This window comes from Cheilinus undulatus, linkage group 5, assembly GCF_018320785.1.
Source record: "Cheilinus undulatus linkage group 5, ASM1832078v1, whole genome shotgun sequence".
NCBI lineage: Eukaryota > Metazoa > Chordata > Actinopteri > Labriformes > Labridae > Cheilinus > Cheilinus undulatus.
In genome coordinates, this window is record NC_054869.1 from 7841437 (window position 1) to 7913525 (window position 72089).

General features: G+C 40.0%; 1 protein-coding gene across 1 annotated transcript; it reads right to left on the bottom strand.

The window, feature by feature from the left end:
* Positions 1-26697: 26697 nt before the first annotated feature.
* On the bottom strand, positions 26698-45241 carry atad1a (ATPase family AAA domain containing 1a). Its single transcript, XM_041788498.1, has 10 exons — positions 45078-45241; positions 42852-43052; positions 42599-42697; positions 42367-42487; positions 39786-39986; positions 38587-38693; positions 38273-38362; positions 36785-36835; positions 36394-36572; positions 26698-30297 (listed from the first exon to the last, which is right to left on the bottom strand). The coding sequence occupies exons 2-10, from the start codon at positions 43023-43025 to the stop codon at positions 30168-30170; spliced, it is 1152 nt and encodes a 383-aa protein (XP_041644432.1). The 5' UTR covers positions 43026-43052; positions 45078-45241; the 3' UTR covers positions 26698-30167.
* Between the last annotated feature and the right edge of the window lie 26848 nt (positions 45242-72089).

Here is a 72089-nt window from a genome sequence, read left to right on the forward strand (position 1 = left end):
CGGACTCAGAAAAAAAGGTCTCAGGATAAAAGGTTTCAGACTGAGATGAAAAAGTGCCAGGAAAAAAGACACCAGACTCAGAGGAAAAGTTCTGAGGAAGAAAGGAGTCAGACTCAGATGAAAAGGTCTCAAGAAAACAGGCGTTAGACTCAGTCGAAAAGGACTCAGGATTAAAGGTGTCAGACTTAGACATAAAAGACTCAGGAAAAAGGTGTCAGTGCCAAGTGATAAAGGTCTTAGTTGTCAGGCTCATTTGAAAGCTACTGAGGATAAAAGGCTTCAGGCATGTTTTTCCTGAGACCTTTCCACAGGAGTCTGACACCTGAGACCTTTTTGTCTGAGTCTAACACCTTTTTTCCTCAGAACTTTCCTGAGTCTGATTCCCCTCATATTATCTTTGTTGTGATCCTCTTTTTCCCCTGGTCTGGTTTTCCTTCCCAGTGGACTAGTGCTTCACCCTATTTGCTTGTTTTATAACTTCTGCTCAGACCTCACAGCTGGCATGCGTGACCTTGTGCTGCGGTCAGCTTGGCACAGCTCGGATACGCTTTTGTGTCTTCCACATGAATAGGATCGATAGCGACATGTAGCACACCACATCCTATCAGAGAGCCCCTTACACAAAATCTAAAGAAGATGAAAAATGTTTGAACTGTTACACATGATGAATGAATATGTTTAAATAGTCAGTTCAGTTAGTTTTAGAATATTTTATTCAGCTTTGGAGCAGCAAAATTAAATGAAACAAAAGGTCTGTTTGAGAAGCAGAGGGTAGAGGGAAACTGGAATTAATTTACCATTAGTGGATTTATGAGTCATAATTAAGACGGCAACATAAACACATCTGATAAAAGTGACATACATAGGCTCACACATGAACTCTAGAAGTTTCAACAAAAAAAAGGTGTTTCTAAGGTTTGTTTCCAGAAAATAGACCTGTAGTTGGCCTACTTCCAAATAAACTCTTACCCAGAATAACTGCACTTTAACGTGAACTTATTTCTCTAATTATTAGAGTGAATTTTGATTTACTTCACTTCAGCCTGAAATGATTTAATTCTAGCCAATTTAAGATAAAAGAGTTGTTAAGTTTCTCAGTAAGTAGGTGACAGTCGAAGCTGTAAGCCCAGTACACAGATATAGACGGAGCCTACTGCTGCACTCTGCATTACTTTGTCCTTATTTTTTTTTTTACGTTTTCTGGAGCAGCAGAATTGATGGGAGGTGTGGGACAGTTAAGTCAAAGTTCAAGTCAGACCAGCAAAAAAACAAACAAACAAACACACACACACAAAAAAAAAAAAAAAACCAAAACAAAGAAGAGTACACCATATGACTTGGTAAGTAACTATGAACAGTTACAGTATATGTTATGTCACCTGACCTCATTCCTAGGGGGGTCCATGGAGGTCAGGCAAATCATGATCCATTATAAAGTTAATCTATTGTAACCATATTTTACACCTGAATAAAAACACTTGAGAAGAAAGGAATTGGGAAGGAAAAATAACGAGTAATTGCAGAATAATGGCAGAAATTGGCAAACATGGGTGGTAAAAATGATAAAAAGTGGCAAAAATGGGTTAAAATGGGCAAAAAAGGGTTAGAAGTGGCAAAAATGTTTGGTAAAAATGAACTTAAAGGGGCAAAAAGGGGTTAAAAGTGGCACAAATTGCCATAAGTAAGTGGTTAAAAGTGTCACAAAAGCTAAAAATTGATGATAAAAATGGGGAAAATTATTACAAAGTGGCAAAAATGGTCAGTTAAGATATTTAAAAACAGTTACAAAGTGGCAAAAATGTGTTCAAGTTGGAAAAAATGGGTTAAAGGTGGCAAAAATAGGTTAAAATGTGCAAAAAAGGGTGGTAAAATGGTGAACAGCAGTTACAAAGAGGCACAAATTTGTTCAAGTTGCAAAAAGGGGTTAAAAGTGGCAGAATTGCACAAAAGTTGCAAAAATTTACAAAATTTGGCAAAAATGAGTGGTAAAAAATGGTGAAAAGCAGTTAAAAATGGTCAAAAATATTTTCATGTTGCAAAAAGGGGTTAGAGGTGGCCAAAAGGAGTGGTCAAAATGAATTAAAAGGGGCAAAAATGGGTGAAAAGTAACAAACATTGCCAGAAGTAAGTGGTTAAAAGTGTCACAAAAGGTAAAAACTGATGTTAAAAATGGGGAAAATTATTAGAATGTGGCAAAAATGGGCAGCTGAGATATTTAAAAGTGTTAACAAAGTGGCAAAAATGTCTTCAAGTTAAAACAATGGGTTAAAAGTAGCAAAAATGGGATAAAAGTGGCAACAAAAGGTTAAATTGTGCAAAAAAGGGTGGTAATAATGGTGAACAGCAAATACAAAGTGGCAAAAATGTGTTCAAGTTGCAAAAAGGGGTTAGAGGTGGCCAAAAATGTTTGGTAACAATGAATTAAAAGGGGCAAAAATGGGTGAAAAGTAACAAACATTGCCATAAGTAAGTGGTTAAAAGTGTCACAAAAGGTAAAAATTGATGATAAAAATGGGTAAAATTATTACAAAGTGGCCAAAAAATAGGCAGCTGAGGTATTTAAAAGTGGTAACAAAGTGGCAAAAATGTCTTCAAGTTGAAAAAAATTGGTTGAAAGTGGCAAAAAATTGGATAAAAGTGGCAAAAATAAGTGAAAATGTGCAAGAAAGGGTGGTGAAAATGGTGATGAGCAGTTACAAAGTGGCAAAAATGTGTTCAAGTTGCAAAAAGGGGTTAAAAGTGGCAAAAATTGTACAAAAGTAGCAAAAATTGGCATCAGGGGGAAAATGAGTGGTAAAAATGGTGAAAAGCAGTTAAAAATTGGCCTGATGAACTGTCAGCCAGGACACTAGCACCAGTGCTACTCATCCAACATGCATGCACTGATATCATCAATAGATCACAACTGGAGAGGGGCCCATTCTGGGTTTGTCAGGGGCCCAGCCAATTCTGGCCTGCCTACAGCAGAGCAGTTGGATGGGGGTCAGACTCCAGCTTAATATTAGACTGCAGTGAAAGAGAAGTGAAGGTCTGTGCCAGACTGCCTCCTCTAGTGGATGGAGCTTCTAATATTCAATGATGCAGGTGTGGACGTCCTGCTGCTGTAGACCAGCCTAACGACAACTTAATATTATTACTACTGTAAACATTAAAGAGGATTTAAAGACAACCTCAGAGCACAGGCAAACATTTTTAGTCACAGTTTTAGTCAACAAAACAAACACTGATTCCTAGATGGCATTGCTGCAGTGAACACGTTGCAAGCTTTATCCTTGAGTGACTCACCCACTACTTCCCCAAAAACTTTGCCGTGTTCTTTCCTTTCACAGATGCTTCATACTTTGGAGTGTTCTCAGTCCAAAAAGAGATTCTTAGTGTTAGAATAAATGAGTCCTGAGGGCTGACTCTTCTCTTCACACCTGCTCTGACAGTCGCACACCTTGTGATTACCTTTCATCTGATGTGCTGCAGCCATCACACTCTCCTATTACATCTGGTAATGGAGCCGCCTCCTTTCCTGTCTGACCTTCTACAAAGTTAGCTGAGAGGATACACTGGGAATAGAAAGGCTGGATGGAAAAAGCCGTGTTGTTTAAAATCATCTATACTTGTTGACTGAGCTGAAAGGAACGATGGAAGAGAAGTTTCTACCCAGCCAGCGTCATGAGTTGTTTAAGTTGTGCACAGCAACAGTTTAGCTGCCACCAAATCACAGAGGCTGGAGGTGTTGGCACTCTGACAAAACGGCAAAACTTTGCATTCCAACACTTTCCCAGTCTTTTCTTGCCCCCGTCCCAATGTTTTTGGAACTTATTACTGCTATAACATTCAAAATGTGTGTATATTTACAAAAAGTTTGTCAGTTTAAACAAGAATTATCTTGTCTTTGTGCTGTATTCAATTGAATATAGGTTGAAAAAAATTGTGATCACCAAATTTACATTTTGTACCAAGTCCTAACTTTTTTAGCATTGTGGTTTGTGGATACAGTCATCTCTAGGTTAAACAAACATGGTGTTGAAATAATGAAGAAAGAGCAGGAAAATTGTTTTGCAACATATAAATCATTTTATGGAGTAATTCAGACCAAGAAAAGATCTGTCCTTGTAAAGCTGTTTTCATTAAGAACCTGAACATCAGGGAGGAAAACTACATTAAAGCATGCTCCAGTAGTTTCCATCGTAACAGCTTGCTCTTATAAGCAAAAGAAAAGGCCACAACAGGTCACAAGGATTATTGAATCTAACTGAGAAGTCCTGTGGTGACTGAAATCATGACACTGGCTGCTGTTACTAAATTCAGTCAGTGAAACATTGGGATATTTTTTATGACAGGAGCTAAACAGGGACGTCCATCCAGGGCACAGATGGTCGATAACTCAACATCTCAGCAGGAAGGCAGACAACACATAACTAACTCTGAGGAGGTCTGGATACTTATATATGTCACTGTTTCAGTGAGTCATTATGTCTGGGAGCAAGCACAGTGCCTGCAGACTGAGAAAGTGTTAGGTCTACATTCATTCAGCCTGTTTACAAAAATGCCCATTTACATCTGACCTCATGCAAACACTAAGAAATGTAAAAAACCTGCAATACAGTATCATATCAAAGTTCATTTTTACTTCAGAAAGTTCCATATGTTCAAGATTCATCAAGTGCAATGTGAAAAATTTCAAGTACACACAACTGCAATCATAGGGAAGACTGCTGACTTGACAGATGTCCAGAGGACAATCCACGAAGGGTAAGCCACAAAGAGTCACTGCTGAAAGAGCAGGCTGTTCTCAGAGGCTGTATCAAAGCATATTCATGGAAAGAGGAGAAAAGTGCGGTAAAAAAAGAAAGACAAGCAACTGGGTTGAGCTGAGCCTTCAGAAGATTGTCAAAGAAAGCTGATTCAAGAACTTAAGGGAGCTACACAAGGAGTAGACCGAGGCTGGAGTCAGTGGATCAGGAGCCACAACACAGACGGGTCCAGGAGAGGGGCTAAAAGTGTTGTATTCTTTATGTCGGGCCACTCCTGACAACATCAGCTTATCATCTGGACTAAGGAGTACAAGAACTTGACTGTTGCTCAGTGGTCCTGGTTTTTAATGAACACACAAAGACATTTTGGTTTAAATCCAACCAGATTTTTGGTAAATCAAGATCCCAGAGTCTGGAGGACGATCTGAGAGGCACAGAATCCATGGTCCTTGAAGTCCTGCATTTTCAGTCTCTACAGTCAGTGATGGTTTGGGGTACCATTTGGGGTCATATGCTGCTGGTTCACTGCTTTATCAAGTCCAGAGTCAACACTGTCAGCCGTCCACCAAGAACTGTCATAAAACTTCACACTTCCATCTGCTGAGAAGTTTTAAGGAGATACTGACTTTCTTTTTCCAGCAGGGCTTGGCACCTGAACACTGTGAAGCCAAAACTACTATAAACTAGTTTGCTGGCCATGATATTACTGTGCTTGATTGACCTGAACCCCGTAAGGATCTATGAGGAAATGTCAAGAGGAAGATGAAAAACACCAGACTCACCAACATAGACGAGCTGAAGGCTGCTATCAGAGCAACCTGGGCTTCATAACACATAGAAGCACTCATTTGTGCAAAAGGAGCTCCAACCAATTACTGAGTGCTTTAATTTGAGTAATTTTCCCGAACGTCAACATTTCTGTGTCCCTCTTTTTGGACTGATGTTTTTTGATGTTTTGAGATTGTTGATTTTTTAAAAGGTGCACCTATATTTGTATTGTAAGACAAAGAATTGTAATACCACTGTTGACCTATACTGAATGATTCAGGCCAAATATAAATCAGTAGAGCTGTCAAATGATAGACTCATGTGACCATATTTTGGTCATTTAAGTTTAATTTTCTGCATTCATTTTGGCTATGAGCATTCAAGTAGAGATAAACATTTCATTTGGAATCTTGATTTCTCATGAATTGCTTTTACAATACTTTTCTACATTGGTTAAAAAACACCACATTTGACCCTCCTATGACCAAAATTTGGCAGATTAACTTCCATTGAAATCATATCTTTTAACTAGTTTAAAATGAAGGTTAATAAAGGGGACCGACTGTTCTATTCTCCATAATGCTTTACTGCTGCACAGTTGTAAACTTGGGTGCACGCACATACCTGTGTGATGCACATGCACTAACTTTTTTTAAATCATGATTAACTGCATGCATAATTGTCCTTTTAAGCACACTTTGGTTAAACTACTGCAGCATCTCCCTGCAGCCATAGTGATGTAAAATCAGTCCACTACTGCTCCTTTATGTCTCTTTTCACTTTTAAAACTCACAGACAGCTCAGTGAACAAGTCAAAAGTCATCTGCACCTTGTGTTAGCAAACATTTACCTTTTTACTGTCCCCTTTTTTCCCTTTTCGGTCTATAATGATCCTTTACAGGGGTAAAGTTTATGTCATAATCTTCCATCTACCTAAAGTTATTTCTTTTCTTTCAAAATAAAGCAAGGTTTATCCAAACAGGAGGTAAATTACCCTTAATTTGGAAGAGAACAAAAATCCAAATGAAGTTCAGTGAATCGTTGCAGGCATTGGGGGAAATTAAATCTAAATGTAGAAAAAGTTATATACAAGACAAAAATAATGATCTACTCTGCAAATTATCTTTATACCACCGGCTAGACACCCTCAGTAATTTAATCTTAAATACTGTGCTGTGCCTAAAATATCAACTTTGCTTCCCGTTGCTACATTGAATCAATTACTATCTGGTATAAGGCAGACATTATTTTTGATTACTCTGCATGACTCTGCAATTTGTAATTAGTTGTATAATTCAGGAACTTCTTGTGTAATGCACAAAGGGTAACTCAAATTCATTATATCATGCATCATGTAATATCTTTTATTGCCTAGTTTATGTAACTCTCAGACAGAGTACACTGCCACATGTAAAACTTGCTTTTGTTGGTCACTGACACTGCATACAAGCTCATGTCATCCTGCAATAAATGGAAGAGAATCATTGAAACGCACTCGTTTGTCGGTCATCTTTCTCTGCCCTCTGAGTCAGAGACATTGGCGGGGTCAACACTCGCATGCAGAATCTCACATGGGCCGGGCCTATACTTGATAGTTCTCTAGCTAGTTTTCAGTTATAGCACTATCTTCATACAACCACCACATGGTGATTCTCCAGTTAAATTCTGCATCCCATTAAGCCTTTAAGCACATTTGGCTGATTTTATTATACAGACATCCTAACATGATGTCAACCCATGAATTGCATCATTTGCTGCCACTGCTCTACAGAAGCCTGCTGAGGGGTGATCGAGGCTCCTCTTTGAATTATGTCAGTGACCTTTATGGTGATGCTGTAGCAGCACCCATGCAAATTATGACACACTAAAGCATCTTCAAAGCGTTCCCTTCAGAGCCGGCTCCTGCAGAGATGGCCTAGGAGGGTAATGTAGGGTAAGACCTCTTCATCCATCAGGGACAGACACCCCACTGAGGCTGCTCCAAATACCCAGAGGCTGGGAAACCGCAGTCAGACATATACATGGACATTTTATAAGCGTTTTCCCATGTAGTTATTGCAGCAGAATGTATATTTTACAACCTTCATACACAATATATCCTTTTTATTGATATTTTCTTGCTGAGAGTCTTGGCTTCCAGAAAGTTTACTATCTTTATCCTGAAAATATGTGAAAACATTTCTGGATCACTGCCAGAGGACTGTGTAGTTAAAATGAGGCCCTGAACAGCTGCTATCTATTAGAGATGGAACATTTTTACTCAGGATTTATCGGAAAGGCTGCAATCATATTCAAGGAGGCGGTGTATTATGTCTCACAGACCATGGATAAATTCTGAGTACATTTTCTATGTATATCTAAACTAACAGATTTATACACTGGGAACATTTTTGTTTGCTTTTTGCAGAAACTAAGCTGAGAAGATTAATACTGCTCTCATAACTAAATCTACAGCTGCTGTCAGCAGCCAGTTAGCTTAGCATAAAGACTTAAAAGAATTTGCTCTGTGTGTCTAACTGCACCCCAACAATGAATGGAAACAGTTTTGATCCAGTTTGATTGGGTCCCCAACACACAAGCAAAACCAACTGACTTGTTTAAGTTTTGTGCAGGTTTAATAATAAAGATATGACATTAACAAAACAGCCAGATACTGTCGGCCCTGTCAAAGGACGTCATTTTGGGCCTCACCGTTACCCATTACTACTACAACCACACCTTAATTATGCATTATTTTCTCACATAGCTCAAGCTTTGTGTTGCACAGAAATTTTAAGGCTGCTAAGACTTGCTAATATCTGCAGTCCTATCTATTTACATTGCATGTTAACATGCATGAAGAGTCAAAGAAGTACATACTGTGAATCACCTACAATAGAATTAAGTGAGCACTTTCAACTCCCTCTCCACTATATTCGACATACATCACAGGTCTTTTTTTCAGCATCGGACATGGCCAACTGTACCAATCCACATAGATTAGACTGAGCCAAACAAAGGAAAAATGTGCAAAGCATCTGGTCAACCTCAAAGTACATCACAATACACAGATTCCCACAAGTAAAACATTACTTTTCTTGCATGTCTTTCTCAACACTCCGCCACATCCTCAGGCCTCTGTTACCACAGAATTCTCCCCCATTGCTGGCTTCCCCATAATCAAACACTGGCATATTTTACAAAGAGATCCAGCCCTGAAACAGATCTGCAAACAACCCCACCCCCCTTATTCCTTAAGGAGAGCCTGCTCCCCCAGAGACAGACTGGTCCATACAACACCACCCCCTCAGAAAACCACCTGGCTGCCTGCTCCTCCTTCTGGCTTCTACAGGTGCGATCACTGCTAAAACTCCTCAGATAGCAAGCACTCCTGTCACTTCCAGACTGGTAAAAAATTCCCAATAAACTCTTTCATAAACTGCAGTCCCTGCAAATAACTTAAAACAAGTGTTCCAAATTATTATGTAAAACTAAGTTTTTTGCATTAGGAGGTAATTTTTCTCAAATTAAAGCTATTTCAATCAAAATCGTCTTTACAGATGAAGTTCCAGAGTAACATAATTCCTTCTTTGATATCCCCTAAACAACTCTCTCATCCACTGAACTTGTAAGTTCATGTATAGTTTCTGCCTGTATTTCCTTTGAGGATGCCAGAATTGTTGTCCAGAGCTGCTGTGTTGAGGTAAACTGCCGCCCACCTTCATAGAGGTCCCTTGTAAGGTTGCTCCACAGGTTCTCAATAGGGCTGAGGTCAGGGGGTGATGGTGGCCACACCATGTTTTTTTTCTCCCTTTATGCCTATAGTAGCCAAGGCCTCAGTGGGATAGTTTTTGGTGCATTGACTTGCATGAATATGGTTTTACTCCAGAAGGCATGGTTCTTCTTTTTATACCATGGCAGGAAATAGGCAGATAGGAACTCCAGAAATTTTACTGAGGTCATTTTGACACCTTCAGGCACCTTAAAGGGACCTTCCAACTCACTTCCCATAAGCCCAGCCCAAAACATGACTTTAACACCACCTTGCTGACATTGCAGCCTTGTTGGGACATGGCATCCACTAACCATACAGAACTCCATCCATCTGGACATCCAGTGTAGCATGGAATTCCATGAAAAAAACTGTTTGAAAATGAGTCTTCATATATTTCTAAGCTCAGTGCAACCATTTCTCCTCGTGAGGATTAGTAGAGTGTGGCTGAACTGCAGCTTTAAGCACATCAGCAAACCTCTGGAGGATCCTGCATCCAGGGGTTCTTGGGACTCCAGAGGACCAGCAACTTCAAATACTTAGCTACTCATCAGTATGATGCTTTAAGTTAGATGATCTCTCTTAATTTCTCCAGAACTATTCAGTGTTTTCATACCTTTTGCTAAATGCTACACTATTTCATTCTTTCCATCTGCAGGGAGCTTTTCCCCTAACCTTGCAAAGCAGATGGATACGCCCATTTCCGTGTTTCTCACTGACGAATCCATCTTGCAAAGCCCCCGTCTGAACCGTTCGGGCCCGGTTAGAAAGTGACAGGACCAATCAGCAACGAAGGGCAGTACTTTCGGGCACGGCGGAGTCGTGATGTAAGCAAGCAGCAACAAGAGGCTGGTGCAATCATGGCGGAAAACATTAGCGTGGATGCTGCTAAAGTGCCAGTTTTATCAGGACTTGATGACATTTCTACATTAAAAGAAGAACAAAGAACAGCAGTGAGTTTGTCATGATCCAGGTTTTGATTTATTATGTTTCTGAGTTTTCCTTTGGTTATCCTTGTGAATTCTGTGATTTCTAGTTTGATCTTGTGTTAGGTTTGGAGTTTATTAGGAGTTTTCTTTAGCCCTCGTGTTTCTTGTGTAGTATTTTCCATGTGTCTAGTTTTTTATTGTATTAAGTTATTCCCTGTGTTCCATGTTTAGGTTTTCCCCTGTGTTTCATGTGTAGTACTCCATGTATTTCATGTCTAGTTTAATTCCCTGTTTCATGTTAAGTTTCCCTGTGCTTCTTGTTTTGTTTCATGTTTTAGTTTTACTTCCTGTGTTTGAGTTTCCCTCCTTGGTTCTTTGTATCCTCCTGTGTTTTCAGTGTTTCTGTAGTTTAGCTTCTTGTGTCCAGTTTTCAGTCCTTGTGTGCTTCTTGTGTTAGGTTCCATGTTTCCTGTTTTATTTTGTAGTTGCCTTCCCTTGTGTGTGATTCCAGTTTTGCTTCCTGCCTGAGTTTCCCTCCACTTTGATTATCCTTCACCAGTTTCACCTGTGTCTGATTGTCCACACCTGTCTGCCATTGTTAATCACTCCCTGTGTATATAAGCTCTGTGTCTCCCTGTGTCTGGGTCGGGTTATTGTTGCATATGTCTTCCCCGTGCTTGTTACTCCTCGTGCTTCCTCGTGCTTCCTCGTGCTCCCAGTGGATTTTGTTTTGTTTTGTTTGATTTTGATTCCGGTGTTTAAGTTGTAAGTAGTTCTTTTGTTTGTTTATTAAATCAGTTTTGTATCATCTGCATTTGGGTCCTCCCTTTAGAGTTTTTTCCCGTAATCCTGACAGAGTTGTTTTCTTTTAAAAAAATGATTGTCTACATGTCTGCAGTTACCATGGTTCACATTCTATATAGATTTACTCCTCTGTAGCGGCTACGTCACATATTTTGTTGCTCTGATTGGTCCATAAAGATGTGACAGACAAAATGTTCATCCAATCACCCTCCGAAGATTTTTTCAAAGCCTCTGCCCAAATGCAGTGTATGAGAGGTTTTCCAGATGGATGTGTGAAACACATCCATCTAGTGTGTCAGGTTACTTTTCCCCATATTGCACAAAACCTGTGACTTTCTTAACGACATGGACCAACCTTCTTAAGTAGATTCCCTTTGATTAGGCAAACTAATGACCAAACGTGTCTGAGATTGACGTAAACTGAAAGGAGAAGCAGCACAATCTAAAAGAGTGTAAAAACAAAAAAGGGAGGAAGAAACCAGTATTTCAAGCAACATTTTAGAAGAGAAAACATTTCTAATTTACCCCCATGGGGCACCTTTGGGTTGCCAGCCAAAGGCTGGCTCAGACTACAACAATTAAGCCAGATTTAAGCCCAACTGCAATGTCGCAGCTCATCGTCAAAACTTGGGCCCGATTTAATGCATCAGGAGCGACTAACGGTCTTGTGGTGTGACACACGTGTCCAAGACGCCCCTACACCACGATTCAACAAGACTTGCATGTCAGAATTTTTTGTATGTTGTCGTCTAGTTTGACACCCTGATATTAACGACATGGATCCTGACCTCTAACAACAGAACATCTGCTCATTATCTTTGCATCATCATTTACAAGATTGACCACTTTTATCCCCTTTCATTCCCTAAAACTAATGTGTACATTTTATTTTATTTACGTTATCTCACGCATACCTTAAGTTCTATCTGAAGGAGAGCCAGTATGACTGATGATGACAAAGGTTTCCTTCATTTTTTAAGATGTGCAAACTTCTACCCCATTAGCGTTTGAGTCTATGAGTGTTTCAGTGTGATGTCAGAGGAAGACGATGATGCTGTGAGGAAGCAGGGAGGGACAGTCTCAGTGCTCTGGTCTCTGGTAATCGCTCTGCAGCATTTGAATAACGTTCTGATGCAGGCATAAGAGCTAAATCTGAGCATGATACCAACTACAGTTGTGCCTTTTAATAGTCAGCAGATTTTTCTGACCAAACCTGCAGAGAGAAATGAAGCAGAGGAACTTTAAGAAGCTTCTGAGACTAACACATCCTGAATCTGTCAGAGGAAAAGATGAAAAATCAACCAAAAACACGTGCTAATGCTGCGAGGCTCTTCCAAAGTGAAAAGGTCCTCAGACAGCTGTGAAATGTTCCAGTTTGAAAGGAGACACTACACGAGTGATTGTGAGAATATGCATGTCAGCACTTATGATCCCCAGAGAGCAACGACTTTCAGCACAAACATGTTGGCAACCTGAGGAAGAGATGCTGAAGACGGAGACGTGGCTCATCTCCAGGCTGATCCACCTTTCCAGAAGTTGCCGACATCTTTGGTTTGATCTGGGCCGTCTTCCAGAGTTTATCTGTGATATTTGATAATTAAAGAGAAAATGATCAAACGCTGTCTTTTCAGCATCCTCCTTTTGATACATCCATAATTGTTATCCATAATCCAATCCATAGTTTTTTCTTGTTTTACTTTTTTATGAGCAAAAGACCACTACAATCACACGGAGCACTTCTGTTGCAGAGTGATTGACACTCTTTGGCCCACCTCCTCGTGAACCTATGAACTAGCACTCAGTCATGGAGACGGTGGTGACGTCAGCATGCGGTGAGCGGTCGGTATCACTCTTGTAGTGTGGCCAAGCTGTTGGCCAAGACAGGACAAGATTTGGTCGCATAGTCTGGCATGGTACCATTGTGAACTACCAAAAAAATTGTGTAGTCTGAGCCGGCCTTTAAACGACAGGAAAAGCACAGCTAGTCTAATTGTCAAACACCACAAAATCAGCCTGAAGTTTACCTAGCCAGGGGCACTATATGGAGGAATAAAGTTAGGAAGATGCTTTCCTCTATTTGCCAGCCTGACATGCTATGATAGACTGTTGCTGGAGGTAAATGTGCACTCTAAAGCTGTAGCTGATTGTTGAAAACCTCAGGTAGCAGCATCCTCTTATAAACACAAAGTGCTAACGGTAACTTTGACCCTGGATCTCTGTTTCTCTCTCTTCTCTTTGTGCCTCCTCAATGATGCAAAGAAAACATAAAATGATCAGAAAACTGGATAAATAAACACTCGTCTCTCACCCACAGCTCGGTTCTCGAGGAGTCCTTGAATCCTGTTGAGAGTTTGGAGTTACTCAGCCTTTCAAAAATGATTATGCAACAATGCTTTGTGAGATACTCCAACAATAAAAACCCTGAACATCAGCAGGCAACAGGATGTCTTGCTGAGAAATGTGGCAGGAGTACAGCTGCTGCCGATTTCTCAGGGCTCGCTCGATCATGTCCGATGGCGTGGAAGCTTTCAGAGGACGGCCAGTGAGCAGAGTGGGGCCATTACTCTCTCTCCTCTGCCTCTATCTGATGGTTGCTGTACTCAGACCGTGACCACACAAAAGCGAATCCATCTGCGTGTGAGCTGGCCTCTCGGTGGGGAGTCTTTGACATCTACAGCCAGCTGTGCCGCGGGCGGAGAGGGTCTTCTTCTGTGGTGTTTATCGACTCAGAGCCGTCCTCTAATTAAAAGGGCCGGGCTGGAGTCTTTCACTTTGACTCCCTCGTCATGAATAACTCATCGATAGCTTTATGAATAACTAATCAATGACTCTGAGTCAAAGATCACACACGCACCCTGGGTGAACTTGGAGGAAAGCGCTGTCGACTCTGCCTCATTAAAGTCTGAAGCGTAAATATCACCTTACCATCTGCCGACACCACAGGCAGGAAAATATCTGCACTTATTAGCATCAATTAAGCAAGAGGAACTAGTGCTTTTCTAGAAAATAGACCCTGCTTCTATGGATGAATCTAAAACCAACGTTAGTCTTAAGATGAGATGAATGAGCGCGCAGTGACCTTGTGTTAAAAAAGTCTTTATAAACGCACTTTATAAAATAATAAAGTGTGAACTGCTGATTAAATGCAGAGAAAAGCCATCAGAGTGATGCCTTGTGTAGGAAAGTGGGCTGATTCACGTGGGTAAATTGGTACTTCACCCTCCTCCTACCCTCCTCTACACACAGCTTACTACACAAACACACTGTTTGAATAGATAAGTATTAGAATTATAGTAAGGCAGAGCCCTTCCCTGGTGTCTATGTGTCTCATGAATGCAGAGCAGCAGACCTGACCAAAAACAAGTGTGATCTTAAACCTTCATACTCTTTGTGCTTAAACAAAGGTTGCAAAGGTTTCACTCCTTAATAAGCTGGACTTAACATTTACTAATCCTTCACTCATCAACACAGAAGGCTTTGATAAAGTCATACTCAGCTCACGGGTTTCAAAAGATGTGTTATATATCATCCTCTATTCTTTTAAAAACAGTCTGTAAATGTCTGGCGAGTAGACCACATGCAGGAGGTTTGGAGAGGAATGTTGTCCCATTCTTGTCTGATGTAGGATTCTAGCTGCTCAATAGTCCAGGGTCTTCTTTACTGGATTTTTTTCTGTTGGTGAAAGGTCTGGACTGCAGGCAGGCCAGGTAAGGACCTGGACTCTTCTACTGTGAAGCCATGCTGTTATGATGGATGCGGTATGTGGTTTAGCATTTTCCTCCTGAAATATGTAAGACCCTCCCTGAAAGAGACTTCTAGATGGGAGCATATGCTACTCTAAAACCTCAATCTACTTTTCAGCATTGATAGTGCCTTTCCAGATGTGTAAGCTGCCCATGCCATCAGCACTAACCCACAATTTCCACATAGGACGACAGCGACGCACACGAAGCACCGTGGGTTTAGTGCGACCGCCGACTGGAAGCGTGTCTACTGCGCTGCGCTGCGGCGCACAGCCCTTATCGGCAGGAACAGATCACGGGAGAGCTGTGAGTTCATTCAGGAATAGTATGTCAACAGCGGACTGTTTTACCTTTTGGGCTTAATTTATCCTCCTTTCCAGTCTAAGTCCATGATATCATTGCTCCCGCCATTGGGTGAGTACATTAGGAAGTTAAAAGGTTAATGTTTGCTTAAAGAATCTGTGGTTTTATGTAAAATTCTTCGGCTAAATATCCCCAAAAGTTAAGTTTTCCTTGTCAATTTTGCTGTTGTAGCTCTGTGACCCACTGACCTCTCGGATGATACGTTATGTTGATATCGAGATGATTTGCGACAGGAGTCCCTGCATTGTGTTGTATTTTGAAAGAACTGGATATTCTACGCTTGTGACTTCCACTTCTGGAGCTTTATGATTGACGGGTATTGACGCGGTTTGGCAGCGGCTGGCGCTGAAAATAGACCTGCAGCGTATCTCGTACAAAGCGAAGCGAAGTGTCGGTACAGGCACGCGCCACTGCCGGTCTGGAGCGCCGCCTAGGGAAATGCTCTGATAGACTAGAAAGGGAGTAATGTGCTTCTCAGTATGATTCATGTTCGCGTTCGCTGTATACAGAAATTGGCAGTAATTCAACCCCGTAGCACAGCGTAAGTGGATTCCAATTTTTCTCCAAATGTTGACTCGTCTGACCACAGAACAGTTTTCCATTTTGCCTCAGTCCATTTTAAATGAGCTTTGGCCCTGAGATCTGTATTGTGTTCACATATGGCTTCTTCTCTGCATGATTCAGCTTTAGCTTGCATTTTTAACAAAGAACACACAAAAAAGAAATGGGTTTTGATACTGAGATAATCATAAGGGTGGAGAAATGGAGGGATGAAGTTTTGAGGGACTGAGCAGATGCAATGATGATGTTGGGCTGTCATGAGCTGGTTTCGATCTGAGGAAAGCTGAGGATTTGAGACTTGAGCTGGTGGTGTGAGATGCGATGGGTGCAGTGGTTTCCAGTACAGAATCATGCCTGTTTTTTTATGCAGTGCTGCCTGAGGGCCGGATACTGATCTTCAGCCTTGTCCCTTGTGGACAGAGATTTCTCTAAACTCTCATCAAAGTCTTTTCAGTGTTATACTGAGGATTATTTTCTAAAATTGTTCCAAATTTTTTTGACAAAGTTTTTTTTTTGCAGATTGATGAACCTCTGCCCATCTTTACTTCAAAGAGACTCTGGCTCTCTAAAATGTTCATTTTATACCCAATTATATTATTAGTTACAAAATGCTCCTTCAGCATTTTTATTAGTCCCACTGACTTATCCATTCTTTCGTTGCCCTGTCCCTTCTTTTTCAGATGTGTTACTGCCATTAAGAAATTGTGTTCTATTATGAAATGTTTATGACCTAGTGCAGGCTTATTCAATTAGTGGCCCAGGGGCCACATGCGGCCCAGAATCAACCCCCAAGTGGCCCAGCCTGTGGTCATGCCAAAGATGCAGAGGGCAACCTGTTTCACAAGTTTTCTTAAATTCCCACGGTATTCCAGACCATGAATGCAACACTCTGTAGGTAGCCATGCTGACAGAAATAGCCCCATGATGCTGAGTATAAAACATGTCCTCCTCAACTGTAGCTACAACTGTGCTAATTTAGTTTTTATGCACTTTAAGATATGTCTGGGTAAGATGTGACCAACATTACTATTTACAGAATTTCATTTTATTTTTATTTATTTTATTCTATTCAAGTGAAAAAACATTTCTACTACCTCAGGTTATGTTCAAATGCAGCTCTGTTGTTGTGTTTTTTTACTTTTTGATGTGATTTTGTTGTCATGTTGCCAAAATTTAAAAGGGAGACTATGAATAAAAAGTGCATATTTTTCATCAAATTGATCTGTATTGGTTCTAAATTTGGCATTATCAGCTGCTTACTGGGCATGTCTGGCCTGGCTATTTCTTGATTTTAAAATTTGGCCTAGTTAAATTTATAATTGAATAGCCCTGACCGAGTGGGACCCCATGTAACGTGGCTATCGTCCTCCCAACACGCAGCAAGTTTGGCCTGAGCCTCCTTTCCTTTTTTAAGAGATTAGATGATGGAAATTTCATAGCAGTCCATGCAAAACCATGCCCAGATGTCATTTCAAACCAAATATCATACTGCCACATGAAGAGTCTTACAGTCGTCATAACCAGTAGATTTCATCCCCTGATGTTAATGAATATTTGTTCTAAATTTCACATCAATCTATCAAATATTTGTTGAGATAATGAAATCTGAATCAAAGAGAAGGAACTCCAGGCAGAGGCAGTGTGACACACTGAGCCACATCACTAACATAATCATGTTAAGTTTTTATTTGATTCACAGACTTTTATGAGTCGTGAGAAAATCCCCTCAAAACAAGTTTAAAATAATAATGAGATGTTGAATGGAGGCCAAAGTCAGAACTTGATTTTAGGTGCTGGTGTGTATTTTAACCAAATAACGTGCCATAATGTTTGAGTTCAAGCAGGAAGACTGTTCCATTTCCAATGTTCTGCTGATAGGAACCTCTTAAAAATGTTAGTGCACTAATATAGGGGTGTAAAACTCGAGTGCAGTTATACCCGGCCCAGCAGATCATATGATATTTTTATTAGAACTGGCCCACCAGTATGAGGTCTGCAGATTTCCTCCAGTATAAAAATGTAAACTTAACCTTGATGATTTATAAGTCAAGTCATAAGAATTAGAAAAAAAAACAGTAAAAATAATTTGATAAAAAGTCAGGAATGTAGAACGTGTTTTCTCTACGTTTTGCAAGTTATGACTAAAAGTTATGGTTTTGACTGTTTATTTCATACTTTAACCTTTACATCTCATATATTTACCTTTAAGATTTTACATTTTAAACCCTATTTTGACCTTTTAAAGTCATGATTTTGACTTTACCTCATGTTTGACCTTTTTCAACTCCTAACTTTGACTTTTTCTCTTTTGTACCTTTAAAACTCATGATTTTCTATTTTATTTCATATTTTGACTTTTAAAACTAATGAATTTGAAATTTAATCTCATATTTTGACATTTTAAACGTGTGATATCGATGTTTATCTCATATTTTGATTAATATTATGATTTCGAATTTTTCTCAGGTTTGCTGACCATTTCAACCCCTAACTTTGACTTTTATCTCATTTTTTTATCCTTTAAACTGAGGATTTTGAATTTTATTTCATATTTTTACTTTTAGAACTCATAAATTTGAAATTGTATCTCATATTTTGACCTTTAAAACTCATGATTTTAACTTTTATCTCATATGTTCACCATTAAAAATCATGGTTCCAGTATTCTAATTTATATTTTGCCTTTTAAAATCATTATTTGACTTTAAATGTCATGTTTTTACCTTTAAAACTTATAAGTTTGACATTTTATCTCATGTTGACCTTTTAATGTAAAAATCATTTAGGTTGACACTCAGTGGTTAAATATTGACCCTGTTAGTCCCGCAGGTTAGATCCAAATTCAGAATCTGGCCCCTGCTGTGATTGAATTTGACACCCTGCACTGATCTGAAGGCCACGGTGGCTTCAACAAAGAAAATAAAAAATCAGAAACTGTACCTTTAATAAAGTTTAATCAAAAATTATCATGGGCAAAGCAATACATATGCAAATTAATAATACAAATTTGTAAAAGTATTTCTGCGAAAACCTAAACAAAATGGAATTACCAAATTTGTTTTTTGATTTGGAAGAGAGGAGAGGAAAAATAACATCTACACTGTTAGTTTTGATGCTGGAGGGAAAAGTCTCAAAACACAAAATTCCTGCCGTCTTTCAAAAAACAGTTTAAAAAAAAACAGAAGTGTCCTCAAAAACGTTTCATTCCCTCTCAGCAACGGCAGCAGAAGAAACTGTCATCGAATTTGAATCAAAAATGTGTCAGCTGCAACTGAGGAGGAAATGAGGAAAAACTGCCAGGTAGCTGGATCATGAAGCTCATTTGCAGAAAAATGAACAAAGACTCTTCTTCACAGCTTCCAAAAACGAATTCTCATGAAACAGCGAAATTCTTGGTTAAGTTTTCTGGCCTGGTTGTCCCAGAAGTAACCGGAACATGTGTGATCCTCAGGGGCAGGACACCAAAGACTGTCTCTGTTCAGTCTCTAAAACTCTTTATCTGACTGGGTGAACTTTCAGTCCATATCCAAGCATCTGGTACATTTCTGTGTTTAATAGGCTATCAATTACATATCAGTGATTCTTTACATGCAGTCTCTATGATTCATTACCACCTTACTGAACTCAAGCACCTCTGCTTTTTTACAGCAGGATGAAAACTCTGACATCTCGCACATGCTGTCAGACACTATATTGCCAAAAGTATTCGCTCACCTGCCTCGACTCACATATGAACTTAAGTGACATCCCATTCTTAATCCATAGGGTTTAATATGATGTGGTCCACCCTTTGCAGCTGTAACAGCTTCAACTACAGTTGAAACCAGAAGTTTACATACACTATATAAAAAGGCACATAAACTTTTTTTTCTCACCATCTAACATTAAATCAGATTAAATTTTTCCTGTTTTTGGTCAATTAGGATTACCAAAATTATTTCTATTTGCTAAATGCCAGAATAATGAGAAAAGGATTTTTTTAAGACAATTTTTATTACTTTCTTCAAAGTCAGAAGTTTACATACACAAAGATTACTATGCCTTTAAACAATTTGGGAAAGCCCAGATGATGATGTCATGTCTTTGGAAGCCTCTGATAGGTTGACAACATTTGAGTTAATTCGAGGCACACCTGTGGATGTATTTTAAGGCACACCTGAAACACACTGCTTCTTTGTGTAACATCATGGGAAAATCAAAAGAAATCAGCCAAGATATCAGGAAGAGAATTGTGGACTTGCACAAGTCTGGTTCATCCTTGGGTGCAATTTCCAGATGCCTGAAGGTGCCACGTTCATCTGTTCAAACAATTATACACAAGTATAAACACCATGGGAATGTCCAGCCATCATACCGCTCAGGAAGGAGACGGGTTCTGTGTCCCAGAGATGAACGTGCTTTGGTCCGAAAAGTGCATATTAACCCAAGAACAAAAGCAAAAGACCTTGTGAAGATGCTGGCTGAAGCTGGTAAGAGTGTGTCATTATCAACAGTCAAACGAGTCCTGTACCGACATGGGCTGAAAGGCCACTCTCCCAGGAAGAAGCCATTACTCACAAAGAAACATAAAAAAGCCAGATTACAGTTTGCAAATGCAAACAGGGACAAAGACCTTGATTTTTGGAGACATGTTCTGTGGTCTGACGAAACTAAAATTGAACTTTTTGGCCATAATGACCATCGTTACATTTGGAGAAAAAAGGGGGAAGCTTGCAAGCCTGAGAACACCATCCCAACTGTGAAACATGGGGGTGGCAGCATCATGTTGTGGGGTTGTTTTGCTGCAGGAGGGACTGGTGCACTTCACAAGATAGATGGCATCATGAGGAAAGAACATTATGTGGAAATACTGAAGCAACATCTCAAGACATCAGCCAGGAAGTTAAAGCTTGGGCACAAATGAGTTTTCCAAATGGACAATGACCCTAAGCATACTGCCAAACTGGTTACAAAGTGGCCTAAGGATAACAAAGTCAGTGTTTTGGAGTGGCCACCACAAAGCCCTGATCTCAATCCCATTGAAAATTTATGGGCAGAGCTGAAAAGGCATTTGTGAGCAAGGCGACCTACAAACTTGGCCCAGTTACACCAGTTCTGCCAGGAGGAATGGGCCAAAATTCCTGCAAACTATTGTGAGAAGCTTGTGGAAGCATATCCAAAATGTTTGACCCAAGTCATACAGTTTAAAGGCAATGCTACCAAATACTAATGAAATGTATGTAAACTTCTGACTCTCAAGAAAATAATAAAAAATTGTGAAAAAAAATTTTCTCTCTCATTATTCTGGCATTTAGCAAATAGAAATAATTTTGGTAATCCTAATTGACCAAAAACAGGAAAAGTGTAATCTGATTTAATGTTAGACGGTGAGAAAAAAAAAAGTTTATGTGCCTTTTTATAAAGTGTATGTAAACTTCTGGTTTCAGCTGTATTTTGGGAGGGCTTTCCTCAAGGTTTAGAAGTGTGTTTATGGGAATTTTTGACCATTCTTCCAGAAGCACATTTGTGAGGTCACACACTGATGTTGGGCGAGAAGGCCTGGTTTCAGTCTCCGCTCTAATTCATCCCAAAGGTGTTCTATTGGGTTGAGGTCAGGACTCTGTGCAGGCCAGTCAAGTTCATCCACACCAAACTCTCTCATCCATGTCTTTATGGTCCTTGCTTTGTGCACTGGTGCACAGTCATGTTTGGAACAGGAAGAGGCCATCCCCAAACTGTTCCCACAAAGTTGGGAGCATGGAATTGTCCAAAATCTCTTGGTATGCTGAAGCATTCAGAGTTCCTTTCATTGAAACTAAGGGGCCAAGCCCAGCTCCTGAAAAACAAGCCCACACCATAATCCCCCTTCCACCAAACTTTACACTAAGCACAATGCAGTCGGACAAGTACCGTTCTCCTGGCAACTGCCAAACACAGACTCGTCCATCAGATTGTCAGATGGAGAAGCACGATTCATCACTCCAGAGAATGCGTCTCCACTGCTCTAGAGTCTACTGGCGGTGTGCTTTACACCACTGCATTCGATGCTTTGCATTGCACTTGGTGATGTTTGGCTTGGATGCAGCTGCTCGGCCATGGAAACCCATACCACGAAGCTCTCTACGCACTGTTCTTGGGCTAATCTGAAGGCCACATGAAGTTTGGAGGTCTGTAGTGATTGACTCTGCAGAAAGTTGGCGACCTCTGTGCACTATGCGCCTCAGCATCCGCTGACCCCGCTCTGTCATTTTACGTGGACTACCACTTTGTGGCTGAGTTGCTGTTGTTCCCAATTGCTTCCACTTTGTTATAATACCACTGACAGTTGACTGTAGAATATTTAAGATGGAGGAAATTTGAGGAAAAATGTTATACTTTTAGAGCTACTGTAACAGGAATACTTACAGTGCCATGAAAAAGTATTTGCCCCCTTTCTGTTCCTGTTTTTTACATATTTATCACACTTAAATGTTTCGGATCATCAAAGCAATTTAATATCTCACAAAGACAACCCAAGTAAATACAATGTGCAGTTTCTAAATGATGACTTTATTTATCAAGACAAAAAAATTCCAAACCTATCTGGCACTATGTAAAAAGTCATTGCCCCTTGACCCTTGTAACTGGCTTTGCCACCCTTGGCAGCAATAACTGAAATTGAGCATTTGGAGGAATGAAAATTTTGTCCCCCTCTTCTTCATAGAATTGTTTTAACTCAGCCATATCGGAGGGTTTTCCAGCATGAACTGCCTGTTTAAGGTCATACCACAGCATCTCAATAGGATTTAAGTCCGCACTTTGACTTGGCCACTCCAAAACCTTAATTTTGTTTTTCTTGAGCCTTTCAGAGGTGGACTTGCTGGTATGTTTCGGTTCGTTTTCCTGCTGCATAACCCGAGAGTGCTTTAGCTTGAGGGCATGAACTGATGGCCGGATGTTGGCCTTCAGGATTTTCTGGTAGACAGCAGAATTCATGGTTCCATCAATCACAGCAAGTGGTCCAGGTCCTGAAGCAGCAAAACAGTCCCAGACCATCACACTGCCACCGCCATGTCTGACTGTTGACATGATGCTCTCTTTATCAAATGCTGTGTTATTTTTACTCCAGATGTAACGGGCCTCACATCCTCTGAAAGGTTCAACTTTTGTCTCGTCAGTCCACAGAATATTTTTCCAAAAGTCTTGGGGATCATCAAGATCTTTCTTGGCAAATGTGAGACGAGCCTTTGTGCTCTTTTTTGTCAGCAGTGGTTTTGGCCTTGGAACTCTCCCATGATGCCATTTTTGCCCGGTGTCTTCCTTATGGTTGAATGGTTGAGTCATGAACTCTGACCTCAACTGAGACCAGTGAGGCATGCAGGTCTTTGGATGCCGCTCTGAGTTCTTTTGTGACCTCCTGGATGAGTTGTCGTTGAACTCTTAAAGTCATTTTGGTTGGCCGACCATTCCTGGGAAGGTTCACCACTGTTCCCAGTTTTCTCCATTTGTGGATAATGGCTCTGACTGTGGTTCGCTGGAGTCCCAAAGCCTTGGAAATGGCTTTGTAACCGTTTCCAAACTGCTAGATTTCAATCACTTTGTTTCTCATTTGTTGAGTTTCTTTGGCTCGTGGCATGATGTGTTTCTTTTTGAGATCCTGTAGCCTACTTCACTTTGTCTGACAGCTTCTATTTATGTGATTTCTTTATTCAAATCTGGTGGTAATCAGGCCTGGGTGTGGCCAGTGGAATTTAACTCAGCTTTCAAAGAACTGTGGTTAATCACAGTTAACTCATGATTTAATAAGGGGGGCAATTACTTTTTCACATAGAGCCAGATAGATTTATATTATTTTCCCCTTAATAAATAAAATCATCATTTAAAAACAGCATTTTCTATTCACTTGGGTTGTCATTGTGCGATATTAAAATTGGTTTGATGATCCAAAACATTTAGGTGTGATAGATGTGCAAAAAAATCAGGAATCAGAAAGGAGGCAAATACTTATTCACGGCACTGTAATTCTTAGAGCCACAACATTTACTACTCTGAAAACAAAGACAGGACAAAAACAACAGGTTGAAGTAACTGAGGTCAGTTTTGTTGGTTAAAAAAAGAGAAATATCTCCTTCAGTGTGATTTAATAAACACGCTTTACAGTAAGTTATTCTTTATATGGTATTAAACACATTTATACAGTTAACAGTTTTGTTTACATACATGGATGAGTCATATCCATAACAAATACATGACCTGATGATGATATTGCATTTAAGAACAACATTCAGAAAGGTGTTTTCCTTTCTCTCAGAGGAGATGTATGACCTGTGAGCTGCAGAGACACAAGGATTGGCTCATATGGCAACATCTGACCTTTAACTGTCACCTGAGGAGCTCTAATGAAGAGCAACAATCCAGTTAGATGTGCTCTCTGCTTCATCGTCTCACCATGATGCTATAAAAGTGAGCGGTCCGTGTCCCCGGCTGCCCCGGTAATAGGACGGTGAAGCTACAGCGCCACCATGTGGTCACGGCCGGATAACAAATATGTCCTGGTATTCTCAGACTGCGTGGGAGGAAAAAGGTCTGAGTGAGACCCACAAACAGATCCAAGAACACATGCTGGGAGCATGTGGTAAATAATGAGCCTTTTTATAGAGAGAGAAGGGAGAAAAACACATCAACACAACTTCACAGCAGATTTAGAGCGTTTGGATTTTAAAGCTGTGCTCTCCTTAAAAGAAAAGTGACGAAGTGAAGTGCTGAGGCGACAGACGGCAGCTTTCAGTCACTGAATGACACTCATATTGTGACATGAAAAGGTAATTCATTAACATTCAAAGCAAGACAATGGATGGTAACACAATAAATATAACAGTGGAAACACTGACAGCACAATGAAGACGTTTACAGTAACATTTGTGATTTCTGGGTGCAGAAATTGAGCTTTAAAAGTCAGCTGTTTGCTTCCACATTTACAAACATGCACACAGCACAATCCCTATTACAGCAGCTGAGCAATGATACAACAGGTGGGAATATTTATACAGCTGTTTAATTGTAGGAGAAGGATAACTGTTTTTAAATTACTGCAATGGTGAAGATAATTACAGTGGTGGTTCCTGTTTTAGAGTTTAAATGGTGACTCCATTTCAACACTGTGCTGAAATGGGTTTTCTAATCTGCTTTTGTGAAAACAAATTAACTTCAGCACTTCAACAGGCTGTATTTCTCCAACAACTTTCAGATCAAGTTCAAAATTACACTATATAAACATATTTTTGTTTATCGCAGACTTATATTATCAGTATCCATGGTTTTATTGAGCTCTTTGGCAATGCATAAGAAATGTTTTACAGTTTTTCACAACTGCTAAGACACTTTTTTTCAAACTCTTCCTCGCTTTTCTCTAAACATTGAACATAAATCACAGTTTCCAAGCTGACAAGTCTTCACTGTGCCCCGAATCAAACTCTGTTCTCACATCCTAAACAGAAGTCAAAGGTCAAGCACTAGAACAGTCATTAAACAGGTCAGGTATGAGGTTTGCTGCATAAACCTTGGCCCTGTACTGCTCTGGCCTCCTGATGGCCATCCTCCAGGCCTGCACCAGGCCCATGCCCCATCCCTCCACAATGCATGTAGTTGCTCCTGGTGTCTGGACCAGCCAACCAGGTCCTGTGTACACAGTGTACGGTGAACTGGAGGCCCAGGAAAGTGCTCCAGGTGCCTGTAAAAGCACAGGTGCTCCTCCTGTATGAGACAGCTGACCCTTCTAATCCCTGCCTTTGTGAGCATGTCAGCACTAGACACATGATCTTGCCAACAATGCCCAAAAATGCACAGAAGAGAGGGAGCCAAGTGGGCGCCTCTGCTGATTAGTCAATGTCCAGGCCTCACGAGAGTATAGTAAGACAGGGAGGACCAAGGAACAAAAGCTTCTGACTTTCCTCCCCATGCTCAGACACCGGGAACGCCACACTGTCTTGCTCTGCAGTTGATTTCAGCCTCACAGTCAGTGGATCGATGGATTACGCTACAAAGGTAGGTGAACTGTTTAACAATTTCCACGCCCTAACATTCACAGACACAGATTCGATGGCACCATCCAAGGCATCCCCAAACCCTCTCTGTCCTCCACGTGGTCTACCACCTTAAACACACTCCTCTTCAGACTCTCAGTTTGCCTCTGTCTAGTTCTAACATCAACTTTAACTCCCTTTTACTGGTTGGTGCGTTCAAACTGAAAAAAGTTGGTTCTGAACCTGAAAAGTTGGTTCTCAGCTGGAACCAAAAGTAGTTGGTTCTTTCTTGGGAGGCGTGACATCATCAGTGGGAGTATCACATTCTAGGTTGTGAAAACGAGCAGAAAGTTGAGAAAAGGTGGTCTGCTGGGGAAACAAAGTGTTTGTTTGTAATCTGTGCATCGACAGAATTCCAAGGGAAGCTGGAGAGTAGTACAAGGAGGGGCAAGTTATATGCTGAACTTGTGGAAGAGATAGGGAAGGCTGGGTTCACCTAAACACCAGACCAGATAATTAATAAACTCAAGAAATTGAAGAAGGAATAGCAGGGCAGCAAGACAGACTTGGGTAAAAGTGGAGCTGGACGTGGTGGTACATGTTCATCATGTCCTCCCACTCTGGTTCGGCTTAGACTGGTGCGAACGCTGGCTGGATTCGCCAGAAAGAACCAAGGTTCTGAGATGCCAGAATGGAACCAGGGCCAGAACCAGAACCGCGTCCATCTGAAAGCACTATAAATGGGCTTAAACCAAGCGGCAACCTTCGGTCCTGATAAATGAGGCCAATGCGGGAGTGATAAAAAAATTGCAATACAGCGAGTGTACACTTGAGGCTGGCTGCAAGAACACCGCAAGTCCCGTCTGGACACCTGTTAAAAAGTCTGTTTTTACACTAGAAATAAACTGGTTTACAGCCTGGTTCAAAAAACCAAACGTGTCTCATCAGCTAATGTCTTCATGTGCTCTCACTGTAGGGGGGGGATGTTTTTTGTACCACAATCGTTTGGATTATATTTAGGATAAACCTCACTTCGTGCTGATTGGCGCATCTCATTTGATTGACAGATAGCTTGACAAGCAGAGGGTACATTTCTGTCAACCAGAATGCTAGCTAGCTAGCTGACAGGAGGTCACACTTAGTTGGAGGGCCGTTAGGTTGATCCAAAGTTCAGATGAGCCAGCGATTTCAACATGGAAGCCTTCGTGGATTGGCTTAAAGAGCTGTTTGAGTCCACCTACTGTAAGCAGATGCTGACACACAGGCTTTGTTCAATTCTTTCTACAGTCTATGGACTAAAATGGTTCCACATCATTAGACCAGTGTTTTCAGTTTTGACTGGCTGTGTTTTTACAGTGACAGCTGTGCTAACTTCCACCATCATTGATTACCATTATGCATCACAATGCAAAATGCAAGATTGTGTTTAGTTTTGCATATTATATCTAACTACACTGTTTTAGTTCAGAGAAGTTTTAGCAATGGTAAAAACTTTAAGTTTGACCTGTGGTAGACTTGACTCTTCTTCTACAGCATCTACCTTTAAAACATAAACATATACTTTAAAAACGTACTCAACATTAATATAATATCAAAAGAAATATTTAAAATTGCACTCCTTGGGAGCAGTAACTAATTACATGATGAACATCACATTACTGCGGTTTCAATCTGTAACAACAAAAACGCATCCTCTCTTACCCTTCAAAGCAGTGAAATGATCAATCAAACAAGATAAAATGATAAATCACCAAATAAATGACCGTGAGGAGCAGATAGAGATGCAACAATACAGCTAGCCAATGGTTAAACGGCCTGGGTGTCAGGGTTTTAGTTGCATTTTTAGGTGCTTTAAGTGAATAAGGAGTTAAGGATAGTTGGGCTGAAAAACAACTTCATTTTACTTAAAAGCAAAAAACTTTATGATGAACACTCCTATGCTCTTGTTATCAGTGGGGCACATACGATGGAAGGCATTAGAAAGGAACTGTTGCTTTTGAAGATGTGTCACCTGCTCGGCTAGCCTGCTTCCAGACACTGATATTACAGAGTGATGGCACTGTTCGAAAGATCTTAGCAGGCAATACATGTATAAAAAAAATGTTTCAGACAGTTTTTTTTTGTTGACAGTTTCCTCTTCTTCATCAAAATACTTATCAAAGAAAAACAAAATGTCCCCACACCACAGAATTCAGATGGTGGTGCTTCCTTGTGTTGCTGCTTCTCCTTGCTGCTCACCATCTTAAAGTAGCATAATATCTTCTAGGTAATTCTTTATTAGAATACTGAAAATCCTAAAATAAAGTTTTTATTTGGCCTAAAACATCATTTGCCTGAGCAGTGTCACTAAAATGCATTCCTGAATGACCTTGCTGCCTTATATTTGCAGAAATAACAGTGTAACCACACAAATGTCTTCAAGTGATATCCATTTAAAGTGATGCAAGTCTCTTTGATTCTCACATATGTTGTCCAAAAAGAAAATGAAAAAAAAAAGCTGATAGCCGACGTAGCTGTAGGTTAAATCCGAGAGCGTAACTGTTCTGATGATTCGGGAGTCATTCAAAGCCTAAATTCAAGTCATGTGCTTAGTCCACTCCATGTCAGTGCCCTAATAGTCCTCATAAAGGTGCAGAAGAGTAGTTGGTAGTTTAAAAAGCAGAAACTTCAGATGGAAAGAAGTTTATGGAAAGTGCTTTCTCCTCTTAAAACACAGACAACAGGCCTCATTCACCAACCATTCTCAAGAAGAAATTTGTTCTTAAATGGCTCTACGCTAACCTTGCAAAGCAGATAGATACACCCGTATCCGTGTTTCTCACTGGAAAATCCACCTTGCAAATCTCCCGTCTGAACCATTTGGGACCTATTAGAAAGTGACAGGACCAATCAGTGACGAGGGGCAGTACTTTCGGTGACATAAGCAAGCAGCAACAAGAGGCCGGCATGGCGGAAGACATAAGTTTGGATGCTGCTAAAGCGCGAGTTTTATCAGAAATTCACGACATTTCTTTGTTAAAAGAAGAATCACCCTCCGAGTTTTTTTCACACGCTCTGCCCTTTTCCCAAACGCTGTCTATGAGTGGTTTGCCAGATGGATGTGTGAAACAAACCCATCTGGCTATCAGGTTAGCTCTACACAGATCTTAGGAAGACTCTGACATTCATAAAAGTTTTCTTATCTGTGGTTTCTTCAAAGCTAAGAACAAAATCCAAGAACTCTTCAGAGCCCAACGCATCAAAACGATCATCCCCATAATTTTCTATGGCAGCCAGAAGCCTGAGGAGGCGTTGCACCGTGACACTTTAGGACACTGCTTTAATCGTGATGCCGCTGGCAGTGGGGCCACTGCTGTTTCGACAAAACTGTTTTGTTGATCTCAGATGCCACAGTGGCAGCTCTGTTTAAGAGCAGAACGAAAGAAATTTAGCGCCCCTTTTGCGCAAGGTGTAAAATAAACAGGCCTCAGCTGCTGGTGAAATACTATTGCTCCTATTGTTTTTTCTCTAACGCAGTGAACAAGAAGGCGATCCCCTGAGTGGGCTTTCAGGTCTGGTATTAAACACCTGGCCATACAGCGGCTGGTGGGGAGTCTGACTGTTGCACTGCTGTTTGTGTAATAAGGCGTGTCAAATGATGCATTGGTCTGGCGCTGCTGTGTTTTGGGCTTTACAGATTATAATAGTTTGGGATTTTGCATTATTTTTTTTCTTATTTCCCATTCACTTCTTCTTATGAATTGTTTTGTTTTTTTAGCTTATTGCTAGTTTATTAGTTTAGTTTTATTTTTGAAAGGATGCAAAGATGTTGTTTCTAATGACAGCGCTATTTGAATGAGATCATCAAATCCATATGTATCCATTTGTAGCGTGTATCCGCCACTAGTGTTAAATATTATACAAAAAGTAAGCCTTTTTCAAGAAGCACTCCATCCCTTTTTTAACTTTTCAAGTGTTTTTTTTTTTACACTGGAGTCTGGCTCATGATTGTTTTTCTATTTTAATTTGGGCATTCCTGACTGATCTCGGTTAGATCCTGTGTACCTTCTGTGTTTGCAGCCCTGCAGTCTCAAGCCCTTATATGGGCATAAAAAGAGCATTTCTGAACAAGCTTCGATCTTACGAGCTCTTCATCAATCTGGGAACACATGGTGAACAATTCAATGTTTAAGAACAGCGTCATAAATCTGCCAAGGACTATTTTTTTAGGATCTTGAGAACGAATTTAAGAAAAGTCTTTAGAAGATATAGGTGAATGAGGCCCATTAAGTCTCATTTGCGCAGCACGGATGAGATGCTTGGAGACATTCCACTTCTCAATGTATTGTAACTGTACATGTGTCGCAGGGTTGTGCTGAAAAGAGCATGCTCAGAATGACCCCTGCCTAGATCAATAAACTCAAGTAAAATAGGTGTCTTTGCAAAAAAATATCCACCTGCACTTGTGACATGTTGGAGAAGTCTTTACTGGAACATGCCATGGACACTTCTTTTTCTCACTGTTGGCACAGTGTTGGTGTTTAGTCCAGGGGAACCTCTGACACACTGGGCAAGATGGAGGCTGTGGCCCGCTTCGATTCCTTCATCTTGTCCAAACCGAAGAGGAGATCGAGCTGAGTGACTGGTCGTAGTCGGTCTTCATCCACAGGTCTGAGGGAAAAAGAGACAAGAGGTCTGAAGCAAACTGGAAGCTGATGATTAAATACCCCTCATTGCATGGTACTTTTATAGAGTAGCTAATAAACACCCACTGATCACTTTACTGGGTATGCCTGTTCATCTGCTCAGCAGCAACCAATGTATTAAGGCATGTAGATATGGTCAAAATGATGTGCTGAAGTTCAAACTGAGCATCAGAATGGAGAAGAAGGCAATGTAGGTGACTTTGAACATGGTATAACTGGTGCACACTTTTCACAAACTGTCGATTACAGTTATATACTGGGATTTTCATGCACAGCCATCTCTAGGATTTACAGAGAAGCTTGAAGCAGATGAGATACGACAGCAGAAAGTCACACAGCTGTCAGCTACCAGCAGGAAACTGAAGGTACAATTCACACAGGCTCCCCAAAACTGGACAACAGAAGACTCCTACACAGTATCAGACCATCTGTTGTTTACAAAAAGCCACTGATTGTTTAGGACACTCTGCATGAGTTGAAACTGATTTCGAACCCAGGTGAAAACAAAACTCACGATGCTTTCAAATTAAAAAAAACAAACACTGAACCTGCCCTCTAACAATACATGTCAGGGTGATGTGAGCAAGCCTGTTATTGGGTACTTGATTTGTGATTCTCCGTGTTTTAAGCTTCATGCTGAGCAACTTGTAAAGAAATTAGAGTTGCAGTTGGGATTTTATTTCAGAATTAAGTTTTGTTTTTCTATTGCTGCAAATAAAATACTTTTTGCTGCCTCCTTTTTGCCTTGAATTATGGTGATGTTTAATAAATGCATGCATCTTCTCAATGTCTTAAATCTTTGGTTACTGTCTGCCATGGGGCTCCGAGGTTCATTACTCTCTAAAGACTAACCCATTATTTTATTTTATATAATCAAGTTGGTTGGCCTTTATTTATTCCTCAACAATAAAGTCTTTGGCATATCCCTATTTATACGGCTTTGGCTAGACGTGATCTGCTTCCATCTTTCTTATGTGATTTTTACTCAAGTGTTATTCAAGTGTGGGCGCCTGCTCTAGCTACTGAGCCAAACTGACCACCTTTTAGGTCTTTTTAATAGTAGATTGATGGTGTTGAAGAAAGATTAATCAGGTTGTAGATGTTTTGACTGATTATTTCTACTCTGTGACACAGGATTTGGTAGGGCTGTGTTTGTAAATGCTCTGTTTTTTTTATGTTTGTATTTTTGTTAAATGTGCTGACTTCGGACACTCTTGAAAATGACATTCTTGATCTCAACAAGGCCTTCAGGTAAATAAATTTAATAAATGGCCTCCATAGTCACCAGATTTCAATTCAGTAGAGCTGCTCTGCGATGTGATGGATGGATTTGGATCATGGATGTGAAGCTGACAAATCTGCCTAAATCTGTGACGCTATCATGTCAATATAAACCAAAATATCAGAGGAATGTTTCCAGCAGCCTGTTTTGATCAGTATAATGAAGAATTAAGGGCAGATCTGAAGGCAGAAAAGGGGTCAAACCCAGAAGCATGGTGTATGTTTCCTGTGGTATCAACAACATCTTAATACCTGGAAAATCTCACTGTTATAACTCTACCAATATCCATTAAACACTCCAAAGAAAACGTAATACTTTTAAATCTTAAAATTATCATTTTTTTTCCGCTCAGGGTCTACATTTTTCCAAACTAAGCAGCTATCACATTAGATGTGACATTTTATGCCCCCTTTTAAGTGTTAATACATTTCAAACAGGCTCAGAACACATAGGAGTTGGATTTGGCACACGCCTACTGTCATGTCCCCTGGGTGATCTCTGATTTAAATACATGTATACATGTTTAAATATGTATGACTTATCACATGCTGCATTTTAAGTAGCAGCGTGCATTTTACATTTGTAATCTCATTAACTTTCATAGCTGGTATCTTGTGGAGCCTCAATGTTACTTTCATTTTTCCTTAAATCCTGACATGTTCTTTACATGAATTATTTTGGATTTTGTGCATATTCCATTTTGCTCTAAGGCACTGATCATCAGCTGGCGGCCCGGGGGCCAAATCTCCTCTCTGGCCCCCAAAAGATCATTAAATTCAGAAAAGCAGGAAAAGAAAATGTTGTGGTTTTAAGAGTATCTCTTGGCTTCAAATATCTGCAGCTGTTAAATCCAACCCAAAAGCAATTAATATTCAGATAGTTTTAGAACGACTTCACATTTGATCTGTTTTTACAGAAATTCTCTTGTCAGCCATAATTAGTAAATATTACACAAATGTGTTAAAACGGGCAAAAATAGTCAGATAAAGTGGTGAAAAGGGATTAGAGAGTGACAAAAATGGGCGATAAGCTTCCAAATGGGTTGTGGAGCAGCACAAAGGGACAAACACATGCAGGAAAAGTGCTGAGAAGAGGATAAATGTGGCAAACCATTATTTTAAAGCGAGAGAAGGGGCAAAAAGTATATCAAAAATGGGTTAAAAGTGGCAAAAATTGTGAAAAAAAAAATAATAAAAAGTGGAAAAAATACATGAAAAGTGGCAAAAATTGATAACAGAGTGGCACAAAAGGGATAAGACAGGCAAGAAAAAGTGGTTTAAAGGTGTTAAAGAATGGCAAAGAAAAAAAAAAGTTTAAAGATGGAAAAAAAGGACAAAAAGTATCAAAAATGGGTTAAAAGTGGCAAAATGGTGCAAAAATAGCCACTGGCGAAGTATTGAAAAAAAGTAGTAAAAAGTGGCAAAAATGTTGCAGAAATGGCAGAATGAAGCAGTGAAAAATTTGAAACATGAGTTCATATTGGTGCTAAATCACAATTGTTAAGGGCCCATTCTCTGGGATTTTCAGAAGCCCAGCCAATTCTGTGGGCATGCCCTTCTCCTTGTGGTCTACGGCATTATAGATAGGGATAGATCTCACTGGTAATGCCTCAAAATGTCTTGCGTTTTCAAAGAAAATACAAATACCAATAAAATAATATGTTAATCAGAACAAATATTGATTTAATTTTTTTCTTTATTTGGAAGTCCGGCCCCCAGAGACTCTGCCAAGACTAAATCTGACCCTCGTGCAAATGTACTGGATTACCCCTGCTCTAAGGTTTAGTCAGATGAAAGGTGATTTTTTAATTGACAGCAATAGAAGATCAGTTTATTAACTACTGTTGTGTGCTGTCGTGAACTATTAAACTTAACTATTTAATAGGTTTGATCTATGAAATAATACTGTGTTATTAACCACCAGAATTATGGTATTCCTAATATTTCATTTTCTAAATGTGCTTCCGAACACTCTTTTTATGGATGTTCCTTTTAAAAATAAGAGTTATCCTCAAAAATTAGACATTGGGGCTTTATTGTGACAAAGTTGTGGACAAGAGTGCGTTTACTGGTAGACAATTAACTGAACTTCAGCAAGTAAAGACGTTTGTTCCTGCTGCACTGGGTTCAAATGACACTGAGACAACCACTCCAGCAATTAACCTGCACCCTGACATTACAGTTCACTGTGGTATCAGATCATGGTAGAGGGATAAGTCTGGGATTAAATTAGGTCTGTAGTCGACAAAAGACCAAAGCAAAACAACCCCCACTGAAATAACTGATTCAGAGATGATCAGTGTGCACCTGCCATTAATCAAACAATTTCCGTGAACATGGCACAATAACTCTTTAGAATCACAGCTGACAAAATAACCTCAGATATAGTTGTTTTTGTTGGAATCTGGGACAAAGTATTAACATTAATGCGTTATTAGAGTTTCATTGCCTGGGAAGAAAAACGAACTTCTGTGAAAGAAGGTTCAGGAGAATAATTTAATCTCATGTGAGTCCTGAAGCACTGAATTGAGATGAGGTCAGGTGGCAGTAAAGAGATAAGAGATCCTCCACTGACAGCATGTTGTGATCTTGTTTTAATTTTGTGTGGGTTTTATTGGTTGTTTTAATCACTTTTTTTTTTTCTAACAATTCTGTTTTATTTAATTTTTGTTGTCATTATGTTTTGATATGTTATACAAATAAACTTGCCTTGCCTGGCCTTTTTATAAGAATAACTTTTATCATAGCCAGCCCACGTTGTGTAATTTATGAGCATTTATCTAACAGGATGCAGAGTTTCTTAACTGAGGTGAAGTGGAAAAAAGTCTACAGGTTGGGGCTTCAGGGCCAGAAGACATCGACTCCTCTCTCTTCGGTTCTATCTGTCCGTAACGCTAATGAGAACAGTCTACTACGATGATAAAGCGACTTATTACAACACATTTGCCAACCGCTGAATTAAACAGGCTGTGAGAGTTAACACTTTGACAGAGGGCAGCAGTGACACTCAGCAGTGTCACTTCCTTACAAACATCCAGTATCTATGTTCTGAGGTTAAGATATGTTGTTTCTAAGTTATTACCTCCGCCAAGGAGGTTATGTGATTGGGTGGGTTTGTTTGTTCGTTCGTTTGTTTGTTTGTTAGCAACATAACTCAAAAAGTCATGGACAGATATTCATGAAATTTTCAGGAAACGTCAGAAATGGCATAAGGAAGAACTGATTCGATTTTGGGAGTGATCTGGATCACTGTCTGGAATTTTTTTAAAGAATTCTGTACTATTGGGAGATAGGGCTGCGCTGTTACCACACTACACCAGGAGATGGCGGACATGAGTAACTTATCCACAGTTTTAGAGTTTATGGAGTTTGAAAGATGCACAACGAGTCGGAGCGTAACAGAGAGAAAGACAGTGAATTGTAGCAAGAATACTCACAATGCTGGGAGGAATAGAGGAATATTTACCCTCTGCCATGACTTTCACCTGTAGCGAAGCCAATGCTTTGCCTCACCGTGTCTCCACCCCACGGGAAGGGAGTAATCGGCAAATTAGATTCTGGGAGTGATCCGGATCACCATCTGGATCCAGGAATGTTTTTAAAGGATTCTTCACTATTGGGAGATAGGGCTAAAGGCGGAGGTCTGCGCTCTCTGAGTGCTTTTCTAGTTTACTGTGTAACCACTGTGAAACAATTAGACTAGTCACTTTGTGTGCCTCTCTCTATCCACTGACCATTGTACTATGCTCTTGTGTCTCCTACTGCTGCTGGTTGGATGAATTGTCATCAACCAAGAGAGCAACTGACTGGAAGGTCTCCCTAGATTAAATTTATATTGTTTTCTGACAAAAATCCCTCCGTTATGTTACTTTTAATAACCAGGGTGTACAAATTTACCCCACACTAAACAAAAAACAGCATTTGGATGGTGGTACATATTCAATGAAGCTATAGTTAGACAGTTAAACAACAGAGTGAAGGATGAGGGGCTCACTGCTTTTGTATTGTTGTAGCTTTATGTGGGGAAAATATATTTGGAGCTCTCATGTTCAGCCCTACATTTGGCCCTGCCCCCAAAAAACCCTGGTCCTGAACTTGGTGACAAACTCTCTGATACATCCAAAATTCAGTGAAACATAGGTCTCAGTCTTTTCACATGCTTACAGCAACTTCATTCCAACATTTCTAGTGTGTTAAGTTCTGATTTTGCTTTACAGGGACTTTAAATCATACCCCTTTATGGCTGTATACCTGCGTGGGCTTTTACAATGTTATTTGCCATATCGAATAAAAGAACTCAGCTATGAGTGTATCGCTTAAAGAGCTACATAAAAAGTAAAAAATACTTCTTCTTTTGAAATAATGTCTTGCTTCAAGAAGGCTTTCAATTGTTGCTTAGTAACAGCTGAGGTGTGGGTTATACAGATCAGATGTTTAGCCTTTCATGAAATATAAGAAGTCTTTAAAATCAACATGATCCATCGCTGACACAAAGCAATTTAATGACGTGCTGTAGTCAAAGAAGATGATCTACATTCTTTGTTTCTATAATCTTGTGAAAACAAAAAAAAAAGTTAACCTGTGGTTGGATGTCGTCAAATTTAAAGATAAGCACAGGTATCTTCCTGATAAATCAAAAATGACAGCTATCTATCTTTTAAAAAACCCACACTGGTCTGACCGTACACTTTTTGGTGTGGGTACAGCAGCTAAACAAAGACAAGCTCAGCAGACGCACAAACACTATGAAATCATGTGGGTGTTTGGTTGTGAGTCATACTTCTCCTCCTCCTCCTCCTCACAGTCCTTCAGCTGCTGAGCGATCTGCCTCATCTGCTCCTTGCGGACGTAGTCACGGACTCGGTACATGGCGGCGTCGCGGCACAGCTCCCGGAGGTCGCTGCCAGAGTAACCGTCTGTCCTCTCGGCAATCTCCTTCAGATTAATGGCATTGCTCAGCTGGGCAGAAAAGCGGGACAGAGATATGAGACAGTTACACAGAATTCATGTGTTAGCTGTCACAATCAAGTGCCATCGGTTCACGGGTGATCAGACTGACTTTAATGTGGTTTGACAGGGAAAGTACAGGTGTGAAATGGTCTCTGAGAATGACAAAAGACAGAAGAAAGAAAATCTGTTCACAGATGACTTGAAAAGAGATCACATCTTACATTTTCTCCTGCGAGAATCAGCCTCAGGATCTCCTGTCTTTGTCTCGTGTTCTGCAGAGAGAGGAGGACAGCAGTTCTTATTCATCTATATGCCCTTTCAGTAGCCTGAAGACATTGTTCACTATGTGGTCATTTAATAAAAGCAAAAGTGTGTGATTTCAGTAAGTGAGAGATGAGAGGCCACTCAGAGTTTTATTCTGAATATCAAATTCATACCTTAAGTTATGATACTGTGTTTGGTCATCACTGTGTACTTGAGCAATGCTCCATTGCTTAATGTTAAGACGAGAGAACTCCATAAATCAAACCATTTTAATCAACAGCTGAAAATAACTAATGATAAAAAATAAAGTTACAGCAGGCCCTAGAGTTAATTATCTGACAGCAGAGGCTTACTCTATTTTTCATCTGAGTTTAAGATAAAACAATCATTTTTTATCCCTTAAGAGAAAGTCAAGGATTGCAGCAACAGAAAGACAGAATAAGCAAGCAGGCAAAAATATGTAAAAATAAATGAGAAGGGCATGGGGGCATAGGATATACTTTATTTCTCTCAAGGGGAGCATTTAATTCCCATACTCTTATTAGGTAGCTAGGTAGGCTGAAAGACATGCAAAAACAGAATCCTGTGGGCACTAATGCAGGCATTTAACATCTGTTTTACACACTGAACTTTACATGATATGAAAAAAGAGACGACACAAATGATCGAAAAGCTTTCAGTGTGGCTCTTTGCTCTTGCTTTAATAAAGAAATGTGGTCGAGGTCTAGAAAAATATGCAGCTTTTCTACAGCTACGTCCAAGCGAATTGCTGCAGTGATAGCAGCCATTGTATAAACTGGCTAACAAAACAACTTAATCTCACATATAATGATTGCAAACTCATGCAGAAGCAGGAGAGGAAAAACATAATTTTCATCATGAAAAGCTTCAGAAAAAAATGCCACTATACTATAGCTACATCTGAGCTAATAGCTACACTGGTGGCAGTCATTGCTATCAGCTCCAAGTACAACTAAACCTACCACCTTTATCTCCTCAAAACACGCTGATTCATCTGAAATGTTTTTAGGTCTGGCACAACACTGTTGTAGATTGGAGCTTTGCAAGCTTGATTTGCCTGATGACAGACATGGAGTGTGGCCAATCCATCCGCTTTGCAAGGTTAGAAGCAGCAGAAAAAAGGAACGTCTAATCTGAACTGTTACTTCTTGTCACTTTGAACCGTTATACAGTACCTGGGATACTATTAAATCACTAAAATAAGAAAACTCTGAGCCAGAAAGTTGCTTTAAAAATGCTAACATAGTGGTATAACTACAGTAGAGGAGAATCCTTCTCCTTACACACATTCTCATCAGTTTGGGTTAATAATGCAGAGCGTCTATCAGTACCAGTCTGCTATTTGCTCCAGTTCTTTGAGTGTGATGCCACATGACAGCTATGAATAGATGGAAACTGTGCGTGCTGCTGTCTGTGTGTCTTACTGGCAGGCCAACATGAAAAGTGGCGGGCATCCTGCGCAGAATGGCTGGATCTACATCCTGAGGTCTGTTTGTTGCTCCCATAACCATCACCTACAAACACAAGACTCATTGTGAGAACAATAATGGTGCTATATAGAAATGTATAAAACACAAAATAAGTCCAAGTTCCTGTATGAAATAATACTTTTTAAATATAGTACTACTTTTAAAAACATCTCCAATGAAAGCATAAAGAGACCCTCTAGCCCAGCGCCTACCAACAAGACTTCATCTGATATAAATAAGAGTTTAAGACATAGCTTTGATTGTATCACCTGGGTGGTTGTGGAAGTATCCAGGCCGTCCCATAGGCTCATGAACTGGGCCTTCATCATGGCTGTGGCCTCATGATCCAGACTAGAGCGGTTCCTCAAAAAGGACTCTACAAACACCAGAGACAAGGAGGAAAACATTCTTATCTCCATGACAGACACGGACCAGCAGGCTGAATTCAGTTTGTGCAGTTTTACAGGGATGGAACAGGATTAGACTGATTTGCTAGACTAAAGGCCTGGTTTTGCCTTTTAATAAAGAGAGGATTTTTACCCTGATGTGCATTTCAATACCAGAGATGTTCAAAAAGGGAAAAAAGGTTAAGAGGAGTGGTAGCACATAGCTCGAAATCAAACGATTGTTTCAAAAATGGCTACTGTTTCTGGAGTCAGTGAAATCTGAACACATAAAACATATTTTCAGACTCTGCTGCATGACCGTGCTGGAGGATATTATAACAACTGGTGTGAATTTTAAATAACGGCACACAAAATGGCTTATGAACTGTAGAACGAAAGGCATTCCTCATTATCTGAGCAACGTAATCTTACCTGAAAGCCTAATATAGCTATTAACCATTAAAATGGATTCTGGTTTAGACACTAAGATGTCAAGTAAAAAAGTAATAATACATACAGAAATTAATTCCGCCTTTATTTTCAGATGTAAAATGGTCAGCAATGATGGGATTTGATTTTTCCCTGTAAAAGAATTTAGGATTAATATTCAGTCATAAGTTTTAGGCATTTGGGTGCTAAGGATTCATCGCTCAGTAGCCAAGGTCAAACTTGAAAGCATCTCTTTTGTCCGGGTTTTTTCCATCCCTGATGATACATCCGGTAACAGCTTGCAGTTTTTAGGCCCTTGCGACGTCCACAGCTCGACCAGGGGCTCATGCAACCCTGCTACTCGCCCAGACAGCACCCTAGGCCATGTTAACTCCACCCTAAAGGTGTGGACTTTGTTTGTTTTCCCAACTGATTATTTTCTCATCCCCCTGGTAAAATGCAAGGACAACCAGAGCCCAACTGGGGTTGTGTCAATCCTCCTTCCCACCCTATGGTGCCCTCAGGTGGCGATAACACACCTAATTTCAGCCTCAATTTAGGCCTAAACATGCCTAAAAGTTCTACATGGTACTGTAGTTCTCTGACATTTTCGATAAATTCCTCTTGGTATGAGTCTTTCTAAATTAGCTCACCAATCTCATCGATGAAGATGATGCAGGGCTGGATTTTTACGGCCAATGAGAAGACAGCAGCAGTCAGCTTCTGGGATTCTCCGTACCACATGTCTGTCAGCGTGGACGCCTGAAGGTTGATGAACTTGCAGCCTGAGGCTTTGGCTGTAGCCTTGGCAATCATGGTCTTCCCACATCCGGGGGGACCAAATAATAAAACACCTGCATGGAAAAAATATGGGAAAGAAAAGATAAATTACTATGTGACTGAACCTCCTGCAACGTTTTTATTCAATTATTCAATTATTTTTGAATGTGCAATACTTAAAGCCTCAAAAATATCCCTTGTTTTGGCAGAATAATAACATTTATAGACAATTTTCTTCTTAAAAGCTTGTTGTAGGATAGTGTAGCTCATATGAAATGATACGGAGGACAGAATTGTTGTCTCATCACAGTTTTCTCTAACATATGCAAAAAACTGAAAATTTGGCTAAACTACCTGCATATTAAGAAAGTTTAATGATATGAATAAACATTTGAGACTAACAATGGAACTGGATTCCCAAAGCAGATAACTTTGGGTGCTTAGTCATACTGAGGCTTTGTGTAAAGCTTTGTGCCAAACAATAAAAACACTCCACAGAAAGTTAAATATTCCTCAAAGTGATGATATGCTGTCAGGCTGCCAAGTGAACAAATCCACCGAGTCTGATCTGGTTTTGGCAAAAACTGCAGCTCTGCATGGAGGCATAATTCAACAGATGGCTTTATAAAGAAAAAAAAACCTAAAAGAATGGCTAAATGTGAAACTAAGGAGGTTTATAAATATAACTGGACCATAACAATGGCTGGATCTTTAATTTTCTACACTTGCAAGCTCTTGGTTTACAGATAACTGTAAATAAATTCTGACTATTAGGTTTAAATGAAAACTAATTCTCTTACGTTGAAGGTCGTCACATCAATCGTGTGCTTACTGTTTAATCACTTTTACAACCAATCCTGTAATGTAAGGACAAAGTACGGGGAAAAGTCTTGCTTAACACAACTAGCCAAATAAATCTCATAATCTCCATCTGATCTTCCCATATGTTTTAGTAGAGAACAGATTGAAGGAAGACGCTTTGATTTAAAAAGTGAGGCAGTGTCTGCAGATGGTAGCAGTAGAGTATCTATGACAAACTGTCCATGCAAAATTTTTAGCGTAATCATATAAACTTTCCCTGTCAGACTTTAATCATGTTACAATACAAAAATAACATAAAATACTAAAGAATGAAATGAGCTTTAAAATAATACACTATTTCACTCTTTGATTCACAGCAATTAATGTAAGAACTTGTACAGTTTCTACAAAGACAACCTAAGATTATTTTATTTCAGACACCCTTACAGGGTCTTTATTCAAGCTGTATGTTTCAAAGATACTTCAGAGAGCACAAACTTCATCTGTAAGGAAGTATACGGGTTGTTTGCAGTCACATGATCATGATTACATGAATGTCAGATGGGGGTCAGGAAGTGAAGACCACCTGTAACGAATCATGCTGTAGTATCGATCAGATAAAATCTACATGCATTGGATATGATCCCTGCACTTCACAAAAATGTACTTCTTTCCCAACGGGTTAACTGTTTTATTTAGCGTGGAGGAAATCAGACCACCTCCAACCTTTCTAGCCAGATGAAGATGGACAGGAGTCTTGAAGAGTCTTTGACTGAGCCATGAAGCTAGCTCAACCTCTTAAACAGCTTTTCTTCCCTATTTTGTCATAATCACACTTTAAACTGACACAGTGATATGCTGATACCCAAATTTGGGGTAATTGACCAGGTAATGATGTGTCATTTATGAATTAGCTGGTTCTACTCAGTGTCTCTTTTATGTGAACCACAGGAGGTGGCTCCTGTTTGAGAATGAGTTTCCTTCCTTCCACTGCCGTCATTATTTAATGCACATTTAAAAAGTCAAACTGCAGGGCTGGTTTCGCTAAGTTTGTAGAGCAGGTGCCCATATGCAGAGGTCCCAGTCCTTGATGCACTTGTTGCAGGACATATTTCCAGTCCTGGCGCTGTCTGGTGCATGTTTTCCCCCACTCCCTTTTCTCATATTTTCTGTCGCTCTTCAGCTGTCCAATCTAATGAAGGTAAACACCCCTAAATTAATCTTTAAAAAGCCAAACTGGTATCAAATGAAGAGGTATTTAGGAGCCAAAAGTCTGACTCTTAATACTGAGTGGAGCCACACTGATTTCCCATCACAGTGATTAAGGCTGAAAGGACATTGGCTGTTGAAACAAAAGTAAGACCAGGATTTACTGTGCCAAACTGTGACTAACTATTCTGAACCAAAGGAGTCTGCCTGGTGGAAAACAGACCATATGTGAGCATTGTCAGACACTGCTTGTCCAGACTTCAGATGAGGGTTTTAAGTCCATGTCTGCTGCTATTTCTCTGTGAGCTTTTTAAACTTTTTGTCTGAATGTTTTGCATTTCAAGGGATTTGTGATGAAAACAACCTTTAATGCCATAACATCATCTTATAAAGTACATGTACAATTTGATCAACATGTTCTGTTAGGATGACATGCTGAGGTACCTTTAGGTGGCTGAAAGAGTCTTGATCCGGTTAAAAGGTGTCTCTTTTGAAAAGGAAGGATGACTGTGTCCTGCAGCTCATTTATAACTTCATCCAGACCTGCTATATCTCTCCAGGACACCTACGGGAGAGTAGACTACTGTGAAATATTCTGTCTAGGAGAGCGAAAGGATCAGAAGAGGGAGTGAGATTGAAAACATCAATAACATCAGCGGAGGATTACAAATGTTACCTTCATCGTCTGTGGGTCAACTAGGTGGCATGCAATGTTCATCTCATACTCTGTTAGTTTGACACCCTCCACGCCGATCCTCTTCATCAGCTGTTCTGCCTGCATGGATAAGACACATGTTTTGATTAAAGGCATAACAAAACTAGCTTATATTTAAAATATTTCAGGTTGTTATCCTACTCTGTTGAAATAAAAGCAGTGAAGCTGGACATGAATTTCTGATTTAATATATATTGAAGTCATGCTTACGTACCCTTTTTTTGGCTTGATTTTTCTGTTTGGAGGTAGGATCCATGGCATCGACAACCCATTTGATGCTGTAGTAAGTTGCTGCACCAAATATGGTTAGCCTGATCAACATGCCCAGCACTTCATTCCTGGACAGCGGCCGCATCAGGGCCTCTCGGGGAAGATCTTTAAACAACATCTCTGCTGGCTGATGTCAGTCCATTGGCTGGATAAAAAAGGGAGGACACACAGTGAGAAATATGAGAACATCAGGTACATTAAAAACAAGTCAGATGAGGTGGGAAAAGCTTGGAAGTTTGCATCTATGATGAAATTTAACAACATTATTTATATTGGGGATGCACAAAATTATTGATGTGATATTAGCTTAAAAAGAGAATTATTGGGGGTGCAGATTGCCTTGTGGTTAAGGCGTACCCCATGTATGTGGGCAGCCTGGGTTCAAGTTTGGCCTGTGGCACCTGCCCTGCATGTCTGTCCCCTGCTCTCTCATCCTGGTTTCAGCCTTTATGAACTGAAGCACAAAATGCCCCAAAACTATAAACAAACAGTGGAAAAGGGGGCATAAGTGTTTAGGCTGGACCAACAGACCTGCATCAGCTGATTTTTTTTTTTAATTCATTTGTTTTACCTCACACTTTAAAATGTGTTTTAAGGATGGAAATCTGTTTATTTGCTCATCCTAAAACTAGTGCTGTCAGTTGATTAAACAACTTAATCTACTCAACTGTAGAATTTGTAGTTCATTTATTGCAATTAATCGCATTTGTCAATAGTTTGAGAAAGACTGAATTACTGGAAGATTTAAAGACAATAGTAACAAAATAATCAAAACGGACATGCTTCTGAATGGTATCAAAATTTTCTACCAGCTTTTGAAACAGAAGAAGTTGAGACAAAGGGCAGACTGTCCATTTACTAATTAATCTAAGACGGTATTACTCTATATAAAACAGACTTTATCCATACATTTATAAAAAATTGAGAGCACAGAGAATTTCTACATGTTAAAATCTAAGTTCGAAAGCTTCCTCAGCTGTTTGTGTGATGGCATCAGAGTGCGATTAATCAGCCTACATTACTCAATCATATTTTTCACCCCTGTGAATTATTAAGCAGGATTAATAAAAAAATCTGACAGCTCCACCTCAAACTTAAACTGTGAGTTTCAAGGACTGAAGTGCTAGTTCTTTACTACATTTAAATATCAGTATCTATATCAGTACGGACTAAAATTATTTTGTATCAGCTACTGGATTTCGACAAGAATCCAATATTGAACATACCTGATTGATATAAGATGGATTTTTAAGTATTAACATTTTACATACAGAAACCACTACTGAAGCTAGAAGATGCACAGTATTATTGCCATGATGTAGGTATCAGCAGTTATTATCTCATCAGATATGAGCATATAAAATCAGCCTCTACGCTGTAAATAATGGTCATAGGAACAAATAAGCTAGTGGAGTTCTGCTTCAGCTGAAGTCTTTTTCTTTATTCATAATCATTCCTTACACTTTAAAGCGTGTTCAAGGACTACATTTGTTAATTTATTCACCCCTAAACTTCACGTATTGTGTGTTTTAAGGATTGAAGTTTTAGCTCTGAACTGCATTCAAATATAGCCTAGGCTTATATTTTGAATGCACCTATATTATAGAGGTATTGATATTAACATCGGCTACAATTACTTTGTAAATACAGGTCTATTAGATATCGGCAAAACTCCAATATTGTGCATCCTTAAATGATATCATATGACAATTTTTAAGGTGTAAATGTTTAACACACTGAAACTAAAATACACAGCACATGAAGCAGACGGTTGTCTAGTTTGAACAATTCAGAAAGTTTGTGGCTATTAACATGACATATAGGTTTTCAATAAGGTGAAATAACGACAATGCACAGAATTAGACAACATATCATGAGTTATGGCCATTTTTCGTTATCTAACCTCAGCATTTGTACAACAGAGCATTACGAATTAGATTTCTAAGCCCGGGTTTGTCGTTAAACGACAATTCTCCCACTAAAAGCCATCATCTTGTTCATAACACTTTCTACAAACGATATGTGAACAGGTTTAACATGAGCCAACACCTCTGAGTGAATAGTTATATTCATGATGTAATATAAAGGAAGAAATCCTATTAATTCGCCTGTTAGCACCTCAAAGCTAATGCTAACGCTGAAGCTACCTAGCAGTTAGCTGTGACTTTACCTGTAGAGGTGACGCACTGAAGCTAACGGCTACGTTTTCCCCTCAGACGCTGTATTCCGGTACTCATAAATGTAACATCCTTCTTCAGAAAGAGAGACTAAACAGTGCTACTTGTCAGGGTAACAGATGTGCCACAACAACATTAGCAAAGACGGTTGCATCATGTTTAGTAACCCGGGAAGGGACAAACTGTTTAGTTCCGTGGAGTGTTTGGTTCCACTTTCACTTCATTTAACCACTAGATGGCAGTGTTCACATAGAAAATACAGCTAGCAGCACCATGGACAGCAGAAATATTACAGCAGCTGGACTGAAAGAGAAGTCAACAGATGTAGTACAAACAATTAACTGATGTGATGGGTTTTAATTTCACTTTGATGCAGTGGTAGAATGTTTAAAAGATTAAAGAGCTGTTTGGTCTTGACAGTTTAAGTCAGATATATTTCATTAGCAGAGATGCTTCTATTGAGTAAATCTCCTGAATTGCAAAAGTCCAACATTAAGTTTGAAGTTTTATATTTTTGAAACTAGACTGAACGTTTGTGCACATTATTCAAAATAAGAAAATATGATCAGACCTTATTAGAATAAGCACATTCAAAGCGATATACCTTTGTTGGGCCTATTAGCACTGATATGTTAATCTTGATGAGATTAAAGGGCTATTCCAGTATTTTTTAAAGTTGGGTTTTTTAAGGCAGTGGTTGTCATTGTGGTGGTGGTATCCTCTTGGGAGTCATGGGACTCTGAAAGGGGGTGGCCAGATGCTTAAAAAAAAAGAATCTCAGAAAATATTTTCAAATTTTATATTTTGCCCCGTTTTAATCAAAATATATGCCTAAAATTAGTTAAATGTTAAATTGTCATAAGGTGAGATTTATGCTGAAATCAAATTAATGTTTAAGAAGTCCTTAAAATGTAAGTCTGCATATGACTATTGTTGAATTTGCATGGCTGTGTTCAACTATGCACCCTGTTCTCACACATCTTTATTTTGGGGCTCATGGGCTGAAAAGTTTGAGATACTTAGCATTAGTAGTGGCATTAGCCTACAGAGATTACCGTTAGCTTTGCCCCTTCAAACAGGATGTGCTTGGGGAATCTAAGCTATACAGAGCTACAGATTTATAGTTAGTTAGATTTATATAAAAAGTTTAAGATAAAAATGGGCAAAAAAAAACCCCAAACAATGCTGGCTTGGTTGTACATTTCATTCGTTTCATTGTTTCATTTCTGAAACGCTTAGTTTTCACCCAGAAAGCCTCTGTGTCTGGCACTATTTGGCAATACAAGCTTTGGGTTTTCAGCTACGTGTTCTTCTGCAGGAGGCTCAGAGAAAACAATAATAATAATAATAAAAACCTAAATCTTGTTATTCCAGCTGAGTTCTTAACTCCAGCAGGTGACATAACTGTGCCACCTGTAGCTTGTCTAATTATCAGCTATTAAAAGAACAAAGTGACTTACTTGGATTACAAATTTCCACTCAGCTCTTCTGGTTGGGGTCGGTTTCTCCAATTTATCTTCAGAAAGTTGAAGAAGGTCCATAAAACTCCAGAGTTTATTAAGACAGGGGAGGGATGGTGTTAAGTCCCACTTGTGACAACAGTGTTCGTGGACATGGGCTCACAGCTGACACACCTACACCAGCAGGTAACTCAGGATTTCTCCTGCTAATCAGTCTCCACTGAAGCTTCTCTCTTCTCTCTTTATTTCCACTGAGTCTCCATCTGCAGAAGTTGCTCTGTGTACTTCAGCTCCTTAAAGTATCCCTGGTATCCACAATAAAAGGCACATCATTGTCACCTGACTCCCTCATTGTACTTTTGTTTTAGCTTAGCTTTTTGGCTCATTTTACCCCCTAAAACTTATTAAATTATGTAGAGCAACTGTACCCATCTGCTACACTGTATAGCCCAGCTTCTCAAAGCAAATCCTGTTTAAATGTGAACTGTGTAAAATTTAGCTTTGTAGCATTTAGCTTAAAAATGAAAGTAGGCCTATCTAAACTAGTGTTTAATCAGCTGAATCTATAAAAAATGTTTTACAATTATTTGGACCCTTCTGTGGTACTAAAAACATGCAAGATGCAAAAATTCAAGAAGATGGAGGAATAACTATCATAAATAATAATAATAATAATAATAATAATAATAATGTTTATTTGTATAGCACTTATCATAACCAATGTTACAAAGCGCCTCACAAAAGCATCGATGTCCAACAATGAAAACAAACAACCAGACAAAATATGGAGTTAAAAGTTAAATACAAGAGGCAATAGTAACAAATCAAAACTGACTATGTAGAAGAATAAAAGGGAAATGAAAAAACTGCTGAAATATTAAAAAACAATCATCTTAGACAAGGGATGGTTGATGAAACACAATTCACAACAAGCCTTTCCAATAGATATCTGATTTTAAAAGAGATTTAAAAGAAGACGGCTTGTTTTGCAATATTTATTCATATTTAGATTAGAAACATCCCACCCACACACATTCATGGAGTGGACAAAACAAGACAAGCTAGCTGCATGCACAATCACAAACGTTATCATAATGCCTAAACATCCCACTAAAAAGTTCCCTTGTAAATTCCTGAAAATTCCACATATTTGAATGCAAATCTCCACTAAAAAGTCATACCAAAGTCCTCATAATTTATAAACACATTCTCCAAAATGTCATGAACATTAAAAAAAAAAACAAAAAAAAAACAAACTAACAAAAAAAATCCCAACCATATTCCAAAAACTGTACAAATACATTTCTCTAATTTCAATGAAATAGACCAAACTTTTCCAGAAAAATCTTCAAAAAATATCCTGAATAAATAAATAAATAAATAAATAAATAAATAAATAAATAAATAACATTCCCTTGTTCCCACGAAAATTAAAAAAAAAAAAAAAGAAAAAAAAATCAAAGCAAATTCCACCAAAAATTCTAATCAAACTCTCAAAACTATAAAAACATTTCCACTACATTTCTGTGAAAAATTCCCTAAAATATTCAAAAAGCTTGCCTCCAACATTTTGAGCATAAATTAAACTTTGATGGACATTCTGGACAAAAATCTAGAACAGGGGTGTCAAACTCCATCACAGCAGGGGCGGGATTCTGGATTCAGGACTAATCTGAGGGCCTAACAGGGTCACCTTTTTAACCAGAAACTCATCATTAATAAAATATGAAAAAAACCTTAGCACTGATGATAAACATGATTTACAAAGTTAAAAAGATAAGTTAAAAGGCTCACAATCTGAGAAAAGTAAATTTATTAGTTCAAAAAGGTCAAAACATGAAAGTGAAATTGAAAAATAATGTTTTTTAAAGGCAAATATATTAGAAAGAAAGTCAAAATCATCAGTTTAAAAGGTCAAAATATGGAATAAAATTTGTAATCATGAAATTAAAAGTCAAAATATGACTCAAAATTTATTGTGAGTCTAAAAGGTCAAACTATGAGTTTATGAAGTCAAAGTTTGGAGTTGAAAATATGAGATAAAAAACACAAAATAATTGGTCAAAATATGACTTAAAAATTAGAATTATGAATCTTAAAGCTCAAAATATTATATAAAAAGTCAAAATTATGAGCTGAAATGCTCAAAGTATGAAATAAAAAGTCAAAATCCTAAGTTTGAGTTCTGACTGTGAGATGCTAAATTTAAAATGTGAAATTAAAACACAAATTAATTTCTTTTCCCGCATTCCTGTCATCTAAATATTTTTACTCCTTAATTTTTCAGATTTCGTGACTTAACAAGGAAATCTTAAATCATCAGGGATTAGTTGACGTTTTTATACTTGAGGAAATCTGCAGACCTCAGACTGATGGGCCAGTTCTAACAGAAATTTGAGATCATCTCGCGGGCCGGGTTTAACTGTTCCACGGGTCAGATCTGGCCCCCAGGCCTTGAGTTTGACACCTGTGGTCTAGAACCTTCAAATATGTTGTAGGAAAGTGAAAATTTTGTGTCCTGTAGTGTGCATTCAGGGTCTTAGGAGGTAAATTGATAGGTACTTTTAAAACTTGCAAACATTCTGCATATTGCACAGCAGAAGAAGCTTAAATCAGCCTTAAGTGACCAAATATAACATAACGTAAATGACTGTGGAATAAATTACACCTAAAGCTTTATTTATTTTTTCACTTTGTAAAATCATGTAATTTCAATTATGTTATCGAGACTGTCACAGAATTGGTCGCCCTTCAGCAGTGAGCATAACATTTTCTATATGTAAATATAAATATCTGTAATTATAGACAGTAAACGCCCACACGTGTCCTGAGGTTAGTAACGTGTTAGTGCTCCCCCCGTAGATATTTCTAATCTGAAGCGTTAATCTGTGTTTGGTTTACTCTCATTTTCAGTTTTGTGTGATGATAGATGATTCCATCCTCTCAGCAGCAGCCTCAAAGATAAGGCTGGAACGAATGGGCTTCTCCTGCAAGCAATTTATCACACACGGGCCAAAGGGATTGCTAATTGTCACAGAATCTGCTGCTCGTTTCACAGCTGGTCTCTGCTTTAGTTTTACACCTGAAATAGGGAGTGACACCCCACGAGAGGAAATGTAAATACAAATCCACTAAAACTCCATAATTTAATGTCTTTGCCTTAGATGTTTAATAAATACAGGCTTTTTAATGACATTTCCCCAAGACTCAGAGTTGTTTCACAACCTGAATGCCACATCTTAAGCAAAAACGCAATATTCACAACACACAGAAGATGAGCAATCTGGCCCGGTTTAGCACACTTCTCTGTGAGCATAATTAACTGGATTTGGAACAATGTGCTACAAAGGGAGGATTGGCTTTTTTTCCTCCTTTTTTCGCTGTACACTTGTGTCGTTTTAAACCTCCAAATGCTTTCCTCCCTTTGTTGTCCAATTAGTTTTCCAAATTGGATGCTAAATTGCATCCTGCACTGTTCCAGTCCTAAACGTCCAGCAAAGAGAAGTCCCCCCTTGTTGAGGAAAAATGGCACATCAGCTGCTATTGCACACACCTTTGGCTGTGAAAAGGCTTCATAAAAAGCTTTAATCCCCCTGTACTGCAGCAGCGAGTCCCTGGAGATAGCAGCCTGACAGGGCCATTCTGATGGGTCTGGGCATGAAAGCGCAGGCTCGTGTATCTGCAAAGTGCAGCCGAGGCTCCCACAACGCCTCACACCTCGCCTAAACACCCGCTCTCAAGCTGGTAGGACAAAGAAAAAAAACCCACATTTAGCTCTCGTGGCTGTCACGGCTGAAATCAAACTCCACTCACACTTTTTACACGCCAAAGCTGGTCTCTTTGGAGGAAACAGGCAGCCAGATGATTGTTTGGCAGCAAAGATATATCAATCCCTGCTGATGGCTCATGCTTGAGCTATTATGTCTTATTGTTTTACTCTTTTACACAAGGGTTACAACTGAACAGTAAATGTTTATCTACCTTTTAACTGCGGGAGTTTAACTGCTTAACACTTGAGTAAATGTTGGCCACAAGCAGCAGTTAATTACCCCTTCAATCTCACAGGAAGAGATTTTTTATCTTCAGCAGGATAAGGAATCATTTGGGAGTGGATTATTTATTTGCCTGTTAGCCAGAGGAAGCCAAAGGATTTATTTTTGAAAACACTAAGTGCTGGAAGTGGACAGCAGAGCGTATGCCTTTTTGAGCATAAGTGGACTGTGCTTTTTGGTGCGTGCGATGGTAGTTATGTTTTTGCTTTATAAAGGAGACTGCGAATGATGACTGTGAATGGAGAGAGAAAATAGAAAAACTTTTCCTCTCATTCTGCATTTTCAAGTCTTAAATTGTGGTTTTATCATTAACTTGTTCAAAAACTAAAGCTTTGAATGCCAGCATAGCAAAAACGACCGAACACTTGGTGGCCAGTTTGAGATTAATTTTCCTTTTTATTTTCTAGAGGTGTCCTTAAAACCTTCTAATAGGCCGATTACCTTACTGTCTGAAGAGGAAATAAATTTCAGAATGAGGAAGAACATCCATTATAAAGCTTCAGTTTGTAGATTTTAGAGTAGACAACTACTCTTCTGTTATATATATATATTTTCAGCTCTTTCCAAGCCCAGCCACAAATTCTCTACACGACTGAGGTCTGGGCTTTGACTCAGCCACTTCAGAACGTTCACCTTTAAACCTTTTTGTGTAGTTTTCACTGAAAGCTTTGGCTCATTGTCTTGCTAGAAAATAAATCTTCTCTCAAGCTGTAGTTCTCTTGCAGACTGAATAAGATTGTCCTCCAGGATTTTCCTATATTTTGCCACATTCATTTTACCCTCTACCTTTACAAGCCTTCCAGGCCCTGCCGCTGAGGAGCATCCCCACAGCATGATGCTGCCGCCACTGTGCTTCACAGTGGTGATGGTGGTGTGTTTGGTGTCCGCCAAACATAGCGCCTTGATGGCCAAAATGACCACTTTGGTCTCATCAGACCAAAGAACTTTCTTCCACCTGACCATGGAGTCTCCCACATGCCTTCTGGTGAACTCTAGTCCAGATTTAATCAGAGTTTTCCTCAACAGTGTCTTTCTCTTTGCCTCTCACTCATAAAGCTTTGGCTGGCGAAGAACTCGGCTAACAGCTGTTGTATGCAGAGTTTCTCCTATCTCAGCTGCTGAAGCTTGTAACTCCTTCAGAGTAGTCACAGGTGTCTTGGTGACCTCTCTCACTAGTCTCATTCTTGTCCTCATTTTGTGAGGACGGCTTGATCTTAGCAGATTTACATGTGCCAATTTCCTTCCATTTCTTGATTGACTGAAATGTAATGAAGCTTGCGAGAAGTTCAGTCGATAATCTCGAGCGCAATGATTCACAACTAACATGCATCTTAATCAAATCACATGACTCACATCCTCCTAAATTAGCGGTCTTTTTAAGCTGCAAACTTTCCGGTCTGTTCCTCAGCCCTGGATCAGCACTGTGCCCTCCCTTTCAGCCCACCTCTGCCCCTGCGTCCACCTGTTGGCTCTGACTGGGGGTTTAAGCTTTTATCTCATCACCCCTTAAATTCTGTATGTAACAATTTATGAAGAGTGATTAAGTCGGAGCCTGACGCCAAACAAAATGCTTAAACAAACTACAACGTGAGATTATTGGCTTAACTCTATTTATTTAAAAAGATAAATCCATCTTAGATTTTTATCACATTTAGTCCCCACATCATTACGCAGCACTTTAACAGTGTTGATAGTTCAGTAGAAGTGTTTTTAGATGACGAGTGTTGGTTGGAGAATTGTCTGTCCTGGTTGTGCAGCAGCTGTTCAGGAAGTGTTCAATGCCTGTGATTGAAACATAGGAACAAAGCTGATTTAACTGAACTCTGGGGGATGTTCAGTGTCTCAGAATATTTTTTGTTTCCATCCCCTGACTTATTCTTTTAAAAACCTTTTCTTTGAGTTGCTTGGTGTGTTCTTTTGTCTTTATGGTGTAATGGTAGCCAGGAATACTGATTAACCAGTGACTGGACCTTCCAGACACAGGTGTCTTTATATGACAGTCAATTATTTCACCTTACATGTTTTTGTTTAATTGCAATTACTTTGTACAAGACTGTTGTCACTTTGACATTAAAGATGTTTTTTTTGTCAAAAAAGCCACGTCATTTTGACTGTGATTGATTTATCAAACCAATAAAAGGGTAAAACATTAAAGGAGGTGAATACTTTTCATAGGTATTGTAAATCTGCTGAGAGTAATATTGTTCCATCTATAAATCTAGCTACGACTGCCTTAAATTTAACCCGTATTAGCTTGTATAGCATATGGCTTACGTACACAGCTAACAAAGGAGAAATTGCTTATAAGGCTGAAGTTCCTGTTTCAAAATTCTCAGCATTATTTCATGTAATAGAATATTCTTCTTTGAACCAATATTTGTTAGATTTTTATTTCCCATCCCCACATTTATCTGCTCCCAACATCCAAAAACCAGCTGTTTGCAACAACAATCCCTGTCACAAATACAACTGTCCTTGGTGATATTCTGTCTTGCTGCATCAGAGATCTTTGTTCTGAACCGGGCTTTAGAGCAAAGGTGGCAGACAAGTTCTGATGAACTTCTAAAAGCAATATTCTTCAATCAGTTTCAAGTTACAGTATGTACCTTAAAGTTGATTCAGTTGTTTCTGTTTGTCCTTTAGGCCAAAGAAATTATTGGAAAGCATGTTGATTCTCCTTTAGTACTCATATGATGAAACTCCATTATTACAGGCAGTATCAAACATGGACGTAGTCTCAGTGATGGCGCATTGACTGGGGTAGCCATATTGGAGATGCTGTCTCAAACCAACTTTTGGTCGACCTAGTACCAGGCAATAATCTAGAGATAAGGTGGGTCCCAAAGACTCCTTGCAAACAGCTACAACATGCCCACCCTTCAGTAAACTTAGCCCTGATTATGCATAACTTGTATCGTTCACAAATCAAAGTACTGTAGATTAGTGGTACAAGTATCCCCCCTTCAGGAGCTACACAGACCAAATTCATTTTTCAAACCACAGTAAGAACATTAAATTCTTCAGGCATTGTGGAATGGCATTGTTTGGCACTACCTGTGCTTTCAGCCAGCCGAAACAAAACCTTACAAATGGATGAATTGGCCAGGTTTCATTTCTTTCTTCAGGCAGATCTGTCAGGCAAAGCTCCATTCTGAAACGACTGTGCCAAGTCTGAGAATGAATGAGCCAATCAGTGTCCTTCTAGGAGAACAAGGCAGCAGCAGGTGTGGTTTAGTTTTACTGCAAACCTGCAAACAGCGATGATTGGTTAAGTGATTAGCTCAGATGTAGCTATGGCAGCAGTTTAATCAGTGCTGGACAGTTCTTCATTTAAAAAAAAGGGGGGCAAAGAACCACACTGAAAGATTTTCTTGGTGAAAAGGATTTTTTGTTCTTCTCCCGATCAGCTCTAGGATGAGTTTGTAGTAATTAAAAACGTGGTTTAGTTTTACTGTACTAGGTTTAGTCTGTGAACAACAGCTGCTGCCAGTAAAGTGATAAAATTGGATGTAGCTACAGCAGCAGTTTTACCAGAACTGGACAACATTTCTTTATTTAAAAGAAGAGCAAGAATTATTACTAGAAGCTTTTCTTGGCAGAGAAGTTTCTCCCCCTCTTTCACTGCGTCTCCTGACAGTGAAGTTCCATCGGCCAATCACAGCACCCCTTGGGGAGGGCCGTATGTGCCTGTCTGACTGCGAACAAACTTATTTGGCTCCTAATACTTTAACTCCATAAAAAGCTTAGTCCCTTTCCAAGAAACCCAAGATCATAATAAACAGGAGAAGATGGGTCATAAGTGAAGAAGTGGCAACGCTGGAAAGCTGGATTAAAACCAAAAACATTAAGAAGTAGACGTGGCTAAATGCAGCAAAATTATGTTTTTACCAGCTCACAGTTCAGTGTAAACGAGCCAGGTAGCGATGACACAGGTAAGCTAATAGAAGTCATGCTTCATTAATCCCTGAAGGGAAATTCACAGTTTACACTCTTGTTGAACATGCTGCACACACACTGAAGCCCCTCTGTGAGCTGTTCAGTGCCTTGCTCAAGAGCACTTCAACAGTGCTTGCCATGTGTCCAGCCACGAGGCCAAAGTCCAGATATGGTCTGACCAGGACTTGCACCATCAACCCTTCAATCCCAGCTGAAGTCCTTACAGACTGAGCTATTGACACCCCAGTAGTGACAATGCCAAATAAGCAATACAAAACACAACATACTGTATAACACGCAGACCCTGTGCCAGTTTATGAATGAATTCACTGAATTGCTTGGTTCTATAAAGCTTAATAGGGAAAGTTCTATGCAAATAGTAGCTCTTTTAGAGATAGAACTGAATATGAAATACTGCCATGCAGTCCCACTTCCAGTTTGTTGTATAGAGTGAGAGTGATGAAGCACAGCCATAATCCTAATTATCATAAGAAAGTTTTTAAACTTGATTTTTGTGTTAGTCACAGTGCCAGGACCAAGTAGTATGCAGAGTGCATGACACCAGTGAGCTGTCCCGGGTTAGGGTGCATTTCCTCTCAAGTTGCTTAGTGACCTTAATGCTTTCTTTTTGTTTTTTTTGTTTTTTTTAACCTGGGATCCTAGGTTAGGCAGACTGTATAGAACCAACTACCGTGGTTTAGGCAAGAGAATAAATGCCTGGACTAAAATTTAAGACTAAAATGTGAGGAGTTTTTGTGGACCAAACCTAGACTAAAGTGTTTTGAGTTTTTGTCGACTAAAACTACAGTCAAGGATGAAAGTATTGGCAGCCCTGGAATTTTTTCCCAAAAATAAACAATTTTTCCCAGAAATTGTTGCAATTGAAATCATTCACTTCCTATAACCATCAACAAGCTTCTTACACCTCTCAAGTGGAATTTTGGACCACTCTTCTTTTGCAAACTGCTCCAGGTCTCTCAGATTTGAAGGGTGCTTCTTGCAACAGCAGTTTTGAGGTCTCTTCATAGGTGTTCAATGGGATTTAGAGCCGGACTCATTGCTGGCCACTTCAGAACTCTCCAGCTTTGTCTCCAATCATTTCTTGGTGTTTTTTGAGGTTTGTTTCAGGTCATTGTCCTGCTGGAACACCCATGACCTCTGACACAGACCCAGCTTTCTGACACTAGACCCTGCATTGCAGCCCAAAATCTTTTGATAGTCTCCAGATTTCATGATTTCTTGCACACAGTCAAAGCACCCAGTGCCAGAGGCAGCAAAACAACCCCTAAACATCCTTGAACCTCCACCATGTCTGACTGTAGGTACTGTGTTCTTTTCTTTGTAGGCCTCATTCTATTTTCTGTAAACAGTAGAATGACGCGCTTTACCAAAAAGCTCTACCTTAGTCTCATCTGTCCACAAAATGTTCTCCCAGAAGTACTGAGGCTTACTCGGTTAATTTTTGCAAACTCCAGTCTGGGTTTTTATGTCTGTTAGTCAGCAGTGGGGTTCTCCTCGGTCTCCTGCCATAGCGCTTCATCTCATTCAGATTACGACGTATGGTCCCAGCTGACACTTTTGCACCCTGAGTCTGCAGGACAGCCTGAATTTGTGTGGAAGTTGACTGAGGATGTTTATCCACCATTCCAACTATTCTGTGTTGCATTCTTTTGTCAATTTTTCTCTTCTGTCCACATCCAGGGAGATTAGCTACAGCTCCATGGGTTATAAACTTCTTGATTATATTACACACAGTGGACAAAGGAACTTCAAGATCTCTGGAGATGGTCTTGTAACCTTGAGATTGTTCATATTTTTCCACAATTTTGCTTCTTAAGTCCTCAGACAATTCTGGGCTCTTCCTTCTCTTCTCCATGCTTGGTGTGACACACACAGGCACACAACACAAAGGCTGAGTCAACTTTTAGACATTCAAATTGGCTTCAGGTTTGATTTCTAGATTGCCAGCACCTGTTACTGCCACAGGTGAGTTTAAATGAGCATCACGTGCTTGAAATAAAATGATTTCCCCACAGTTTTAAAAGGGTGCCAATCATTTTGTCTGGCCCATTTTTGAGTTTTGTGTAAAATTATGTCAATTTTGGCTTTTTCTTCTGTTTTTTTTTGTGTTGTTTCAATGCACATAAATGAACTAAACACGTGTATACCAAAAACATTTGTAATTGCAACAACTTCTGGGAGAAATGTTATATTTTCTGGAAAAATTCCAGATGTGCTTATTCTTTTGTCCATGACCATAAACTGAAACTAGACTAAAACTATAAAAGGTAGAAATGACTAAAATGTGACCAAAACAAAGAGGCATTTAATCTAAAGACAAAGACTGAGGCTAAAATTAAATTTAAAAAAGCATTCTTAAATCACTCAGAGTTGTTAGCTACAAAAAAATGATGAACTCCATGATATCACTAATGTCAGAAACAAAATGTATTGCTTCGCTGGTTCTCTTCTAGTGTGCTGATCGCTTCCTTTTTCCACATTTATTTTGGAACCAGTTACTCCTGAACACGAATTAAATGATCCACGTTGATTCTACGACAAAAGAAAACTTATTTTCATCATTTGATAAAGTTGAAAAGATTTTGCAAAGGGTGCTAAAGCCCCCCAGGCATCCTGCACACGCTGTTCCTTCTGCCTTGCTAACTTATAATTGATCATAATCCACTGTCATGAGCAGATGATTACAGCTGTAGTTAGAGATTGACATTTTCCTCCAGATTCTTCTAACTTCACCACCATAGTTACAGAGCCACTGAACAACAGAAGAGGTAAAAAAAAACTTCTTAAAAAGGAGAAATAATTTGTTTTCTTCCTTCTCCTCCATCACCGAGACACCTGAGAAGACTCTGCATTCCCAATGGCACATCAATCCATGCATACAGATGAGGCCGGTGTCAGGCTTCTTGTCCTGAGGAGGAAATCGGTTTGTTTGGTGAATCAGTGAGGCAGAAATCTGAGGTAAATAAAAAGTTCTGAAATATTTCCCTCCATTGCACCAGCTCCTGAAGTTTGTATTTTTAGTTTACATCTGTGAAGCCAAGAATCCAATTATCCACTGAAACCAAGAATTACATTATATTCTTAAACATTGCAACACTTATGTAGAAAAACATGGAAAATTTCCCAACAGTGGTGCATAATAACACAATGACATTAGCAGTTCTGTGAAATTCAAACACACTGTCATATTAGGAGTATCTCATGAAGGAATCTCTCACTGACGTGGCGTAAAAGTTGGAAAATGGTAGGCATCATCCAAGAATAAAGGTGTAAAATTCTGCAGCCTACAGACACTGATAGCAGCCATGATGCTTGTCACATCGGATGCATTTTAAACACCTCTTCCTCCGCTACGTGTCGCATGAAAATCTGTTATCACCCAGCATCAGTGACGGGCTGCAGCCCTCCTCATCTGCTTTTAAAATGACAAGTTTGCCAAGCGTGTTTGTGCTGCAGCTCATATCCACAGGCTCAGAGTTTCTGTGCAAATCTCCGGTCTGAATATCATAATCACTGAGAGATGAAAAGGGTAATGCTTGCACACAACAGGTTTTGTGACATTTAATTGCTTCTGTTTACATTTTATGTCCAGCTGACTGATCAGATGAATTGAAAGCTAATTTTCTTGCTTTTCCCCCCCTACAGTTATTAGTCTGCCTCGTAGATGTACGAAAAGAGGTCACTTGTTCTAAGTGGGGGTTCTTTTTATGCATTAATATGACACATTACCCTGTAGAGTGTGAGATTATACCGTCATCATTAAATTTAACAGCAGCAGGGACTTGACAGTTTAAAAGATTTAAAATACCTCTGAAATAAAACATAACATTTATGAACTCTGCTTCCGTGTCGGATAAGTCTTTAAACTCCGTCTCAGCTCTGTGCTTCACTTCTGACCATTATGATTCATGCCATTGACTTCTGAGGCCTGCAGAAGAAGCTTTACGTAAGATCATGAGTTCTGCTGTAAAGCCCACACTAAACTTGAGCTTGCATCCAACACAGTTACCTTTGTGACTAACCATCTAATGGCCTGTGGCTTGTACCACAAGTTGGGAAAAATGTTGATGTGATGAGATTTACTATCAATAGTGTGTTTGTTGTGTTGTTTCAAAGCTGACTGAATGCTTTGTACAGTCTCATTCTTTTTTGGGTTGCTCCACTCTGATGCCTTATATCTGAGGTTCCTGATAAGAAAATAAACCTGGTGCTTGTCCAAAGCAAAGCAGAATGGGATAGTGCTGTGGCCGACTCAGGATATTTAAGGGGCAGGAGTGAGAGGGCCCATTTTCAGGCATTTTATCCAGATTTGTCCCCGGAAAGACACCCTAGAAGGCACAGACCATTTTTCCACTGCACTGGGGAAGCCCAAAGAGGAGGCTATCAAGTTGTTCCCACCCTACACACTAAAGCTGGCAACCTAGAGGGCAATTTGTCACCGGACAGCCTCCCTCGAGGTCCTTTGTTACTAAAGAGGCCCTCTAGTGGGCAATTTGTCACTAGATGGGCACGGTAGAGGGCCCTTTGCCACTGGAGAGGCATTATAAAGGAGAGGGACCTGGAAGTCGGACAAAAATGGGACAGGACATTGGCTGGCTGGCTGGACCGCCGTTGTCGCCGCCATGTTGCCAGAGGCAAGTCTGCTACGCCTACTGCAGTCAATCAGATTAATATGTATATATAGATATATAAATACAAAATACAAAGTATCTTTACATAAATGAAACTGTATTATATATAAAATTATCTTATTTTAAATCATGGATTACATCTTATCCTTTCACTGAGAAAATAATAGGAAGCAGATTCTGCTTTTATGTTTCACTGTCAGTTATTATTTTAACATGGATCATTTATTATGAATGATTCATTAAAATCCATGCAATCTTGTCGTTTGAGCTTTTTATTCTAAAAACTTGCACAATCCTTGACTACTGTACTGAATGACATAGCAGACTTGCCTCTGGCAACATGGCGGCAACGTCGACGTCCAGCCAGCCAGCCAATCTCCCATCGCATGTCTGTGCTCAGTGATAAGGGAATTTGCATCATAAATTGATTCATTAAAATTAATGTAACGTTATCTTGTTAACCCAAAAACTCACCTTTTTTTCTTCTACTTGTATTTCCTTATGTGGCTGACTTGCCTCTATTAATATGGCAGCGAAACACAGAGAAAACAACAAAGAAGACGTTCAGTTCAAGTGACTTCCATTATGAAGGGCATTTTTTCACTGAACTGCCTCCATAGGGGGCACTTTGTCACTGGACTGCCTTCCAAAAGGGCACGTTGTTACTAGAGAGGAACTTAAGAGGGCATTTTATCACTTTACAACCTCCCCAGAGGGCCCTTTATCACTGGAGAGGCACCCTAGAGGGCAGTTTGTCTTTGAAGAGGCACCCTAGAATGCACAATGTTGCTGGACAGGCACCCTAGAGGGCAGTTTGTCTTTGGAGGGGAACCCTAGCAGGCTTTTTGTAACAGGACTGTTACCTTGAAGGGCACTCTCTCACTCAGAGGGCAACCTAAAGGGTCAGTTGTCACTGGAGGGGCACCCTGGAGAGCAATTTCTCATGTATTGTCCTCTGACAGGATAGCTTTTTGATCCTGGAAATAAACATCACGTGGCGTTTTGTCACCAGACAGACAACCCTCAAGTGCACTTTGCAACTGGACGGGCACCCTAGAGGGCAATTTGTCCCTGAATGGGCACCATAGAGTAAACTGTAATGAGACAGGCACCCTGGAGGGCACCATGTCTTTGGAGGGAAACCCTACAGGGCAATATATCACCAGACTGACACTCTAGAGCAGAGGTTTCCAAACTTTTCAGCCCTCGACCCCCAAAGTAACGGTGATGATGACCGGGGACCCCCAATGTCCCGAAGTTTGGTTGATTAATTTGATTAACGGGTGAAAGCATTTTAATGCTGTTTGTTACAGTGCTGGGATTAGTTTAGGGTAAAAGAATTTCACTAAATTGTTTGAGATGTAATTAAGAGGATTGATATCTCTCTTTAATCTGTATCCCAAATATGATGCAAGAGTAAGAGGATTTTTCTTCATGCTAAGCTAACAGACTATGAATGTTTCTTGCACACATGAGAGGGATGTAAATATTTAAAACTTCTTTCTGGAAAAAAAAAGGATTTACTGTCTGTTCTAAAGTTAGTGTTTATAGGATCAGGTCTCAGACTCTTAAGGGGGTAGACTTGAGTAGACTATAACCTGTAGTTGTTTTCGTAGTAAAATCACTAATGGTCACCTCTTCATTTGTTCCAGTAAGCTTTAGTGTTCCAACTACCTACAGTATCTCTGGCTAAAGTTCTACCTGTCACATGGAGCAACTTAGGCCATGCCTCCACACATCCACCAAGATTATGCCCAAGCCCAACCACAGATAAATGGGTCCTCCTTAAGGTGGCCTTAACAACTTTTCAGGCGATTGTAAAGTCGCAGACAAATTCCAACGTCAGAGTAAAATCATGAGAGTTTTGCTAAAGTTGCAGTGCACTGCTGTGATTTCAGTCATTAGGTGTAAGGTAGTCATAAGACTCAATCTGAGCAGTTTTAAGGTAGTCTTTCTTTAGTCTTGGCGTTACGATAATATAAAAGGTGTTTGATTTTCGGAAGTTTTTAGTCTGGTCGTATGCAAATTGTGTTTTTCAGTGACGCGACCATCATCCACAACCAATTGGAGCCAGTGTTGTGCATCAAATCACTTCATTTTTCAAAACATGAACGTTAATGTATTTCAGTCTGAAGCAGCTGAATATCTGCTCAGAACTCAAGAGATGGAAAAAACTTTTCTGGTCAGAGCTGCAGTCAGATCTCTGCACTTTTGTCAGAGTCATTCCAGGCTGATATAACAGGTACGGTAAACCTTTACTGGGTCTTTCAAAGTGAAAGCCCCATCATTTTGTTTATGTGGTGAAACAACCTGAGTTTTCATATGGTAATTTTATTCTTTGGTAGTTGCAGAGCTGCTTTTTTTTTTTTTGCAGGAATCATATTCTAGTCGTTAGTGTTGTACTCAAGACCACACTATCAGAGACCAAGACTTGCCCGAGACCAAAGTGCACCGAGACCAAGACAAGACCAAGACTTTTGGGGATTAAGACTGAGTCAAGACCAAGACCAAGACAAGCTTAGACTGAGACAAGACCAACACCATAAAAATAAATTTCAGTGACAAGGTTGAACAGTTAGAGAGAATTCTCTCATTAATTTTAGTTTTCTTTGAAATAAATCTGACAGATAAAAACAAGGTGTCTGCAACTCTTTCAAAGCAAAACATGAAAAAATCTCATGTCTTAACAAATTTGTTCAACTAACTTCTTGTAAAAATAAATCCTTGTATGTATTTAAAAGCCACTGACAAGTCTTGAATTATTCTGAATATCTGAAAATATGTTTATCTAGATTTGTGAGGTGAATGAGGCCTAAAGAACATGTTCAGAGGTTTTAGAAATAAGATGACTAAAAATAAGATGGACTGATGTCCAAGTTTTTTGCAGGTTTAGATATTTGTTGTTTTAGCAAGTGCCTCCCCTTATAGTCACATTAATGAAGTCAAAGAATAGCAGATCAGTGCTGGTCTCAACTGGTCTTGATGGAAAATTCCAAGTCCGGCCAGTCCGGGACTGAGACAAGACCGAGTAAAAAAGATCTGACAAGACTAAGACATTAAAAATGTGGTCTTGAGAGCGGTCTCAAGACCAAGACTATTCTTGAGTACTACAACACGACTAGTCGTGTACTTGGTGACCCCCCGTCTGTGAAATCTTAATCTGAGACTAAAAATTTGGCTCTTGCTGACAAATTGTCTTTAGATGTTAGAGGGCCTGAGATGTCAGTCTTTTTAAATTCTTTAGAGAGTTTTAGCAAAGTCTTGCAGTGTAAGGCCAGCCTTAGAAGTAAGTTTGATAATAATGGGTGCATGATGGGTCAGGAACATTAGCACTAGCCCCCTGGCTACCATTTGCCTCCTGGTCCTGGTCTGATTAGCTTTTGCTGCTGACTGAATAAGACTCTGTTTTAGCGCTGGCAGTGCTAAATTTTCAATACAAAGTAACGTTCTTTGCAAGTCCTGGCATGGATACACTGCCCAACAATACTGGACTAACAGTTGGGTTCAGCTGGCATATCTATGACTCTATGAAACAGAATAAAAAACATCCTATACCATTTTAAAGGGTTTACATTTTTAATGGGGAACAAGATGTGTGGTTTTGTTACTCTGATACATAACATTTATGAACTCTGTAAACCTTATGACATTTAATTACCTCCTCCATCACTTTGTTAAGCTTTCCCCTAATGGATGGCCTTTGTTACATGCCCCCCCCACCACCACTTAGCCTACCTGACCTGACTCTATAATCCCCACCTGGCATGAAGCCGTCTGAGCCCTGGAGTTGAAGATTGAAGCCCAAATTCCTTGGTTAGAGGAATAAGAAAAGCTCCAAGCTGCAGCCGGGGTAAAAAAAGATGGCAGCTGGATGTGGGCCCTCTAAAAAGCTCAGGAATGGTAGAGCTCGTCTGACAAGGAGGACGTTTAAGTTCAGAGCGTGTGAGACTTGTCCCGTCGAGTGAAAACAATTGGCCGGTTCCAGCTCCCATTCATCAAAGTGACAGCACTTGGCCACGTGGAAATGAATGAATAAATAAAGGAGAACGCATGCAGTGTGCAGATGAAGGGGAGCCTGCTGGGCAGACGCTGTCAGAGACGACTGTCAGTGTGTATACTATTCAGCACTCGTTGGCACACTGACATTACTGCAAATGATTCTTGCATATGGCTGCCTCCTCTTCAGCGCAGTATACATTTACAGACAAATGAGTTCTGACAGTGAAAGTACAAGATCCTACTTTTAATCCTCCCTTCGCCTTACATTTACTGATACTGTAACTCCTAGTGGGACGCTGTCATGGTCGGCCTGTTGTCTGTGCACTGTAAAAACAGGACGGCTTGACCTCTGACAACTCAAGCATATAAACATCCTTTAAACTGCAGAATGAAGAGTATCAGTATGCAGCCCACGTGGATACAGAAACTTCACTTTTCTTCTGCTCTGACCTGTCACATATTGATTATTGATCTTTGTTTCCCAAAGTCATCCACGCAGGCCTACAAGTCGTCTGCCATGTGAAATTCAGCAGAAATAAGGCTGTCTTTGATAAGGAGGCGCTGTGTGCAGCTGAGGCTGTACTGTCGACACATTGGGGTCATCACTCTGGATCTCTTTTATCTTAGCAGTGAAGAAACTTGAGGAAATCACTGAGAGTGCTCTCTGCAATCCATCAATGCTGTTTGTGCTATTTTTAGACTGCAGTTAACACAAGTTCATGCAAGGAGGTCTTTCATAAAACTTTTCATAAGGTCAATACATTTTAGTTTAAGCAGATGGTAAAATATGACAAAACTGGCTCAGTTTAATCAGATGGACTACATACAGTATGCAATAAGCTGTGGTGGAAAATTCAAACTCACATTATCTGAAGGCCAGAGGCTTTCTATCTCAGAGTTAGACAAGAAAAACTGACATTGCTTTTTTGCCTGCATGCTGTAAATTTAAATGTAGCCCCAGAAGGCTGTTACATTTGCTCAGCATTAAGAGTGGTTATGGGATAAAACAGACAGCTTTTATCTCTTTCCAAATGTTAAAAAATACATAACAGAACCACTACACCCAACTCCTCTGAGATAAGCCTGAGCAAGGCCACCTCTGGCCAAACTTAGAGCCTAAGCGGATACACTATATTGCCAAAAGTATTCGCTCACCAGCCTTGACTCGCATATGAACTTAAGGTACATCCCATTCTTAATCCATAGGGTTTAATATGATGTTGGTCCACCTGTTGCAGCTATAACAGCTACAACTCTTCTGGGAAGGCTTTCCACAAGGTTTAGGAGTATGTTTATGGGAACTTCTGACCTTTTCTTCCAGAAGCGCATTTGTGAGGTCGCACGCTGATTTTTGAATGAGAAGGCCTGGCTCTCAGTCTCCGCTCTAATTCATCTCAAAGGCGTCCTATCGGGTTGAGGTCAGAACTCTGTGCAAGCCAGTCAAGTTCATCCACACCAGACTCTCTCATCCATGTCTTTTTGGACCTTGCTTTGTGCACTGGTGCACAGTCATGTTGGAACAGGGAGGGGCCATCCCCAAACTGTTCCCACAAAGTTGGGAGCATGGAATTGTCCAAAATCTCTTGGTATGCTGAAGCATTCAGAGTTCCTTTGACTGGAACTAAGTGGTCAAGCCCAGCTCCTGAAAAACAAGCCCACACCATAATTGCCCCTCCACCAAACTTTACACTTGGCACAATGCAGTCAGACAAGTACTGTTCTCCTGGCAACTGCCAAACCAAGACTCGTCCATCAGATTGCCAGATGGAGAAGCATGATTCATCGCTCCAGAGAGCACGTCCCCACTGCTCTGGAGTTCAATGGCGGCGTGTTTTACACCTCTGCATCTGACGCTTTGCATTGCACTTGGTGATGTATGGATTGGATACAGTTGCTCGGCCTTGGAAACCCATTCCATGAAGCTCTCTCATACTGTTGCTGAGTTACTCTGAAGGCCACATGAAGTTTGGAGGTCTGTAGTGACTGACTTTGCAGAAAGTTGGCGACCTCTGCACACTATGTGCCTCAGCATTCGCTGATCACACTCCGTCATTTTATGTGGCCTACCACTTCATGGCTGAGTTGCTGTGGTTCCCAAACACTTCCACTTTGTTATAATACCACTGACAAATGAATGTGGAATATTTAGGAGTGAGGAATTTTCACCACTGGACTTGTTTCAAAGGTAGCATCCTACTACAGTGCCATGCTGGAATTCACTGAGCTCTTTCACAAATGTTTGTGGAAACAGTCTGCATGCCTAGGTGCTTGATTTTATACACCTGTGGTCATGGAAGTGATTGGAAAACCTGATTTCAGTTATTTTGATGGGTGAGTGATTACTTTTGGCAATACATTGTATTTGCTAAGCTGACATTCCAGATGGGAATCCTACACAAAGTATTTGGGAAGGTCAGGATCTTACCAAAATTCCCTGAAAGTGATTGGACCAATGTTCTGTCACATTCATCACAGGTCAATCAGAGCGACAAGACAAAATGAGGTAGGCATGCTCCAGTCGTAACCAGGGCTCGGCATGCAGGCTGCTGCTACGCTAGTTTATGAACGGGGGATCTCATTGGTGGATAAAATAAGTGCAGAGGCAAGTTGGAAGAGGTGCAATAACATCTTCTTGGCCAAGTGAAACGTTCAGTGTGGCGTTTTGCTCTTGTTTTGACAAGGAAATATGGTCCAATTCTGATAAAACCGCTGCTCTACTATAGCTACATCCAAGCTAAATGCAACCACAGCTGTTGCTGTCGGCTTCCAGTGCAACAAAACCCCGCCTATAGCTAACACCTCATTTGACATCCTCAGATGACACGGATTGATCAGACCTGCTCTCAGACTGGGCACAAATGTTTCAGACTGGATCAATGCAAGATGGATCAGCCTGATGACAGAAATGGAATCTGTAGCCTATAAAACACTATTGAAGCTTAGCGAAAGTTCAAGCAGTGAGACATATTTTCTTTTTGTATCACATTTGGTGGAATTTCTAAACAAATTCCACCAGGCATTCAAACTAATTTCCCAAATTCCCTCCCTAGTAATTTCAATCAAATTTCCCCTATAATCTTTACTGAATCTCATGGAAATACATGAAAATTCCTTAGCAAATTCTGCAAAATGTATAAATACACCCCCCTAAATTCTACAAAAAGGATGGAAATGGCTTCAAACATCCAAACAATTTCCGTAAAACTTTTTGAAAATTTCAAAGGATATGCCCACACCAAATGACTAACCCAATTCCTAAAACCCACAAAAAAATTTCCTAAATGTCCTGGAAAAAAAACCCCTAACAATTTCAAAACAAATTCCACCAGACATTCAGACAAATTCCCCAAATTCTTTCCCAAAAGACCCCTAAAAATTTCAAGCAAATTTCCCCAATAATTTTTTCTGAGCTCCATGAAAATACATTATAAAATTCCTTAACAAATTCTGCAAAATTTACAAATACATCCACTTCAATTCTATAAAAAGGAAGGAGATGGCTTCAAATATCTAAGCAATTTTGATGAAAATTCTTGAAAATTTTAAAGGATATTTCAACAACAAATGCTCAATCCAATTCCTAAAACCCACAAATAAACTTCCCAAATGTAAATGAAAATATCCGAACAATTTCCAAACAAATTCCACCAGACATTCAGGCAAATTTCCCAAATTACCATGAACAAAAAAAACCCTAAAAATTTCAAGCAAATTTCTTTAATCAACAAATTTCTTTAATCAACCTCATGAAAATACGGGAAAATTCCTTAACAAATTCTGCAAAATTTACAAATACTTTCCCCTAAATTCTATTAAAAGGATGGAAAAGACTTCAAACATCCAAACAATTTCCTTGAAAATCGTTGAATATTTTAAAGGATATACCTGTCCAGATTTCCAATCCAATTCCCAAAAATGTACAAATAAATTTCCCAAATGTCCACGAAAATGCCTGAAAATTTTCACATCAATTTTCCCCAAACCTTCAATGAAACTCTCCAAAATATACCAACATATCCCCCAAATGCCAATGAAAATTCCTGAAAATGTAATTGTAAATTCTCTTAACATTTCAAGCTAACTACTTAAACTTATGAACAATTATCTCATATATTTTCATAGCAGTTTATTAGTCTATGTTGTAGGAAAGCCAAGTACATGCAGGGTCTTACATAAGAGGTGAAGGGGTTTCACAAAAACTACGGCATGTGCCATTTAGGAATGACAGTTATTTCATTCAGAGAACCTCCAGTCCCTCCAGCACATATTCAAAAACATTTCATTGTAGAAATAATGGGTAGCTCTCGTTGAGCAGTGTTGAAGCAAAGCTAAGCTAACAAGCCCCTAGCTGTAGCTTTAGCTTAAGTATACAAATAAGAAGGAATTTTATATGCTTTCATCAAAATGTTGTCAAGAAAAGCTGTCAAACTATTCCTCTTTGAAATAAATGCTGTAAGCTTGCATGAAAACTCTATTTTGCAACAGGGGCCTGAAAAGATTTAATGTGTATCATTTGTCATTCAAAAGTACTTTAAATGCATCACTTAGCCCTTACTTTTTCTGCTATACCTTAGACAAATCAATCATTGCATGAAAGAAACAGAATTTAACAGCGCAAGCAACTTTTCTCCCTTCACAGGGACCAAAAGCTCTTATTTTCCTTATGAGCCGGGCTCACTCAGCTCTCTCAGGCGTGGCGTATCATTCTGAGAGTGACACCTTCATCATAAATTACACACAGGCAGCGTGACGGCACCCAAACTTCAGCCTGAGGTAAGCAGTGGGTGGTGCGGGGAGTCTTATGCTGCTCGGCTGCACAGGGAACCATATTGATTACCACTCATGTTTCTTTTGAATCAATCTCCATCACCCATTGGCCATTTTCTCCTTTATATTTCATTTGGGAAGACGGATGGCGGAGATGGCGGGCTGCGAGTACGGAGCCTATCTGTGGCACGGCAGAGATTCCATCAGGAGATTTAGCATTGTCTCCGTGTCACAGCGATTGGCTAATGTAAGGAGGCACATCACTGTCAGTGCCTGCAGCCTCCATCACACCCCATCCCCCTCTTCACTGCAGCTCCTGGGGATCCAGAGACAACATTTACTTTGGCTGATTAAAACCCTGCCAAATAACACCTTAGATTCAGGCTAGACACGTCACTGACCGATGATATATTTAGGCCTGTCTGAGTGTACAACCATACACAGTGACACCGGACAAATTTGCAGTAGAAGGATGATTTCTGGTTTGATCTTTGTGTCTCTGTGAAGCAAAAATGAAGACTCTGATATTGAAACTTCAGTGTGCATTTTATATTTGATACATCAAATCAGTCCTGAGGCATGTCGGCAATAATAAAAACATTTTCTGTGTCAATCAGTGTCAAAAACAGAATGAATATCCTTCCATATTTCTTTATTTAGGCTTGGACAGGAAATTAACTCAGAAACCATATTATATCGCCCTCATGTTCAACATTTCTCACCGTGACAGCAGCCGTACTCGGCATATTTATCCCCAAACACAGACCAGCTCCTGATTGTTCCCCGATAAGCCGGCGTTGTTGGACGGAGACTCTATGGAGCAGATCTCGCCCGCCTGGTGTCAGACAGATTTATTTTTCCTCCCAGCACCGCAGCACGGTCAGCGCTCAGCTCAGCCCAGCACCCCCTGTCAGTGCTCTCAGCAATCTATCAGGTCCATCAGTGTTTCATGTAGCCTCGGGGACACTGGCAGACAGCCCGAATGAGCTCGCTCTTCCTCCACCTCCTCTTCCTTCCATTTTCTTCTTCCCTGTTCAACATGTCCGAGCTGTGAAGGCCTGCGAATGTTGGCCAGCTGTTTGGATTTCTCTCCTCAGGAGCCCAGCAGGAAGATTTTTAACAGAAATGACTGATCAGATTTCCTAAGGGATCAAATAAAGTAAACTAAATAAACCACTGCACCATTTTTATTTTATTTTAAAAGTTATGTAGTAAGGAAGCAATGGGACCGCCTGTTAGTTAAACATGAACCTTACAACTGCAGTGTTCACTACTGAATAACACGACTACAGAAGATGATGTTCACTGTCAGCCTCTTCCCTCTGAATTTGCAGAAATGTGATCTTCATATTCTGAAAAGGGCACATGGGTTAGAGCTGCCTCAGAGCGAGAATGTTTCTAGTCCATAGACATTCTTGTTGGGTTAATTGGAGAGTCTAAATTGCCCGTAGATGTGGATATGAGAGTATCAGGTTGTTTGTATGCCACTCCTGTGTAGATCCTGCCTCTTGCCCAATGACAGCTGACAGGTTTAGATAATGACAACATTCTACAACAGTGGTTCTCAACTGGTGGGTGGGGACCCAAAAGTGGGTCCTGAAGCTCTTTGAAGTGGGTCGCAAATGTGTGCCTGGGGGGGGGGGGGGGGGGGGAATAAAGTCCATCTACAGAAGCCCTAAGTGGACATACATTTATCTCACTTTTCATGGGAAAACAACATTACATTTTAGTCTAGTTTTGGTCATCTTGACAAGAACTAAACTTAGTTTGTGTCAGTTTTAGTCATCACAGATCTATTTTTGTTAGTCTCAGTCTAGTTTTTGTCATGGAAAAAAAGGCTGTCGACGAATAGTTTTCATCAAAGTTTTAGTTGACAAAATTAACACTGACTCAAATGTGTTTTGCAACTCTTTAAAGATTATCTGGAACGCGGTAGCAGCAGCAGACGTCTATGGTGGGGCCTTCAGCAGCAGACCTCTACAGTGGGGTGTTCAGCAGCAGACCTCTACAGTGGGGTGTTCAGCAGCAGACCTCTACAGTGGGGCCTTCAGCAGCAGACCTCTACGGTGGGGCCTTCAGCAGCAGACCTCTACACTGGGGCGTTCAGCAGCAGACCTCTACGGTGGGGCATTCAGCAGCAGACCTCTACACTGGGGCGTTCAGCAGCAGACCTCTACGGTGGGGCGTTCAGCAGCAGACCTCTACGGTGGGGCGTTCAGCAGCAGACCTCTACAGTGGGGCCTTCAGCAGCAGACCTCTACGGTGGGGCGTTCAGCAGCAGACCTCTACGGTGGGGCATTCAGCAGCAGACCTCTACACTGGGGCGTTCAGCAGCAGACCTCTACGGTGGGGCGTTCAGCAGCAGACCTTTATGGTGAGGCGTTCAGCAGCAGACCTCTACTGTGGGGTGTTCAGCAGCAGACCCCTATGGTGGGGCGTTCATCGGCAGACCTCTTCGGTGGGGCTTTCAGCAGCAGACCTCTACACTGGGGCAATGACGGTTGCTGCTCTCAAACATAACGAATGAACGAGAGGAGCACAGGAACACATATAAAAACTTTTTTAAAGCCCTCTTTTGTTTTTTTGTTTTTTTTTGGTTTTTGGTTTTAACCAAAGAATTTAATCTGTAAGAGAATGTTAAGGACTCAAAACAGAGTAACTTTTTTTCCCCCATGAGGATTATAAGACATTATACCATCATCTTTATGCAAAGCTAGATGATAATACACACAAAAATATATTCTGTTTTACCACTAAAGACACAAATTTTTTTTAATCTATTAGTATTTAATATTTTTGTGAAAATATGTTATGTTATAATACAGAAACCAGAAACAATTCAACTGGATAACAAAAAATAAACAAGGAAACACAAATAACTGGGGGGGGGGGGGGATGAATAAATATCAAATCTACCAATCGTTTACAATAAATGTTTTAATTGTGAGACGGCGATGACCTCATTTCCCATGGCCAGAGTAGTGTTCAAAATCATTTCTGTGTTTTGCAGTTTAGTCCACTATATAGTCCACTACATGCTGCTCACTATATAGTGGATAGGAAGTAGGGAATGAGTGTGTGGTTTCACACACCGCCATGGCTATTTTACACAACAGCACAGTTTTAAAAGATTGAAAATCTACCAAGTCTTGCCATTTCTGCTCGGGTAACAAACATCATCCCCCACCGTTAAGGTCTGCTGCTGAACGCCCCACAGTAGAGGTCTGCTGCTGAACGCCCCTCCGTAGAGGTCTGCTGCTGAAAGCCCCACCATAGGGGTCTGCTGCTGAACGCCCCACCGTAGAGGTCTGCTGCTGAACGCCCCAGTGTAGAGGTCTGCGGCTAAACACCCCAGCATAGAGGTCTGCTGCTGAACGCCCCAGTGTAGAGGTCTGCTGCTGATTGCCCCCCCCCCCCAGTTATTTGTGTTTCCTTGTTTATTTTTTGTTATCCAGTTGAATTGTTTCTGGTTTCTGTATTATAACATAACATATTTTCACAAAAATATTAAATACTAATAGATTAAAAAAAATTTGTGTCTTTAGTGGTAAAACAGAATATATTTTTGTGTGTATTATCATCTAGCTTTGCATAAAGATGATGGTATAATGTCTTATAATCCTCATGGGGGAAAAAAAGTTACTCTGTTTTGAGTCCTTAACATTCTCTTACAGATTAAATTCTTTGGTTAAAACCAAAAACCAAAAAAAAACAAAAAAACAAAAGAGGGCTTTAAAAAAGTTTTTATATGTGTTCCTGTGCTCCTCTCGTTCATTCGTTATGTTTGAGAGCAGCAACCGTCATTGCCCCAGTGTAGAGGTCTGCTGCTGAAAGCCCCAGTATAGAGGTCTGCTGCTGAATGCCCCACAGTAGAGGTCTGCTGTTGAACGCCCCAGTGTAGAGGTCTGCTGCTGAAAGCCCCACCGAAGAGGTCTGCCGATGAACGCCCCACCATAGGGGTCTGCTGCTGAACACCCCACAGTAGAGGTCTGCTGCTGAACGCCTCACCATAAAGGTCTGCTGCTGAACGCCCCACCGTAGAGGTCTGCTGCTGAACGCCCCACCGTAGAGGTCTGCTGCTGAACGCCCCACCGTAGAGGTCTGCTGCTGAACGCCCCACCGTAGAGGTCTGCTGCTGA

Excerpts from the sequence above, each read along its gene's own strand:
- atad1a (XM_041788498.1), bottom strand. The coding sequence starts at position 43,025 with ATGTTGTTTAAAGATCTTCCCCGAGAGGCCCTGATGCGGCCGCTGTCC. Across the intron at positions 38,363-38,586 it reads ATACTTCCACAACCACCCAG|GTGATGGTTATGGGAGCAAC; the intron begins GTGATACAATCA and ends TTGTGTTTGTAG. Across the intron at positions 30,298-36,393 it reads GAGGAGGAGGAGGAGGAGAA|ACCTGTGGATGAAGACCGAC; the intron begins GTATGACTCACA and ends TTTTTCCCTCAG.